Source organism: Mustela putorius, unplaced genomic scaffold, assembly GCF_011764305.1.
Source record: "Mustela putorius furo isolate JIRA1106 unplaced genomic scaffold, ASM1176430v1.1 tig00003845_pilon_pilon_pilon, whole genome shotgun sequence".
Classification (NCBI taxonomy): Eukaryota; Metazoa; Chordata; class Mammalia; order Carnivora; family Mustelidae; genus Mustela; species Mustela putorius.
This window is the reverse complement of record NW_025421998.1, coordinates 3,288,114-3,360,202: the sequence shown is the minus strand read 5'-3', so window position 1 is coordinate 3,360,202 and position 72,089 is coordinate 3,288,114. Positions and strand designations below refer to the sequence as shown.

Below are 72,089 nucleotides of genomic sequence, written 5' to 3'. Positions count from 1 at the left end.
TCAAGAGAAGGAAATGGAAGAGTTAAGGCAACATAAAAACTTAGTTTAGTTTTGAACATAACAGAATATGAGTGTCTAGGTGGTTATTGGAGTAGAGATTGCGACTCAAGAGAGAAGACAGGGCAGGGAAGGAAAAGGAAAGAGAAAATTATTTTTATTCTAGATGCTAAGAGGTATGCTAGGTGCTTCAGACTATTATAAGGCACCCAGCAGAAAGGGATCTCAACAATTCTGTAGATGCATCACCATTCAGAGCCTGAAAGTTCCCTTTGCCAGAGATTCTTCTTGTTTTGCAAAACTCACTCCAGTTATGTAGAAGTAATTGGAGAAAAAATGAAAGTCATTATAAATATGAATATAGATGCCATAACCTGAGATGTTAAGTGGTCTGTTTAATCATGTAAATTGGGTATCTTCAGTGCTGAACTGTGGCCTTGAAAGTTTAGAGGCAAGTTTTCCATATATGTAATTTTATAGCATGAACCATTGGTATTTCTCACAGGATATTTGTAAGATTGATAAATACAGACTTAGGCGAATTCACTACTGACAGCTTGTGGGTAGGATGGGGGTGGAGGTGCCCCTGAAAGAACCTGGAAAAATAAGTGAGACTCAATCCCGTCTTTCAATAAAGTCTGGTAGGATCACACACAAAGATAAAATCCAGAGGAACCTGGTGAGTTCAGTGAAAGAGACAGAGGCTCAAGCAGTGTCTATGGGAGCCTTCTGGGAAGTACCTAATGCAGTAATGGTTGGAGGAAGACAAACGTAGGATGGAGGCCAGGGAAGAGCATAAAGGAGGTGATGTCTGTGCCAAGTCTCTGATGGTGAGCAGTAGTTGTCCAGGTGAATTGGCATGGGAAAGGCATTGCAAAGAGAAAAAATGGCCATGGTGAAGGAAAGGTCCTGGAGTAAGACATTCTAGTGAAAGTCATAAGCTCCTCACTTCAGCATCTTGGAGTCTATAGTACTAGAAGGAGGGAGTGGGAAAGAGCTGAGCAGGAACAGTAGGGAGTCTGGAGTGGTGGGCAGATTAAGGAATGTGAGCTATCCCTGGCAATGGTGATAGAAAGCTATCATATGAATTTAGCCAGAGGAGCAACACACCATCACAGAAGTTGTGGGGAGGACTGACCCGAACAACCTGAAAAGGCAAACTCACCTCTTAAACTAGGTCAGGTGAGAAATGCTGAAGGCTGAAATCAGGTCAAGGGTAGGAGGGCGGGACAAGAAGGCAGAGCCAAAATACATATCCAGGTGATAGAGTCAGCTAAGATTTAGGTGCTTTTGACCAAGGTGAGGAATAAAAAATAAGGGAATATAAGAGGTAGGGAAATGGAATGAATGTAGCTCTAGACATATTAATTTGAGGTCTCTATGGGCATCAGGAGAGAAGTCCAGGATAGAGACAAAGAATTAATGGATGATGACAAGGGGGATGGTGGTGGCAAGCCTTTGCTGAGCATCTCCATGCTAGGCACTGTACTGACTTTCCTGTTCCTTAGGTTAATTCTTGTTCTGCTTAATTCTTCAGAGCTCTCATCACTGTTGCATATCCAATGGCCCATTTTGTCATTTGTTCAGTGTCTGTTTCACACTAGAGTAGAAGTGCCACAAGGATAAGGATTTTTATATGTTTTGCTTATCATTATATATCCAGTGCATAACACATAGTAGCTACTCAAAACATCTTGCTAGATGAATGAGAGAATCTTCATGATAACAGTAGTACTTGGGGATAATAATTTTTTAAATTTTATGTGTATAAAAACAGACTTGAGGGATTATGCATATTGTCCCAGGTCACATATCCAGTTGGTAAATGTTCTAGGATTTACACCCGAGTCTCCATGGTTCCAAACATTAGGCACTTAACCACACTCTATATCACCATTAGCATAAATGACCACTGAAACCACAGGAAGCTATCCAACCCTTTCCCCAGGAAGGAGGGTAGAGTGGAAAAAAAAGAGAGAAGAGAAAGAGGAAATCCTCAGTGACACCAGCCATTATGGAAAGAAAGATCATCTCCAAAGTAGACTGAAAGTAATACCAGAAAAGGAAGAGGAAACCAGGGAAAGAACTGTGTTCTGGAAACCAAAGGAGAATCTACCCAAATAAGGCAATGGTCAAGCAGTGTCAAACTCAACTAATGGTCAGGCAAGGAGAGCTCTAGAAAATGCCTATAAATTGGACATCTCCATGGATGGACTATGGTCTCAAGGAGTGAGAGGCAAGTTTTCCTGATAGTAGTGAAGACCATGGTGAACACCTTGTCAATGGGATGATGGTGGCAGAAGCTAGCCCATGGATAAGGACCGAAGGGAAAGTGGCGGAGAACTTGGGGAGAGAAAACAATTTCCTGTGAGGGGCAAGAGGAATACAGGACAGTGACTAGTAAGAAAGAGGTGAGGAAAGATTTCTTTGTTAAGGTGGGAGAGAACCTAGCTGTTTGGCTTGAACTTGACACAATTAAAATGTGTGTTTATGGGAGTACATTGTGTATGTGACGGTGTGTAAGTGGAGGGCAGTAGGTGTGTGGAGGGTTTATGTATGTGTGTGTATGTGTGTATGTGGTACATATGTGGGGGTGTACGTGCAGTTGTGTGTATGTGGAAAGGTACATGGATGTGTGGGGTATGTGTATGTCTTGAATGAATGAATGAATCAATAACATCCAATAATGCCCATTAACCTGCTTGGGAAGATGGTTCCTTCCAAAATCTTACCTTATGGTGAACTAGCAAAGGCAATTGCTCAGATGGAGGTCCCCATCAATCCCCCTTTCACAGGGACTGTGCATCTTCTCCTATGCCATTGCTTATAGAGAGTTTATAGGAAGAAAGCTGACTGTCCTCTTAAAGGGGGGGGGGGACATTGTGCCTCGCTTATCTGCAAGTTTTTGTGCAAGTGGCTTGTGCTAGGAGGAGACCTGAGAGGAACCAACAGAGCAAGCCTTCTACTCTTGGTAAGACTTTCTCCTCTTAGAGCACCAGGTTTCCGCACTCTGGGAGAAAAGAGAAAGCAGAGATTGTCCTCCACTCCATTCCAGGGACGGGCCTGCCTGTGGACAGGACTGGCCACATAATGTTTGGGTCCCATTGCAAAACTAAGTGGAGGTTGTCCCTGCTCAACAATGATTATGAATCCAACACTAAGAGCAGAGCACTGACCAAGGAGGGGTCCTTCCAAGTTCAGGGCCATGCATTAGTGCCCAGTGGTGAGCCCACCGAGAGCCCTGCTGCTAGCCAGGTTGAGGTTTGAGTAGAAGTTTTCATTCTCATCTTATATAATATCTCTGCAAACCTGCCCATTATTGATTTTCTTCTATTAAATACCAGATGATTTCCTGAGACATATTACACAGCACACCCTTTCTATAGGTCCTCTTCTCTTTCTTTTGATGGTTCCTCTTCCCACCTTTCTTGCAACACTATCTGGCAGGATCATGAATTCATTTATTTTCAGTCCTGGGACCCAAGGCAGGAAATGTCCCCAGCTTACATATTTGGTGAGTTCCTGAAAATGTGAGCCTATGGCTATTATTTATATGTGATATTATATCCCCCCTTGGGTGCTCATTAAATTTGCAAAGACTTTCCCACAGGTGGCTATAGAGCATCCCAAATACTTTAAAGACTATGGGTCAACAATTGCTTATGCATAGTTCTGGAATTCCAGGGGTGGGTGAAGGGACAACTCTGAGAGCTGGTTATTTTTGGTCAATTATTTGAACCAGTGTGAGAATATTTAATAGTGATTATCCCATTTAGTGTGAATATTTATATGTTTCACTATAGAAAATTTAATGGGTTTGAGTGCTTCCTCTGGCCCCCAATGGGGTTGCTACACAAAATACACCATGTACTCATGTTACCTTTCTGAAATACAATAAATTCTGAAGTCTAGCCTGTATGGGTTGTGGTTCAAGGACCATGATCTGATATTCATGTACACTTTGGGAAGCAGTTTGCACTTGTCAACGTATGATCTACTATCACTTCATTCATACACATTCCCACTGGGAATGTAATTAAATGGGTATATAAGCCATCCCTTTCTTTAATATTCAAATAAAGGCCAAAAAAACATGGTTATATGCTTCCTATGCATTTTGATTTCTTTGGGAGCATTTGCTGACTGTGGGGTTTTAATATTTAAGCCTTAAATCTTTAGCAGTGAATTTCATGGACTTATTAGAGTTTCACGGACTTAGGAATCTTGTACAGAAGTACCACAATAAAGGAGTTCCTGTTTTAAAAAAAAATATGACATTACTGTAATCAATAAACATTTCTAACCTCATTGGAAACAAGCAAAGGAAGGAAGTACAACCCTCAAACACACTTAATCTACAGGTAGAATTATTCCAGGACCCACGAAAATAGTTTATTTTCTCTGGAAAGTTATGTGTGATGTGCCTGATGAGCATCCATCGCTCTGTGGCTAGTGAGTGAATACTAACCAGCTCTGTGGCTAGTGAGTGAATACTAACCAGCTCTGTGGCTAGTGAGTGAATACTAACCAAGTGTGGTTATGCATAAGGCAGAAACATAAATACTAAAGAAGCCGGAGTTGAGCTGTTACCCCTATTTCCCAGATAAACAAATCGAGGCATGGAAATAAAGGAAATGTCCTTCTCCCACTTTTAGGTTTACTGCTGGTCCAGAGAGTAACTCGTTAATTCCTGTGCCCCGCTCCCTCCTCCTCTCTCTTCCTCTGTTTCTTTCTTTCAGTGCCATTAGTTGATTCTTTCCTTTACTTAGCATTTCTATTACCTGCACTGGCACCAAGAATTTTTCAGTTTTCATGTAAAACATACACTGTGTTTGGGATCAAGGATTATCTTCTTGGAGATGGAATTAAAAGCTGTGGAAAGAATGTGCGGCCAAGGATGAGTTTTGCTGGCCCATCTAAGAAGCCCACTACTTGGCAGAGTCACTGAGGTTTCGTAGGACCTACTCTAGTGGCCATAATTACAAACACTACTAAAAATGAGCACGATTTGATAATTATGTTTGGGTAAATCTCAATTTATAGGCAGTGACTGCTCACAAAGCATCAGGGAGACTGGCACCGGGCAGGTTGGAGAAGGATGTGAATTTTGACTAAGCGCCACAGACAACTTCACAATATAATTTGGTGTTCCTTATAATTTTGAAGGTGGGTTACAGTTGAATATGGTCTTCCAGGAGCCATGTGCAGGAGATGTTTATAGTATACCTATCACAGGAATGAAGTCAGTGGTAGAGTCAGAATTAAAACTTAGGGCATCTGAGGATCCCATATCTGCTCTCACCCATTAGCCAGAAAGGGGATGAATTGAGTCACCGGTGTGAACTCTGGGGGAGGGGGCCCTAAAATAATTTCTCCTGACTGTGCTACATCTTATCTTGCCACATTGTGGGTGACAGAGCCTGTCCTCATTATCTTATGCCCAACCATGAGCCCTTGTGTAGGAGAAGTGAGAAAAGTGAAGTCTGTGGTGTGATTTTGATTGTCATGTGGGAAGGCGATGGAAGCGACTCCCTCCTCGTGGACTGGGGATCTGAGTGAGCAGGCCTTTCAGGATGGATCCTGGGCACAGCACTCTTTTCTCGGCCTGACAGCTGAGAGCGCACCTCCTACTTCCTTGGCCACAAGCACACATTTTTAATAAGACATCAGTCGAGCAGCAGAATATTGGATATGACTTTTAATTACATTCTGCTTCCCATAAGCTCTACCTCCTCACTGCTAAAGAAAATATCACTGCCTTTGGGGTCACAGAGCTTTCTGTGATAGGCAATTTTCAAATTTTACCTCAAAATTCTCATGACGATATGACCCACTTCACTAGCTCGCAGTGCAAAATCAGGTCTCATGTCTCCTCAAGTCCAAATTGTTATTGACTGCAAGCCTTTGTCATGCCTCCAGAGGCTCCTGACTAGAAAGGAATCAATGAATAACCCTTTATAGAGAGGAGGAAATGGGGATGTTTGGCAATTTCCTCTGAGGAGACTTTTTTTGTGACTGCCAATTCTGTTCTTCCTACCAAAATGGGCCGCCAAGCATCCCGGGGCTAGGCCTCATCTTCTCAAGAAGCCCAAGGACACAGGAGAGCACCCCAGCTCCCCTCTGGATCCACGCTATGCAGGAAACTGCTCTGGTTCTTGGGAAGATTCTCATCTATGGTTGCTTCACACTGAACAGACACAAATTCAAAGATATATCACTTTACATTCATGCACCGACGCTTCCCCAGGACACACATGCCATGGTACCTGGACACTGGCTCCTGAGGGGTCACAGAACATACTCTGTCAGAAGAGTTCTCCTCGGGACATCTTGGTGGCTTGGTCGATTAAACATCTGCCTTCGGCTCAGGTCATGATCCTGGGGTCTTGGGATTGAGTCCCCCACTGGGCTCTCTGCTCAGTAGGGAGCCTGCTTCTCCCTCTTCCTACTTCTCCCCCATGCTTGTGTGCTCTCTCTCTCTGACAAATGAATAAAAAAAAAAAAAAAAAAAAAAAAAGAGGAAGAAGAAGAGCTCTCCTCGTCCTCTTCATCAACATAGGCCCTGATTTCTAGCTTCCATCCAGTTCCACTAGAAGCCCCTTCTCTAACCTGATGGGTTCATGCTGGGTACTCCCAGGCCATCAAACATCCTCTAATAAATGAGAACCTCATATCTTTAATTCTTTTCCTTCTTGGTGGTTGTCTGGCCCTTTGTATGATTCTACTGATGCAGATAGACAGCAAAGAAAGGGACCATGCCAAAATTTATTCACCTATGGAAGCTATGCCTCCAATTGCCTTGCCAACCACAAAATCAATATGTATTTGTCTCAAAAGACATACTTTAGATGGCTACCTAACTACTTTTTCTCTGTTTAACAAACAAACAAACAAACAAAAAACACGGGAGAGGGGTCTGCTATGTTGCTAAAACTATGGTGCTTTTTAATGTCAGTTTTCAAAAAAAACCCAACTATATAAATAAATCAAAAAGATTCACTCCACCAAATTTTATTGTTGTGGGCTCTGTAGTCAACTTAATAGAAGTACCATTGCTGTGGGAGAAGGTGGAGATTTATGATAAAAGTGATGTTGCAGGTGAGAGAGTCACCAACAGTGTACGTGTTCTGACTATGTCAGGGGCCCAGGAAAAGTCCATGGAATCTAACAGAGCCAGGAAGCCTGAGTGTTGGATGAGGAACACTCCATCTCTGTCCTACAGAGCCCAGAGGATGCCTAACTGCTGAGCAATGAGGAGGTGGGCGTGCAGGTGACTTGCCAAGACCTAAGCTGACTGGAGCTCAGAACATTCCATATGTCCTTTCTGTTGATGAACTTATCCTGGACAGTTTGCACCCCATTCCTGCTCAGGTTGGGTGGAAACACATCCAACATGATGCTAGATTCTAAGATAAGCACATGAGGATGTGTGTGTGTGTGTGTGTGTGTGTGTGTATAAACTTGAAAAGTCCCACAGTCTACCCATAGGCTCATGATATATTGATTTGTGAGTATAGCCCCAGAAGAGCTTCAGATACACATCTATTTCCCCTGTTCTTGGACATTTGCATTGAGGAGAGTGCCAGGGGGAATCACCCACCACACTGTAAGTTCTCTCCTTTCTTCAACTGCATGTAATTCAAATCGCATGAGTTAAATGTGCACCTGATGTGACTACAGTCCAAGTGAAAAGAGTGAACTTCTATGTGTGAGGTCTTGAAAAAGTAAGAACACACAGGGAAAATAAATGCTGGCTGGGAAGTGCAAAGGAAAAGCATCCTTCTAAAAACACACTTTGATGTTGAAGCAGGGAATTTTTTTCTGGTGTTCTCGAAAAACTGCTAGGCTAAGAGGAAGCCACCAGAGCTAAAAAAGAGATTGACCTGATTCTTGCAACACTTTCTGAAGTGTTTCTAAATCTGGCTTCCAGGGAGGGCACCACACCACTTCTCCTACTCTTCTGGTCACTCCTCAGTTTTTTTGCTTCTTCCTCCTCATCATCCCAACCTTGAAATATCGGGAACCCACAGGCCTTAGTCTTTGGATTTCTTCATTCCTAAATATAACCTCACTCAGTGACCTCTTCCACGCCTATGCTTTATGCCATATATACCCTCATGGTTCTGCCTTTATATATATAGCCAACAGCTCCTCTAGGAGCTCCAGACTCACGTATCCAATTACCTACGTAGCATTCCCATTTGACGTAATAGGCATCTCTAGCAAGAGTGTCTAAAACTGGATTCTTGATTCCCTATTTCCATCGCCTTGCTCTTCCTCCAGCATATTTTATCTCTGTCAGTATCACGTCCATTCCCCCAGCTGCTCGGGTAAAAAATACAAAGTCATTCTTGACTCTATTTCCCTCCCACACCACATCAAATCCATCAGTGTGTCCTGTTCTCTGGATATTCAAATACATGCACAGTCTGGGGCCTTCTCATCATCTCTGGACACCACCCTGCTCCAGCCTGGGGGCATCACCTGCTTAGACCATTGCAGCCATTCCCTAACTGGTCTTCCTTCTTCTACTCTTGCCTCCCACAGACCATTATTCTCATAATGGTCAGAGATACCTTTTAAAGAGAGAAATCAGATCATGTATCTCCTTTGTCCCAAAGTCTCTGATAGTTTCCCATTGTGGTGAGAATAGTACCTCCAGCCCCTTGATGGCTTTCAGAACCCTCCACGATCCCATCACTGCTCAACTCCTCAACAAATCCTGTCTCTTTGGATGGTTCTTTGACTTATTTTAAGTCACTTTGGCCTTTAATATTTTCTAGAACACAACATTCTTCATTTCACTAGAACATTTCTTATATATTTTTTTATTATTTGCTAGTCCCTTCATCCTGGAACCGCCTTTTGCAGTTCTAGCATAACTGGTTCAGAAAGCTCTCCATAGGGCAGAGGGAAGAGCATAATTAAAAGAGGTAATCAGGTCTTTCTTCACCATTCAGATTCTTGGCCATGGATTGAAACTATGCTGGGAAAAAGAGACAAGTTATTTAAATCAATAGCATGGTTGAATCATCCCTCTAGGTACATTTTAATAATTAAAATATTACAGAATCCATTCCAGATGCTGTTAAGAGATACAGATAGAGGGGTGCCTGGGTGGCTCAGTTGTTTAAGTGTCTGCCTTTGGCTCAGGTCATGATCTCGGTGTCATGGGATCTAGTCCTGCATCAGGCTCCCTGCTCAGTGGGGGGCCTGCTTCTCCCTCTGCAGCTTTACCTGTTTGTGTTCTCTCTCTGTCTCTGTCTCCTTGACAAATGTCTGTCTCCTTGACAAAAAAATAAATAAAATCTTAAAAAAGAAAAAAAAAAGAGATGCAGATAGAAAATTCAGCACAGCATTGTTGAAGGCAGTTTGGAGAGGGGGAAGATTAAGAAACACAGAACAAAACATTTTATATTTATGGTGCTTTATGTTGACACTTGTCAACAAGCCAGTTCCTGTGGTTTAGCGAACACCGCTGATGCACACATATCAACGCCAACCATGTTGCGAAACTTCCATGTTGGCTCTAATTATATTCCAATTGATTGTTTTAAGTTGTCTACATATTACAGGAATAACATATCCCAACTGAGTAGCATGTGTGTAAGGCAATGAAAAGTTGTCAGAATGCAAGCAGTCAGAAAATGCAACTCTTGCGTGGCTTCACCAAAACAAAGCAAGATTCACCTAAAAATGCATGGCAGCTGATGAAGACGGAAATTTAAAATGACAGTCAACAGTTCGAGAACGGAAAATCCTACGTAAAAGGATTTAGTAAACACTAAGATCAATGAAGTTTAAGCCTGAGGTGTAGTGCTTGTAAATAGGGATTGGAAACATTTGCAGGAGCACCTGGCTGGGTCAGTCGGTAGGACATGAGACTCTAAATCTCAGGGTCATGAGTTCAAGCCCCACATTGGGCACAGATCCTACCTAAAAAGTAAAAATTGTTAAAAATAAATAAATGAAAGAAAGAAGTGTGCAAGGCAAAGCAGTTTTTCTTTTATCTTTTTTAAAATTTAAGTTAAAGTTAGTTAACATATAGTGTATTATTAGTTTCAGGGGTAGAATTTTGTCATTCATCAAATGTATATAACACCCAGTGCTCATCACATCACGTGCCCTGCTCAATGACCATCACCCAGTTAACCCATTCCCCTACCCACCTCCCCTCCAGCAACCTTCAGTTTATTTCCTGTCAAGAGGCTCTTACTGTTTTCTCCCTCTCTGCCTTTACCTTATTTTATTTTTCCTTCCCTTCCCCTATGTTCAACTATTTTGTTTTTTTTAATACAGTGGCATATTATGAAATTCATCATGTAATAATAAAATAGGTCCATTATCCCAGGTCAATTAACGGCAGTTAAGAAGTAGAACAGAGAGGAGTAGATGATGTAAAAGACATTGAATTCCTTACAATGACTATTGTCAGACTCCGTGTTGCTGAGAATGAGAACATGTGGCTTTAAATACGTAGTTTGCTATTCTAAAAGGTGACCTCAGTGGAATAAAAAAAAAATTACAACTTGAAAACCACTACAGAATAGAAAGTAAAGATCTTTATGTCAATATAACTTTCACTTTGCAAAAAAATCATTTGCTGATATAGGAAAAAATGGGGAAAAACTTAAGAGTGTTAAGTCTGTTAAAGATAAATTTAAAAAAATCTTGTAGGCAAAAAGGCCCAAGATATAATATTTATAATAAAAGATATAATATAAAATATAAAAATATAAAAGTATAAAAGATATAATATCCATTAGGATAAATTAGTATGTATTTATCTACTTTTAACTTCAAAATAAAGCTATGTCCTCTTTTTAGGTATTCAGAAGACATTTAGAAAACATGAAGCCCATATCAGAATTCAAAACTTCAATAATTTGCAAACAATAGATATTGCATGAAGTATCAGATGGAAATTCCAAAAAGTCGTAACAACAACAATAACAAAAGTGCATTTTATTGCATTTTTAAACCCCAGTCTCATTTGCGTGTGTGTGTGTGTGTGTGTGTGTGTGTGCTTGGGATAACATTTGGTGCACAGAATTTAAAATGTCCAAATATCAGTTTTTTCCTTCTTGCTTAGGAATGCAATCCTAAATTTTAGTGGGCATTTAACCAACCAGAATGGACTATTTTTCCCACCTTCCTTTGTGGCGAGGTCTAGTTCAGTCACTGCATTGAGGCCATTGAGATGCGAGCTAAAGCAGTGGACAGGGTTGCCAGTAGGAATCTTTCAGTGGAGGAGCACGTCTCTCTGCGTCACTTCCTCCTTCCTACTGGCCGGGCGGAAGCACAGGAATGCGGATGGCCATCTTGAGCTCTGGTGCATCAGTTACGATGGATGGCTGAGCAATGAGGAAGATAATCCTGGGAACCCGATGTTAGGAAGGCTGTGATTACCTTTGAGACAGCAGTTCCTGATTCGAAGTAGAAAAATGAAGCCGAGTGGCTTGTATGGAAGAATGAATAGCTGGTGGAAACTGAAAGCAAGGAGAGAGTCTACGCTTTCAAGATGCCTCCCAGTGAAGCCACAGAGACACGGGGCAGCCGTTTGTGCAAGAGCTGAGGTTGCGAGAGAGTCATGACTTTTCTGGGTGGGAATGAACACTGGAGAATCTGGAATGTTTATAGTCTGAGGCCAAGAGAGAAGTACCTGTGAAGGGGGAGAAAAACTGACCAGATCATGGGAACAAACAAGGAGCAGTTGGGAGGGAATAGAAAATCCAAAGCAAATGGAGCAGAGGCTAGTCTCCTGTGAGGAAAGGGAAGAAGGGACACAGACAGAGACAAATTGGGAGGTGCCGGATAAGGAGATTGAAGGCCGCGTAGCTCTAGCCGTTCTCTGGAAATGAAGAAGAGAATCAAGTCTTGACAAGGAGAGTAGACAAGGTTCGAAAAAATCCTTGAGGGATTAGAAAAATGGGCAACCAGCTGATAAGAAGACATGGCTGAACCTTCCTGAGGTTCATGAGACCATCCATGGTCAATGGCAGCCCTCCACAACTTGGGAATTAGAGTTGGCTTGAATGGACCATGAGGCCACTGTGGAATGGACTGCTTCACAGGTTATATGGCAGACAATCCAAGGGTTGGGGGTTATAAGTGTGTTGACGACAGTGTGGTTGAAATAACAAGGCTTGAAGCACAGACAAGTTTGGAAACTTGAAACAAGGAGGATGGAGAGCCTGGTTGGATGGAAACTGGGAGACGGGGAAGAAAGTTCAGGTGCAGCCCTGCTGACATGGAGTGTGGGCCTGAGTGGAGTGGGGTGGTTGGCGGAAGGAGGGAGCTGGGAGGGGAGGACCCAGTGGGAACAAGGGGGTTACAGGTGCAGTCCTGAGTGCAGAAGGAGCTAAAGCCGTGGGGGCAGGGGAGTGGTGGGGGGAAGGTAGTAAGAGCTCAGGGACTCGAAGGCCCATGAAGCTGAGGTACGAAATGCAGTGTCCAGGTGGAAGTCCACATCTCACATGGGTTTGGAAGGAGCAAGTTTACAGAAGAAAATTAGTCCAGCAGCCAACGTGTTTCAGAGGCTGTGATTGTAAACCAAACCCAATAGTCTGGAGACACGCAGTCCCTAGAAATAAGACAGCAAGCCAAGAGACTAAGATGCTTCTCGTTCTTTTGTAAATATAAAACCTGGGAGATAAGCATTATTACGTCCGTTTAATGAGTAATTTTTAGGAAAAGTTTTTCTCAGTGTCGGATAATTGTGAATAACAAACATGGAGTGCTTACAATTATTGTTATTTTCCCGACAATAACAATGACATTTTAGTTGTTTGGACCCAGCCCTCCAAGCCCTCCTCCTTGCTATTGATTTTTTCCTTTTTCTCGTTCCAGTAGAGGGCACTCAAAGCTCAAATAAATGTGTGCAATCATTTTACAGCAATTGTTTTATATAATTAAGCTCATATTTAAATGAAAAAGAGAAATTCTGATTTAATGAGACTTAATTACTAGTCACGCGTGTAAATTTCACTCACATGAAATGAGATCCTGGAAGTGATTACATGAGAACATGTATCCCCAGACTCTTCATTTTCTCTTGGCCTGCGCTAAAAGTAGGAGGGAACGTCTTTTGCCTGGGAGACAAGATGGGCTTTCTAAATGCACGCTTTCATTGCCATCTGACTTCTTTGAGAGAGGTCACAAGCAATCTGGAAATTATTCCGTGGGCTACTAGACAAGCATCCTTCAGTGACGAGGAAGCTGAGAAAACGCCAGTGGGACAGAAGTGCCTACGAGGAGAGAAAAGTCCTTGCTGGTGAATCTGTACCACAAACGAGGGAGAAGGCCAAGAGGGAGCTGCAGCCACTGTGCACAGCCTACGGAGGGGTTCTGAGGGAAGCTTCCAGAAGACCTTGTGTTGCAGAGAGCTGTGAAAATCCAAGTATTGCTAGTACTTGAGGGAAGATGATTTTCCAAGCCGAAGATGAGCCTTGTGTGGCTTTGGTTGCCAGTTTGGCAGAATTATAGCGGAAGATGTGAACAGTGGTAACGTGGCTGTCGGTATTCTGTCGGCGATTATCCTGGAGGAGTTAGACCCTGGGGTCAAGTGATTCTGCAGCTCTGGCCTTTGCCACAAAGGGGCTGCCATGATCCAAGCACAGCAGCTTTGCCAAACACAGAGGACGTTTCGGTTTGGCTTTCCATCTGAGGTCGGGGTGAGGGTTCCTTTGCAGGCAGCGAATGGGAATCACTTCCAGCTTCCTGTGATAATGATGATCTATCAATATGAATGAGCTTCTTAGGGAGTATACAAGTTGCTTAAAGGGAAGAGAGGATTCTCCCCAAAAAAGTTTTCTTGGCAGAGGTCACAGACACGGCATTACAAAGAGTGTGTTATGGCTTTATGGCTTATTTATAACAGGTTTTTTTTAAGGCACGGTCACAAGATTCTGAAACTTTACGATTTAAACAACCTTGCTTATCTGCCCCCTCCCCCACCAGATGCAGCCTTTGAGCACTCATAAAGTCAGTCCTGTCTCCTCTGGATACCTTAGTGCTGGGATTCCGAAGTCACACACTTGTTTTAACCCCTTTACGCTCAGGTTGCAGATGCCAGTGGGGTTCAGGATGTAAATGCCAGTGGGGCAAAGGGCGGAGAAGCTATGCAAAATGGCATTTTTTAAAAAAGCACTTTCTCTTCTTCCTAATAACATGACAGTACAAGATAAAGGATTTATAATTTAGGACCCCGAGGGTGTGCAAACATCAATAATGAAAATCAAATAACTTTAAGCTTGTGGGGTTAAATATAGAATATATATTTACAGCTTGGTTGTAATTGTTGGGCATGTCTAGCCTTGCCATATATTGTTGACAGATCAGGCGGCAGCTGTCCCATTGTTTATTCTTTTTCTCAGCTTTCTGACATTGGCTTGATTTATGGTTGCAGACGATAAATTACAAGGTTGAATCTAGTTTCTAGACCTCTTGCTGAAGATTTCCTATTACCTGGTTAGGCAAGCTAAATCTTACATCTAAAATAACAGCAAGATGGTACTAAAGGAAAACCATTCAAACGAAAGTGAATGCCGATGCTCTTAAAATGAACCAGCCGCACCCCATGGGGTGATGTGGTGGAGTGGAAAACACGCAGCAGTCTCGTCAGCACGTCTGGCTTCTATCATTTAAGCAAGTCACATCTTTCCCTGGGAGTCTGCAAGTTGCTCCTTCTCCAGTCCAACGAACCAGCCTCAAGATTCTGTGCCTCTAGGGATGATTTTTGTAGCCCTTAGGAGACGTTCCGCTGTAAGTATAAGAAACAGAAGACCCCACTAAAAATGGCTTAATACATAAAGGTGTGTTTGATCTTACCTAACAGGAAGTCTGGGCACAGGATAATTCCAGGGACGTTCGCTTGGTATCTCAGTGATATTGGCTGGCCTGCACAAGTCTTGTCTTTGGGGTTGCGAGATGACTGTGGCCAGTGTCACGTCCTCACATGGTGATATTCACAGAGAGGAACAATAGTAGTTTGTCTGGGTCAGTCATCAACCACTGTCTGCAGGGGGACAGTCTCAGTGGGCCCAGGGACTGAAGGAGGGTGTGAACAGGTCTACGTTCAGTGAGGGGAAGGTTATGGCCAGTGGGGGGTTGGTAGGCGATGTGTGGTGTAAACATTCACATGAGACTCACTGATAGTTTCAGAATAGTCCGAAGGACCAGGACGTACCCCAGATGACAAATACTTTCTATCCAAGTGACGCAATTCCATTGGGTGGAGACTGTCCTCGTTATTTCGCACTTTGAAGATTATCCCTTTTGGAATATATTCCCAGGTGTCCCAAAGCACTTGGGAGCACATGTTAAATCCCACAAGCACCATCTCCTAAATCTACTGAATGTATTTGAATCCTGATCCCCATAACTAATAATAAATAAAAAGCATGACAGTCCACGAAACAGGTTACAGGGGGAATCTGCTCTGTCATTACTGTCTCAGCCTTGCTAAGTGGTGATGGTGGCGGAGGGAAGAAGACGGCTGTGTTGCTTCTAGAACTCATCATGGTCAAATTGGAAACTTCATCCTTACTGCCCTTGTGGCTACATGATTCCCTAGTAAAAATATCCACAAGTCTCCCCATACCAGCTATCCCCTGCCTCTTTCCATTTTCAGGGGGTCTCTTCAATTCAAGATGTTTTTCTGCCTTTGATCAACACGATGCTGTCTTCCCTTCCCTTGTTGGAATGGGGACACAGAGAAAATAATTCATGACCAGGAGACATGTCATGTGGTTCCCACTCTGTCCTTTAATCTCAGGCTTCCTAGTATTGTCTGTGATCTTGTTACTGGCCAGGGAGAGAAAAATGGGGCTTTTCTGTTGGCATGGGGCTGGAGTCCCATCTCCGTCAATGATCTGGGGCTGCAATGTAGAGTTTGGGGTGATAGTCATTCTAGAAGAAGAGCTGAATTCATAAATTATAAGACAGCTGAGGTTCCAAATGTCAAAGGGTGAATCAGGATGTTCTCAGCAGGCAGGGGAGCAGGACAAAGGTAGATATCAACTGGGAAATGGATCCAAAAATTGAGAGTCAAGGCAGTGCGAGCAAGAGAAAGCACAGAAGATCAAGGGAAAAAGAGAGAGAGAGAAAGAGAGAGAGAGAGACTGAGCAATTGACATATATGCTGATCAGTAAGGCTGGCTCAACCAGGAGCAATTTCCAATCATTTACATCACCCATTTATACAACTTTGCGACTGTTAGTGATAAAAATACGAATGCATTTCTAATTTGGGGGGTGGCAGGATTTCAGAGTGGTCACTTCCAGATCCAAAGTTCTTTGGAGCATCTGTCAGCTCCCTTTTCCTGATATTTTAACCTCCACTTGCTCCAGATTCTTTCTAGATCTGGTGAGAACTGTTCACATGCAGTCAGTAAAACTTTTGTCTTTGAGAAAAACGTGCTGATGTGGCATTGGTCGTGTCTGCCTTCCTGTTATTTCTACAGATTTAGGTGGGCTCTTTTACAGGACAACACAAAGAAGCAGTCTTGAATGATGACGCTTATAGGTTTGCGTTCAAATGGGAATTTAGTCCACGATTCACATCATACAGAACAATGAAATTGTATTATCTTTTACGTGCTTGGACTGAAAAGAATCAGAACATTTTCAATGACTGTGTATAATATACAACCTCTAATTATTATATTACATTTGAATTACATCACAGTTTATAAGTATATAGCTATTATATATACATGTGCATATATCTATATGAATTTAGAGAAGGTTTGTGGCTTCAGCTAATAGAAACCTCGACTAATAGGGTGTTAACCAAACAGAAGCTTGTATTTTTCAGTTAATGTCTCTGGAGACAGCCCGAGGACTGCCTTTTTATCTTTCTGCATTGCCATTCTCAGCATGATGGCTTAGTGCCTCCGTGTCCAGAGATGGCTGCTCTGGCCCTAACCATCATATCTGCATTCAAAGCCAGAGGAACCACTTATCCCTTTATCGCGAAAGGATAGGCTTTATTGGCCAGAACTGAGTCACATGGACATTTAGCACAAAGAAAGCTGGAAAAGCATGAATTCAATTCTCGTAGCCTTAATCCAGGAGGTGGCCCAGGGCAAATAGAATTAGGGATGGACTTGGAATGAAGCGGCTGAGCTCGACAGCCACACCCTGCTACAGTAAAGGTCACACACAGGGAGGACGCTAAAATCTAAAGGCAAATTCTTATTTAAACAAAACTTTGTGCGACATACTGCAACAGCTCAGAAAAATAAGAGAAGCCTGAAGGTTCACAGACTGGATTGAACATTCTGAGAGCTGGCAAGTATAAATGACAAAAACAATTCTCTAAATCTAATTTATTTGCGGGGTGCCGGGGTGGCTCCATCAGTTAAAGGTCTGCTTTCAGCTCCGATCATGATCTCACAGTCCTGGGATGGAGTCCCGCATCAGGCTCCTTGCTCAGTGGGGAGACTGCTTCTCCCTCTGTCTGCTGCTCCCCCTGCGTGTGCTCTCTCACTGGTAAATAAAATCTTTCAAAAAATAAATCTAATTTATTTACTCCTTTGCCTTCTTATTTTTCTTTAGTTATGCCGACATTTTCACAAAAGAATTTCAAAAATCTTTTAAAGGTATGTAAATCATTACAATGTAACACAAGTTAAAATTGGATCAAAGGGACAAAGGCTGATTAGCTGAACCTTTCATGGTGATCATTTCACAATGAACAGAAATCATCATGCCGTAAGGCCTTAAACGCATACAGTGATTTTTTGGTGGTGGTGGTGGGGTCAATTATTTCTCAACAAAACTGGGAATAATTTTTTTTTTTTAAAGAAGAATAAAGATGAGAGCAAATTGGAAGCAGGAATTTGACGCAAAATGCATTCTTCATTGAGATAAACAGTATGGGTGGCCCTAAAATTTGCCTTTATTCTATCTCGTATCTTTTGCCTTATGTTCCCCCTAAAAGAGACCCTACTAGGTCTCCTTCAGTTGCAGTGGGAATGAGCTCTCCCGGGTCCTGGAGCAAAATCAGTAGGAAAATCGGGCGTCCATCCATGGGTGACCTCCTCTCTCCCGAGTTACTGCAGCCATTTCTTGGGACTGAGGTCTGCTGTCTTTTCAGTGCTTCTCCTGTTCAGGGACATTTGATTGTTATTATTCAGTTAATAAACCCTTTTGGTTGTTTTTTTTCTTGGGTTAAAGGAGAAAAGAGGGAGACTTAGTAACTGGGGATTTTCAAGGGGTCAGGGCCTGGCTCTGTGTCTCCCTGTGTCTTCTTCAAGCTTCCTGCTGGCTTGGAGGGAGTCCACGTGTAGTGGGCGGGGAGGCTGAGGTTCAACCCAGCTGAGTTTTGTGCCCGTGGTTGGGCTCAGTCATTGGGAGAGCTGGGTTTCTAGCTTGGATCTTACTCTGAAGCCCAGGCCCATCCATGATGCCCCTTTAAAGGAACTGCATTAATTCATAAGCTGAGGTCCTCTGTCGTAGCTGGACCTCGGAAGTCCAGCCCTTCTCCCCTGTTCTCTCGGTCCTGCAGCCAACTTCTCTGAAGGCTGTTCTAGGAAGGTTCCTGTGCTTGGAATTAGGAGACTTGCTCACCGCTTTCTGCTCTTTGACTCAAGAGCTGTGTGACCTCAGGTAATTCACTGAATGCTCCCGAAGCTGAGTTTACACATTCACGGACAGAGGGCAAAGACAGTGCCCCCGTCACTTGGAGGCAGGGATGGCAGGAGGGGAGGGAATTGGTGCAAAGCTCAAGTGAGATCCTCTGTGATGCACACCTGGGAAGAAGCATAAGCTTCAATCACATTCCGTGAGTTGTCTTATTTATTTACTACTGGGATCTCAAGATGTGGTTCCAGAGAAAAACAAACATCACTATTCATTCCCTGGTTTGCTCACTTATGAGACTCCAGGAACCCTCCATGGCCCCTTTCCGGACCCAACCACACTGGAGAGTTAGCGTGTCCCAACACCAATGTCAGCGATGCTGCCCTATTGAGAGGCCACTTGGACAATTCCTGAAGCCCAAGGAAATGACTCTCTCTTAGCCTCTATTACCTTCCTCTAGAGTAGTTCCTCTGGAAAGAGAGGGCTTTTAGGGTTGTGTCAAAGGGAAACAGTTTTGGATGCAGGTATCTCATACAACTGACCCTACACGCAGCTGTTAGAGCAAGAATCAATGTTGGAGAAGCACAGGACTTCAGAAAGCACAGGACTTTCTGAAGATCCTAACTGATCGGCATTTTTGTGCCTCCTTACCACCCAACTTAACTGGGTATCACACTCACTCACACACACAAGGACATGCACACCTGCACTCCTCTAGGCTCATGTGCACAAACATATGCCTTTGCACTGGTAACCTCCAAAGAACATTCTTGGGGAAGAAGGTTGACTTTGGAAAGCCAGAAAGTCAGCTAAACATCTTTCAGACCCTGCAAGCCAACATGCAACCACAGACTTAGGCAGTGTCTGGATCCAGCCCTCTGGATCTGTGGTCCTCTGACTCAGCATTGTTTCAACAATTTAGAGGGAAAAAAAAATAAGTGGAAGACTATTTTCTTGTAAAGAATGGATGCAAAGCAAAATCAGCTTCTAGTAGACTCCAGGAACATGTTTTTGGATCTGGTAACCTGGACATGAGACATCTGAAGCAGGGTCCCCTAGGCATGTCTTCCCAACCAGGGGCACAGTTCTGGGAGTGCACGTGGACAGGATAAGCACCAGGCTAGCGCTCAAAAAGAAAATGGAAATATTTAAGGGAGGCAGTAGGAACATTTTTTTTGACTGTGCAGCCCATCAAGCAATGGAATAAATTACTTGGGGAAACATTTGGGGCTCCCTAAATAGAAACATTCAGGAGAAAAGTGAGATGGAACACACATTCCTATTGTCATTATAAAGCAGTGTTTATTGAGTGTGGACAGGGTACGAGGTAGCTTTCCAGATGCAGAGGCACCTTCAATTCCTGTGGAAAAGTATGAGGAAGGGCTGCGTGTTGGCAGCTCCTGGCCATGACAGAACCCATGACTCATGAAGACCCTACTGGCTGGCCAAATCCGTGCTCCGTGGCAAGTTTACAAACTCTTGAGATGCCTCCTCTCAGAAGACTGTAAGCACAGAAACATTAATTATTGTGATGGTTAACGGTAGTTCTAATAATTAATGCAGTTAGGGTTCTACGTGTTATTTTACTTATTGTGTTTTAAAACATCTCAAATCAGACAAATCATCTCTCTTGGGTGTTTGATAAGTTATGATTAGCAACTAAGCAACTAAGTAATACGAGCAACCAAGTCATGATGTCATTTGGAATAGAAACAGGTTGGTTAACAGAAAATGGCATGAACACAGGCTGGAAAGGTATGTTTGAGATAGAGAGAAAGGTAAAGTCCAGAGAAGCCTTTGTTCTTGTCCAGAATCTTATTGTATATCAGAATAATCTTATTGTAATTCTGAAGAGGGAAAATTAGTTGGTCAAAATGCACTATCAAAGCCTTACATAAAGCTCTGTCTTTCCATAGAATCACTTTGCTGATGGAAAATAGGAACACAGTTTGAACTTATTTGTTGTTTCACAGAGAAACCATAATCCTGACTATGCAACCTTTTGGTTACATTTAATACTGATGACCAAACCAAGAATCTGTGAGTTAATTTCATTAACTATCATTCCACTGGGGGCCTGATTGGACAAACTATGCACTGATCCATGAAATAAAGCAGCACTTTCATCAAACAGAAGAAAGGACAGTACGTTATCCTCCCCAAATTGTGACTCGTGGCTAGTCAGTTGAATGTCCCCTTTCACTGCATCTGTGGGCCTTTCCAGTGGGGTGAATGTATGACCTTTTCCCCACCTTTCCTTTCTTTTTCTGTCCTTTTAACGTTTGTGCATCAATTGTGGGACTGCCACTTCCAGAAAACGAGGGGACAGATACTGACACTGGAATCATCATCCCATTGGTAAAGCCCTGGAAATATCATCTCCTTGGTAAAGCCCTCTTGCAGAGGTAGAAATGGAAATACTTCTATAAAAGTGCCTTGAGAATTGTAGGTTTTTATATACAGCATTGGTCAAGAGTATCATAGAATTAGCCATCTTCAGAAGAGTGCTTGTCAGATTCTAGGAGTTACTAATGACCTTCCTTCAGAGTATTTAACCACACCACAGAAGTCAGAAAACAGATCCAAAAAATTCATATACCCTATTAGTTGCAAATATCAAATAGTAATAGCTCTCTTTCCAACTGAAGATGTCAGGATACCTGGGAGGCTCGGTTGGTTGGGTGTCTACCTTCGACTCAGGTCAGGTCCTGGGACACTCGCTCCTCACTCAGCAAGGAATCCTGCTTCTCCCTCTGCCTGCCGTTCCCCCTGCTTGTGCTCACTCTCTCTCACTTTCTCTCTGACAAATAAATAAAATCTTTTAAAAAATCCATCTGAAAATTAAGAGGAAAAAAAGGACCAACCTAAAAATTAAGTTGAAAACAGAAAGTACCCATAATATTTGACATTCAGCAGAAAAGTATTCTTTCCACAATGATTTCTACTGATTATTTAGAAATTTGGTATCTTTTTAAATTTATTTTTTATTTTTTTTTATAAACATATATTTTTATCCCCAGGGGTACAGGTCTTTGAATAACAGTATTCATTATTTTTGCACCACACCCAGCGCTCCATGCAATCCGTGCCCTCTATAATACCCACCACCTGGAAATTTGGTATCTTAAAGTTATCTAAGAAAAAGTGACCTAAAAAGATATAATAAAGGGCAATAGAATAATTTAGAAAAAAATAAAGAATGAAGAAATAGCAAAGTGAGATGAAAAAGGATTGCAAAGAAACTATATTTGCCAGAGTAGAATTAAAATCTTTACTAGAGTCTATGAAGAACAAATTCCACACCGAATGAAATTCAACAGTGGTGACAGTGACACTCTTCAGTGACTCTTCCAGAAAGAAGAAACATACCAAGAGATGAGCATGGAGAGAAAAAATACAGCACTCCTAAAATGCAAAGGCAAGCTAGGAATGATAGATGTTCCTGGAGAGGAAATCAGACTCATTTTAAGAAAACATTCTTGAACTGGAAAAAACATTACAATGTATAGATTGAGATCAGTTAACATGGTTTCAGGGAATGCTAATAAAAAAGAAGCACCAGCGATTCTGTCATGATAAGTGTTTGAATTATGAAAATTAAAAAGAAAAAACAGAGCTTATAAGCATCCGTGAAGAGAACAAAAGAATAATAACAAGCTATTAACGAAAAAATTGTGCTGACTTCAGACTTTTCCAGAAGCAAACACATGAAGGTCACGGAGAGAGATCAATAGAGTGTTAAGGTTAAGAAAATACTTCCTGAGTATTGGATTCGATCAAGTTTTTATTTCATATGTGACAACCCAGAAAGGCATTGTGTGATATGTGTAAGTTAATAAAATGTGTTATCACACACATTTTTAAAGAATGGCTTGTAGACAGATGCTATGGGACAGTTATGAGTTACGGTATGATTATGAATGAAGGCTGGTGATGGGTATTTATAAAAAGTATTGTTTCCAAGATGACTGAAATACGCCTATAAGGTAACAACTAGAATTCCCAAAAAGCCCTGGGAAACTAACAGTCGATGAAATTCATGGTCTCTCTATGCAGAGAAAGTACGATTTAGCTAGATTAAGTGTTATGTCTCAGAATCTCAGTAATACAATGGAATCAAGATTCATATGCTCTTTTCTTGATGTAAAGGACCCTAGTTATCAGATTAATATTACCTCTTTCTATTTTGAATTAATTTTAGGAAGTTTCTATAATAAAAATGAAAGAAAAAGAAAGTTGGCTTGAAGTGTTGATCATGCTTAAATTCTTTTTCTCTTCCCCAGGATTAGGTCAGTGCCCACATTTCATTAGAATTTTCTCTAGATTTCACTCATAATCTTGTCAACTACAACAATAAAAGTCCTCAATAACAATGGGTTCCGACTGTTAAAGTTGCTTTGTATGTTCCAGGCACTGTTCTAGGCACTAGGGTGTAAGATGCAGAGAACTAAACTAAACAAGATCATGTGCTTATGTCTCCTACCATCAAGAGTTAGGCTTTGGGGACAGATTGACCTACCTAGACTAAAGCAAAGGGTGCTTGTCTTAGTCTTGGTAATTAACACACTTCATCTTCACTACAAGGGGACAATCTAGGATCACCAGGCATGAGGAAAACCAAAGTTATAAAGGTTGAACAGAGGAACTGCTGGTGAAGAAAAGCAAATTAAAGGCACAGAACAGAAAGTGTTTTTCTAAGGCCACTTTTCAAAAGTGCCATTAGAACTACTTTAGAAGAAATTAACCCAAAGACATAAAAGAAAGAGACAATACAAAAGTCTTCACAAATGAAAAATATAAGTTAAAACAGAAATTAAGGAAGGGCTGGAAGGTAAAGTTGAAGACGTTTCTCAAAACACAGAACAGAGATATGAAAAAAAAAATGAAAGAAAAAAAGAAAGAAGGAAACAATGAAAGCTTTAATCCCAAAATGCCAATATCTGATTAATTATTAGTCAGGAGCCATGGTGACATGGTTTGCTTCTGTTGTGGTGCCGGTGGTTGTTATTGTTTATGTATTAGTACAAATAATAGCTAACATTTGTTGAAGGCTTTCATTGTACTGGAATCTGAGTTAAGGTCCTAACCTGCATTATCTTGCTTTATTATCCTACCAGTTTGTTTGTTTGTTTGTTTGTTTGTTTGTTTTTGATGGAACAATGGGGGTAGATCAGAGGAATCTTTAGAAGGTAAATGATTATGATATGGTTACTGAGTGTATTTAGTTGTGGGGAAGAGAAAATAGTCAAGGGGTTAACTCTTGGGTGGTTGGATGACCACTGAGATCAGACATGCAAAAGTAGGGGCAAATTTTGGGGGGAAGAAGATACAGTCAGTTTTAACATGTTGAGTTGAAGGTACCTAAGGATATCAGAAGGGATAAGATCAATAGATAGTTGAATCAATGAGCCTGAAGCTCAAATAAAAGTCCCGGCCAGAGAGAGACTTAGGAATCACCCATCTATCAGCTGAAATCAGAGCAGATCCAATCACTCAGAGAAAGTTGAAGTGTAGACAGAAAAGAGATGATGGCCGAGGCCAAGGCAGCCTGAGGGAGAGACCAGGAAGGAGGCTAGTGAGTGGAGATGGTGGGACCAGAGCATCAAATGGCCACGGGACAAGAGAGGCCTGGAGAAGAAGTGGTCAGGGATGGGCACCAGTGCACTGGAATTTTCTACGTAAAGGACGACTATTTTTCAAAAACGATTTTAATGTCATGCTGGGAACAAGCCAGATAACCGCTGAAGAATGAATAAGAAACAAATTTATCAAGTTCTTTGCCTGTTTCATGTGTGAATTGAATGAATAAGGCCTCTATCAGTAGATATCGTAGGATTAAGAGATAATGTCTGTAGAATATTTAGCAAGGTGCCTGCCATATATACAGGCTCAACAAATGCTAGAGGTGTACACATACACACATGTATCATTTTCTTAAACCAGTGCATTGTAGTGACTGGGTGTATACATTTTCGGTCTGGATAGACTTGAATTTGTTTAGTTTCGTTACTGTGCACTTGCATAGCGTTGGACTGGTCATTTTGTTTCTGTGTCTTTTCTTTCATCTAAAAAATGGAGGGTGAAGAACTAACTGCCTTCTAAAATGATTTCTAGGTATAATCCATTATGTAGAAGAGGACATGGCCCAGGGCAGAGAAGGAGGGGGGGATGGAGACAGGCACCCCCCGCAAGGAGAAGTGGAGATGTGCAGAAGGGTGAGACAGTGGCAAGGTCTCAGTCCTTGTGGGATCTTGTGCCCAACACAGTCGTGCCCCAGCTCAGTCAGTTGGGGACCTAGAAATAGAAGGATTTTCCTTCAGTGGAGACCCAGGAAACTTCAGAACGAGGAGAAGTCAAAAAAAATCATAATGGAGATTGGTTTTGCCATGGATTTGTATTGGTTTGAGAACTAAAGAAATGGAATGTGTCTTGCCCATGAGTTTGTGTACTGAAAAATTGTACCTGCAGCACATTCATGCTCCCTCCAAGACATAAACATAAGTTGTTTTTATTTTCCTGAGATTTTCCCCATTATTTTTATTTCTTGCCTTGTTGGGCTGACCAGAACTTGCAAAACAATGAAGAAGCCACAAGTCAAGAATGAGGAACAGGGGTGCCTGGGTGGCTCAGTGGGTTAGGCCTCTGCCTTGGGCTCAGGTCATGATCTCAGGGTTCTGGGATCGAGGCCCGCATTGGACTCCCTGCTCGCCAGGGAGCCTGCTTCCTCCTCTCTCTCTCTCTCTCTGCTTGCCTCTCTGCCTATTTGTGATCTCTCTCTGTCAAATAAATAAAATCTTTAAAAAAAAAAAAAGAATGAGGAACAATTTAGGGGTGTCTGGGTGGCTCAGTCGGTTAAGCATTAGACTCTTGGTTTTGGCTCCAGGTCATGATTTTGGGATTGTGAGATCAAGCCCCACATTGGACTCTGTGCTCTTTGCAGAGTTTGCTTGAGCTACCTCTCCCTCCTTGGTCTCTCTCTTGCTAAAAAAAAAAAAAAAAAAAAAAAAAAAAGGAACAATTTAGCTATGAACTACCTAGACCAAGACATCTGAGGGACACAAGTGAGATAGATGGTGATCCCTTTATGCATTCTCACACATTAGATTGGGAAACTATCTAATGTTGACCCTTTCACCCTTCACTATTCCTGCCATCTCAGAATTTAGGGGCAGGGGACAAGTGGTAGACACTAAATACAGGGAGGTTCATTCACTGGCACAGGGAAAATCGAAGGAAGGCTCAGGCTAGCACTTCAATGCAATTATACAAAAACAAAGCAAGTTACCTAACCCAACCACCAATGAATGTACATTGATTCATTCCCACTCTTTGTTCAATGCTTCTGGAAATTTTTACCTTGTATAATATCCTCATGAACACAAGTATGGCAAAAAAAAAAAAAAAAGAAAAAGAAAAACAAAAAACAGTTGAATGCTACTGTGCTAACCAGGAACTCATAAACTAAAATATTTTTCAGCTTTAGTTCTTGTCAAGTAGGAACATTTAAGGTCAATTAATGTTTGTCAGCCTTTCTCCCCATCCTAAATGAAGGCCTTCAGAGAACTGTCCTTCCCAGTGATCCTATCCAAAGGATTCTGGGCTCCCACCTTCCTCCTGGCACTGCACCCACCCACTTTGCTCCACTGTGAGTAAGTTACCAATCACTCTGTTTGCATTCAAGAGTTTGCTCCATCCTCTAGTCACTGACTTCGAGTTCTCGTGGACATTCTCCTCCCAATCAAGTATACCTGCATTCCTGTGGCTCCCACATCCTTCAAGGCCTGGGGTGGGAGGGAGCCACTCAGGATTCTTACAACTACCCCCTGCTGCTCTAAGTAAGAAGGCAATTGAGTTTAGAGGTGGTGTGCGTGCATGGATTTAGTGAGATTAAAACCTTTGTTCCTCCAGAGCGCATCCTTGGACAAGTCATCCGAGCCTCAGTGGCTTCATTTGTAAATAGTGATACTACCAAAGCCTACATGAGTGGGCTGCTCAAAGGGTAGAAGGAGACCCTACATACGTCAAGCATATTGATCAATGCCCAGCAAAGGTGAGTGCTTGACTAACAACGGCATTACCTTGATCATACTATCACTCGTATAAAATCAGCTTTTAGGTGCTGGGGATCTGGTTGCCCATGTTCTGTGCCTGACCTCACCTCAGCTTTTTAATTCATTCTACACTCTCTCAACAGACCTTTGAATTCTTTAACACCAAGGACTTTCACACTTGCTCTGCATAAGAAATCCATCCCCGTGGCCACACCTTACACTTTTTCACTGTTTACAACTGTTTGTTTGCCTTTTGAAATCTTAAACTTCTATAGTCCACTCTCTGAGAAACAGTTCCTGTCAGCTCTCTCCATCTGGCTCCAAACGTACCATTTCACAGCATCCATGCTTCTGATTCCTGGAAGGCTCTATTTTCCACAAACTATCAGTTGTTTTCTGGCTTCGCTGCTTTCTTCACCAAGTTCAGTTCCCTGAGTCCACCTACCATTTCTTTATTGACATTTCCTTGTGGCCCCACACTTTGCTGTCCTTTTGTGGCTTCTGCCCACCGGAACCTGAGTCTAGCTCGCTCCCCATGCCCTGTCCAGTGTGGCGGCCGGCCAGTCACGGGCTGCGGTCACTCTATTGCGCAGCACCAATTACAGAACATTTTTGTCATCACAGAAAGTTCTACTGCACAGCAGTGCCTTATCCAAACAATGACCTTTTCCTCTTCTACACCTTGTGGTTCACAACACTCTTGGGTTAAACAGAACAACTCTCAGGTTGGTACCCCTTGAAACTTGAGTGTGTTCAACTTCAGTGGTCCTCAAGGATGCCTGAGGCTCTTCACATTAGCTCTGCTTCCTATGTCCTTCTGCCCCACTACAAAATTTCAACTGGTTACTCAAACCTTCCAACACACTGCCTTCACCACTCCCAGCAGATGAACTGATCCTCCTTTTCACTACAAAAATTAGTTATAATTCATGAGAATTATCTTAATTCCCTTTTCTGTCAGGTGTAACCCCATCTGTCTATGCCCACACTTAATTTCTTCTTCCTACTTACAGATAATCCTTGCGCCTGTGCTTAGGATCCCCTCATCAGCCCACAAATATGTATTGAGCAGCTAATAAATGTCAGGCACAGTTTAAGGTGCTGAGATTTAGCTGTTAACAAAACAGTGTCTCTAGCCTCATTCTTATGTTGTCAGGTAGACAATGAAGAAGTATCTCGAATGGTCATAAGTATAATGGAAGGAAAAAAAAAACAGTCTGGGTATTAGGGAGTGTCAGGGTGGAGTCAGTTGCTAGTTTACATTGAGCCGTTAAGAAAGGCCTTATTGAACAGGGACAGCTGACCGGAAAGTCAGGAAGTGAGCTAAGGGGCCGTCTGGTGGAGAAAATGAGGAAATTCCTGGCGGCAGGAGGGGTAAGAGCAAAGGCTCTGGGGCAGGTAAGGGCTCTGCGCATTGGAGATATGACAAAGGTGCCACATGGGTGGACTGTAAGGCCAGGATAACAGAGATAAGATGTGGTTAGGGGCATGGCCAGCTCATGTTGCTCCTTTCTGGTACAGTAAGAACTCTGAGTGGGCCAAGAAGCCATGAAATGGCATGAGTAGGGGAGGGACCTCATCTGAGTTTTGTTTTTTAAAGGGTCATTTTGCGTGCTGAGTTCTGCTCATCCTTTAGAGGCTCATCCTTTAGAGGGTGTTTGCCAGGAGGTTACTGCAATGATTCAGATGCAGCGACCAACTTCGGTCAGTTGGGATGGTGAGTTCACCGAAGTGTGGTGATGGGGTGGTAACAAGTGACCTGCAAATGGGCTTATTTTTTTTTAAAGATTGATTTTATTTATTTTAGAGAGAGAGTGTGTGAGCAGGGTAGACAGGGGCGGAGGGAGAGAGAAACATGAGCAGACTTCATACTGAGCACAGAGCTTGACGTGGGACTCAACCTCACAACCCTGAGATCAGACCTGAGCCGAAACCACGAGTTGGACTCTCCCCTGACTGGGTCCCCCAGGTGCCCCACAAGTGGGCCTATTTTTAAATCAGTCAAAAGAGGATCACAGACTATACCTGGGCTGTTACAGAAGAAGGGACCAGCAAGGGGCCAGTAGCCAGCCACAAGAGGGCTGTAGCCCACCCCACAGTGGCCACAAGTAGAAGGACTCAAAGATGGCCTTGGAGCTCCCTCCAGGGAATGAGTCAGCCATGAGCCCATGCCAGGCCCACAGGGCATGTGGCGGGTTTTGTTTTCCCTTGCTATGTTTTGTCAGTGGTGACAGGCTCAGCTCTGGAGATGTGGGGTGGAGGGCTGGTTAGAGGCAAGAAAAAAGAAGGAGGAATAAGAGCAGTGAAAGTCGGAGGTGACCAAGAGTCAGATACTTGCAGCACCACAACAGATAGATGGCATAGAGCACGGCATCTTTCTAACACCCTTAATTCCAAAGCTAGGTAACAGAAAAGGGGAATTCCTCCGAGAGAAAGGGACCTGCTCCTAAGTTGGCAGCCTGACAGTGGCCACAAGGGCACGTGGAAAGTTCCTGCTCATGGTTTCAGCTCTTCTCCCCATAGACCACCAGCACACACCCCTCCAGCGAAAGGTCTGAGACTAAGATGTTAATGGTGTTCAGAAAAGTAGAAAGGAGGATATAGGACACTGCACCTATTGTTTTGAATGGAACCACAAAAGAACCCAAAGAGCCAAAGCAGTCTTGAGAAAGAAGAACGAAGCTGGAGACATCCCACTTCCCGATGATCACACCATCTTACAAACTGCAAAGCTGTAGTAATCGGAACAGCACGGTATAGGCAGGAAAACAGACAAACTGACTGGTGGAAAGGAATGGAGAGCTCAGGAGTAAACCCATGCACATGTGGTCAATTACTTTGTTGCAAAGCCCCCAAGAGTAGACAATGAGGAAAAGGACAGTCTCTTTGATAAATGGTGTTGGGGAAAACTGAACAGTTGCATGCAAGAGAACGAAACTGGGCACCTTACCCCATAGACAAAAGTCAACTCAAAATGAAGCAAAGACTTGAACAGAAGACTTGAAATCTTAAAACTCCTAGAAGAAAACAACATGGTAAGTTCCTTGACATCACTCTTGGTGGTGATTTTTTGGATCTGACACCAAAAGCAAAGGCAAAAAAAAAAAGCAAAAATAAATGAATGGGGCCACATCAAATTAAAAAGCTTCTACATAGCAAATTAAACAATCAACTAAATGAGAAGGCAACCTACTGAATATCAGGACAAAATAATCTATCTGATAAGGGATTAATAAGCAAAATATGTAAAGAAGCCACATAACTCAGTAATGACAAAGATCAATCTGATTAAAAAGTGGGCAGAAGAGGTGCCCGGGTGGCTCAATGGTTTAAAGCCTCTGCCTTTGGCTCAGGTCATGATCTCAGGGTCCTGGGATTGAGGCCCGCACTGGGCTCTCTGCTCGGCAGGGAGCCTGCTTCCTCCTTTCTCTCTGCCTGCTTCTCTGCCTACCTGTGATCTCTGTTTGTCAAATAAATAAATAAAATCTTAAAAAAAAAACTGGGCAGAAGATCTGAATAGACATTTTTCCAAAGACATCCAGATGGCCAACAGGTACATGAAAAGGTGCTCAATATCACTAATTATTAGGGAAGAGCAAATGAAAACCACAATGACATCACTTCACAGCTGTTAGAATGGCTATTACCAAAAGGGCAAAAGATAATGAGTGTTGGCAAGGATGTGGAGAAAAGGGAACCCTTCACTGTTGGTGGGAATATAAGTTGGTACAGCCACTGTGGAAGATAGTATGGAGGTTCTCAAAAAATTCAAAGTAGTACTACCATATGATCCAGCAATCCCACTTCTGGGTATAAAGCCAAAGGAAACAAAAACCACTATCTCAAAGAGATATCGCACCCCCCCACACACGTTCATTGCATCATTATTCACAATAGCCTCGACATAGAAACAACCTAAGTGTTCACTGACCGATAAATGGGCAAAGAAAATGTAGTATATAGGAGAAATGGAATATTATTCAGCCATGAAAAAGAAGGAAATTCTGCCTTTTGCAAACAATACAGATGAATCTTGAGGACATCAGGCAAAGCGAAGTAAATCAGACAGAGGAAGATAAATACTGTACAATCTCGCTTGGACGTGGAATCTAAAGAATATGAACTCACAGACACAGAGAATGCAGCCTGGTGGTTGTCAGAGGTGGAGGGTGGGGAGTGGGTGAGATGGGTGAAAATGGTTAAAAGGTACAAACTCCTGGTTACAAGATAAATACGTTTGGGGGGTAGTGGACAGCATAAAAATAAAAATAAAACCAAGTTAAAAGAACAACATTAAAATTGGAAAGAGAGGTGAATGGAAAGGAGTAGAAAGTTCAGCAGCAGATAGATCGGTGGAATGAAGCATACTGTATAATTGTACACATTCAACAGGTGATAAAAATGTCATTCCATAAAACGAAATCGATAAATGATTCTGATTAAAGCTTTTTTTTAAAGTTATTTTTGAAATTCAACTTGAACTTCATATTTTTGAAGTTATGAGTCTTCCCTGTTCTGTATGCCAAAACACAGCCCAGATATTTTGGATTAAAGAATAAAATGTCAAAAAACATTTAAAGAAACATGTTGATGAATATCTATTTAACTCCCCAATGAAGAGGAAGCTTCAGCATAAAGTTAAAAAAAAAAATCTTATATTAGTCTACAAAAAATGCAAAGTCTCTTTTTATAAGAAACATTGTGAACAAAATTAAAGGGCAAATAGCTAACTGGGAGAAATTAAAATTATATGTAGCTGACAATGGGTCAGGGCCCTTAATATAAAAGTTCTCATCAATAATAAAATTATTTAAAAATATATACATATATAATATAAATTTATATGTAATAAAATTTTATTTAAAATATAAAATTATATGAGTCAAGTTGTTATAAATAAAAGATATAAATGATGGGCAAAAGCATGAACAGCTACTCTGAAGAAAGCTGTTCAGATGGACAACGATATGTTTTATCCCAACTAATAGTTAAAAATCGAAGTTCCCACAAACCATACATTATACTTGGCCTGGGGGAAAGACTGTAATAACATCCAAGCCAGGACACAGGAGAAGAACCATGCCCTATGCTACTGGTTGTAATGGAAATACATAAAACCCTTTAGGAGGGCAATTTGGTAATCTATAGGAAGGTCTTAAACATGCCCGTGCTTTTAGATACCATGATTCAACCTCTAGGAATTTATCTTTAAAAAATAATCAGAGATGCATTGGAGAGTAAAAACCCATCTGTAATACTATAATTTGTAAAATTTTGGAAACAAATTCAATGTACAATAATAGTAGACAGGCTTAAAAATAAAGGCACATCTATACGATAGATTACTCTTCTGTCATTAGTAGTTTCAGGGACTTAGGCCATCGAAAATCATCACCCTATAATGAGAAATGAAAATTATTATACAAAATTATGTTAACAGTATGACTGCAATTTCGTTTTACATAGACGTGGAAAGCATGGCTTATATATAGGGTATATGTGTATGTATGGTAAGTACATGGTACATATACGTATATACATGTAAATGATCTTTATCAAAATTTTAATTATTTCTGAGAGAGATGGTTAAGTGAGGTTTATACTTTTGTCGTCATCTATATTGTCTACATTTTCTACAAGAGTGCGTGTTTCTTTAAAAATCAAGATAGATGCCATTTAAAAAGCAGTAATTTTGTATTGGGAGTGGCCAGATAGCAGAGAAGGCTCCCCGATGCAGCCCTCTTAGGCTTTCATTCCGTACAGACGCGCCAGAAGAGGGCGCCGCAGCCCCTCCCCACACGCAGGAGCGCTCGTTACCTATCAGGGATGGGGATGCTCCCTCCCCAAGTCCGTAGCATCCGAACTTGAAAAGTCTCACTTCCCTAGTGGTCACATTCCTTTTCCGGGTCTCCCGGAAATTTGTACAGAAGAAGGATATGTAGTCTTGAAGGTCCGATAAGCGCTCCCTCTGGTCACACTCAGGGTGGGTGGCCTCTGTCCGGTCACCCCTCTGACCCCGGCTGTTAGATCCCACGAGTGCCCCTCGTCAGAAGAGGCTGAGGCAAAGCAGGACCCAATTCAACGGCTTTGCCTTACTGGCCACGCATGGCTTTATGGAAGTGGGCCCGTTCACACCTACAACCTAACAGGCTGCCCCGGCCCCCAGCTGTCCCCAACCCTTCCTTGCTCCTTAAAAAGTGCATGCTATTCTCCTCGATATCGATAGGGGGCAGCAGATATCCTGGCATCCTCGGCTCTCTAAAGGAAGTTTCCAATTTGGAGATCCTCAAGTTGCTCTCCATTATAGGACTATTTTACTTTACCACGGGACGTGGCCTGGCAGTTCCTTCCTGCACTAGCTGACCATTTTGGGAGCCTAACCCCTTTCACCTAGTAAGAGTGATCGTAACTCAATACCGAGCAAAGGTGAAGCTGAGTATTAAAGTGTCCTGGATAATAATTATTGCAGTTGGCCTCCGCTGACCGAGTCAGTTTCATCACTATCGAAGCATGTCAAAGCCCCAGACTTCTCTTTTGGCCTGTCGTTCGTTCAGATTCTCCCACACGCCTAAGCCCTCAGGATGGGGCTGCGAGGAAAGCAAGAGGGAAGAAGTTTATAAAATTGCATCTGCAAGACCCGAGTTGAAGAGAAGGAGGTATAGCTCCGCTCACAGTAAAAACGAGTTTTCTCTGATGCGTCCGCATAACGGAGATGCTTTTCTTTGAACAATGATTATTTCTGGAAAGGATGTTAATAAGGGATTTACATCTCCTATATTTATCTCTACTTTCCACGTTTCATACACAGAATGTGTGTTAGAGAGAGTGGGCAGGGACCACTGACCAGCCTGACAACTTTGTTCAAAATGTTTTACAAAAGCGACAGAAGCTTGATGCTGAGCTCCTGAGCAGCCCAGAACAGACGTCTTCTTTTGGTTTTACTCACTTGGGTTTTGTCCACTTTGTGAGTTGTCAAAGGTGGGGACACTGGAGAAGGGAAAGGTAGATGGACCAATGACATTCCAGTCAGCCACAGAGCCACAGTATGCAGGCGGGTCCCCCCTAGGACCAGTCGGCCCTGATTGCTTTATTTATTTTTTTTTTTAATTTATTTGTCAGAGAGAGAGTATGCATAAGCAGGGGGAGTGGCAGAGGGAGAGGAAGAAGCAGGCTCCCCGCTGAGCAGGGACCCTGACAGGGCCTGGATCCCAGGACCCTGAGATCATGACCTGAGCCAAGGGCAGAGGCTTAACTGGCTCAGCCAGCCAGGTGCTCCCCTGATAGCTTTTTGTAGCTCGTCTGCCTCCCTCCCTGTGCTCCATAGAGAGACAATGACAGTTCACTTCAGTTTGCTGAAGTTTTGAGAAAAAGGAGAAGTAATACCTAGTAGGTAGCGGGCACGCCCTCTGTGCTTTGTGGGGCTTAGCTCATGAGCCCTCCCCGCAATCCTCTAAAAGGGGGTCCCATTATTGCCAGCATTCACTGGCCAGGTAACGAGCAACAACTAGGTCATTTGCCCAGCACCCCAGCTTGAAAGTGGTGGAAACCGGATTTGAATCCAGGCAGCCTTGCTGCAGGACCAACTCCCTTAACCATGACTTTTTGGCCCATCTTCACATGGAGTTTTTCCTACTTCAGATCCCTGGAGGTGCAGAGACTATGCCCTTGGTGACCACGTGGCCGTGTGTAGCCGCATCCATCCTGATCATTTGGGTCCTCTTCCTGATGGGCTGTCCTGTCCAATCAGACGCCACTGGGCCAGTGTGAACCGAGGGTCACTTGGGATGCTACGTATGGTTCCAGAGACTGCCTCCCTCTTAAGCCAAGGAAGAAGCTGTTTCTGGAGAGGACCTTCCTCCTTGGAACAAGGACCCTTGGGGGAGATCTGGCCTTTCCGTGCCTCCATCTGAAAGCTAAGCTCTTCTATGGGAGTCTGGATTGAAGGTTAGGGATGATGGCTCAGAGGGGGAAAGTGTGAAATGGTAATCGCTTTCATATGACACTTGAGAAATGTTATAATAAAGCTGAGTAAATGGGAGCGTGAGTTAGCCCAGTCTTTTGCCTAATGATGTCACCCACTTTCTACTTCCTCCAGCCTATGATTAATAAAAGGGGGATTATTACAGTAACTCATTCCTAGTGGGCAGCAGTGACGTCAGCAACAGCTGAGCAAACTGACTACATTTAGTCGTGCGTGTGTATGTGGGCATTTTTTTTTTTCCCTGTGACTAACATGAAGCTAAGAGCATCTAATAAAACAAAAGCTCCTTGCAATTTGGGAACTTACCGGGTGAACTCTTTTCTACAGGGAGCACCATTTTAATTTTTCTCATGTCATAGTTCAATAATCATATTGGAGTTAGCCAAATGACATGATGGGCTTTCTGCCCCTGTTCACTAATCAATCCCAAATTGATCTCGGCTCTTTGGGAGAAGCTGTTTTCCTTCTAATACAATGGCTCTCCCTTCTTTCATTGGTCTCTCTCACCCTTGAAAAGGAACTCAGTGAAGACCAAGAAAAGGGATGGTGGGCATCAGTAGTTTTTCTGAAAGTTGAAGATGAGTTGTAGAATCTGGAGGTTCTAAACTCTCAGAACATTGCACCTACAGTTTGCTTTTCCAAGCTGATAAAGGCTTACAGAGGTCCTGCTTGCTAGTTCACCTTTGCAAACTTGACCTTCCTAAAATGAGAGCGAGGCACCTGGAAATATTTACTAACCGAGCTGAACCAGAGCCAGGGTGTGCTGTCAGTGTGCACAAAAGTACACAGTGACCGGAATAGTGGCGCTCCCGTCGTGCGGGTCCGGACGTGCCACGGAGCTGCTCCCACAGAGGCATAGAACCTTTGGACTCTTTCTATCAGCACACGAGGGATGCAGCAATTCCCTGATTTAAAAAAAAAAAAAAATACATACAAAAAACTGTCCCGTCCCTGGCCTTTTCTGCGTCTTCCCCTCTGAAGCTCCAATTTGGGAACAGGTCGTGGGGTATCTTTGCGGATAGATGAAGCTGGATTAGAATCAAGATCTCTGCCCTTATGGGTCCAGTGGACTTTCTAGGCTAAACGTGTATGTCCTCAAGACGGCTCCATGGACATCGCTCCCTGAGGGGATCCGGGGAGAGAAATGATGACAACAGTCCATCGGATGGGTTCTTGTGAGTATTTTCCTACTCTTCTGGGGCAACAGGAAGGTCCAACCCTGTAGCAGAGGTTTCCTGTTTGGCTTAGAACTGAGTTATGCGAAACAATTTGGAAATATATATTGGCTGGCAAGGACTTTGTGTGCACATTTACTCAGTTCTTATTCATGAGAATGGTTTTTTTTTTCCCCTCCTCACTATATGTTTTTTGGTAGAAGATCATGTCTCTCTATATATTGAGTTTTTCCTAAGTAGTAAATGGTTACTTCTTGGGAAGAAATCCAGGCATTTCTGAATCATTTGGAAGTAGATTGGGGCCTCAGGTTCCAAAATAACCATCTACCTGAGGAGACTGTGATTCACATGTTGGAGTTGATGAAATGGCCACAGGGTGTCTAAGATATTCCGCTCAAGGGTGTCTCTTCATCTTAAAACAATCTCTGACTGGCCCCCTCCTTTCTGGATGAGCCCAGTCGCTCTGGGATTAAGTCATGAGCCAGGCAAGTTGGTCTCATCATGTGGAGAACAGCATTTTACTTCTAAGTGAGTTGGATCCAGGAAAATTCCCTCTTGTGGGTCTCAGCAACACCAGTGGGTGACGACCACGGTGATTTTCCAAGACATGGGACCCTGCACACAGTCCCATTCCCCCACCTCCACCTCCACCCCCCAGGCTTTAAGGAAAGCCCCACCTGTCAGGGTACAGCCTTCCTCAAATAGTCCATACCATTTCCTCTTAAAAGGGAAGTTTGGAGAATATAATCTTGCTTGGAACAGGCGTTAGGATTTAGGAAAGCATTCTGTTTTATCTCTTTGGATATTGACTCTGTGTCATTCCCCTAAGGTATTAAACAAATAACACCAAGCTCCATCATATTTGTTTGCTCAGGGAGAAAGGTGCGGTAATCTCACTTTTGTGAATTTTGCTTCAGGGAATTCTCCATTGTGTGGATTTATCTGACACCGGATTGCTAAAATGAACAACTCATTCTTCCCTCACTTACCCTTCTCCAGGAGTCTCTTGTCTCCTAACAACTTGGGTGTGGGCCAGCTCATGTCTTTTCATTGCTGGTCACCAAGGTTCTGCTTTGGGTTGGAACACAAAGCCAGCACGAAATGTCTAGCGGCTGCACTGGACAGTTAGTGGGGATGGCGACAATGTCACCCCAGAGGTACCCTTGTTCTGTGTCAGTATCTCTGTGGGGTGTGGGCCTCCATGAATCAGGAAGCACAAGACATGCGAGGAGGCAGAATCACTTAAATTATGAAGATTTTGCCTAGTTGCCAAGGCCCCTTGGAGCACACCTAGGAAGGGAATTAGGTGAAACTGGAAAATTTAAATTCTTGATCAGGGTTTCTCAACTGCAGAACAATCACCATTTGGAGCCCGATAACTTCTCCGTTTCTGGGGGCTGATCTATGCATGGCAGCATCCCGGGTCTCTACCCACTAGATGCCCTTAGAACTTTTCTTCCCTGATACGTCAGGCGAAATTGTGTTCAAACATTGCCTAATGTCTCCTGGGGAGGAAAATCATCAACCGCTACTGTAGACGGGAAGAATAGTTTACTGGGTTTTTTCTTCTCCTTCTCCACCTTTTTCTCCTCCTTCTCCCCCTTCTTCTTCTATTTTCCTAATCATTTCAGTCGTAGCATCTGAGTTCCCTCGGTTTAGATAAGACATTTCCAAATACTCAGCAAACAGAGAAGCTGTACACAGTACAAGGCTTCGTGGGCTATTCTGGTGGTTCTCAGAGAAATATGAGGTTTAGGAATTGGGTTTGGGATTAACTATTTCTGACCCTGTTATTTTCTAATGAGTTTTGGAGGAATTTTAATGTCTCCCTCTCCCTCTCTGGCTGTGTTGGTTGCTTGATTTGACTTAAAAGCAGACAGCTTCCAGGTTCAACTGTGGATCTGGAATGCTGATCCTTCCTTGTCCCAAGTCTCTCTAACTAACCCAAGGGCCCAGGCAATGGGCAGGCTCCGGCTGTCCAGGAAACAGGCAGGGCTTGCCAACCCTGTATTCCATCTCAACCATTTGACGAGACTCCTGATCTCACTGCAGCAAATATCACTCTGGATCCTGCCCACGTTTTCTGGATTCTGAGCTGCCTCTGGAGGGAGTCACGGCTCCCCACTGAGGCAAGGCTTTCCTGCCTTGAACCCAGAATAACACGGCAGCTGCTGAGAACACCTCGAGTCTTTTTGATTTCTCTCCATAGTCACGTTTTATGTTCCGTTTCCCAGACGGGATGAACCAGAATTCATGCTTTTTTGGAAACAGATTTTTCATAGGAAGGAACGAAAACACCCTGAGTTGTCAGCGGCAGAGTCCACGCTCCGAACCCCCCCCCCCAGCCTCCTGCCATTTCAGCTGAATCAGATGACAACTTGCTGGTCACCTGCTTGGGGCGTTTGTGTCCCCTGGCGTGTATTTTTCACCAAATAACAGCAGTGCGTGAACCGCAGGGAAAATAAGAGAGCCGTGAAAAACGGCCCCGTTTTCTAGGCCTGTCTCCTTGTTCCAGGAGTAGTGAGCAAAGAGACCAATTAATAGCATGGATGAAAGCCGAAGGACATACGGTTTGCCTGAGAAGAAAAATGAACATTCTTGCTTCTTGATCTCTGCCAACTTTGTACGGGGACAGCTGCTGCCACGGGTAAACACCACTATAAGTTAGCCGTGCCCTAAGGTGTGTGGCACCACAGGCCACAGGGAGGCCCCCCCCCCGGGGACGCCAGTCTCTCCTCTCTTCCCACCACTGAGCTCTTATCCTTAAATGAACTTTGTTTTTTGACCAGCTCACTAATTGTGATTGAAAACACCAGCTCCCCAGCAAGGCACAAGCACTGGAGTTAGCAGCAGCAAGACGGGCCCTAATTGCTCCATTTACATAAAAGTAGAAACATACAACGTCTAAATATAAATCTCTGGCACATCGTGCCTTTTGCAATTACAGTAAAATAAGGTACCACAGTTTCCCTCCCGGCTCCTTCTCGCAGCAAGCTGCTCCGCCGGGTTCTCCAGGGGCCGCTCCTCGAGGCGAGAACAGAGCCCCTGCAAGCGCTTGGGCGAGTAGTCGGGAGCTTTGTGAAGTCGCCAGTAAATCAGGCCGCCTGCACTAGGTGGAAAACGCGGTGGCAGCGGGCCACCGTGCTAGCGCAGAAGCGGGTCGGACCCAGCTCCACGCGGGGGAAGGGGACAGCTCGTGGGGCGTGAGCGCTCCCCGCGCGCCCCTGCCCGCGCCGCCGCCCTCCCGCGGGTCCCCGCGCTGGTCCCTGACCCCGGCCCTGCTTCCGACCCTGGCACCGAGGGCTGGGTTCAGAGATTCCCAGCTGCACTCACTGAATAGAGATTCCCCCCCACCCTCTCTTTCTCCCCCTTCGCTGAATTCTTTAGCTGCCAAAAGGGGGGAAAAATCAAGAGCTGCTCTTAAAAGAAGTTGCCCTTGCTGGTGCTCGGGGTAAAAATAGAGGCGGCCGCTTCGGAGCGGCTTGGCCCAGACTCCGGCGCCGCGAGCCGGGCTCGAGCAGCGGCCGCGTTCCGGCGTGATCCCTGGGAGCTGCCAGCAGGTGTTGCTCAAGGTACAGTAGCAGGCCGAGCAGCGGGGACCGCAGGGCCGGGCGTGGGGACGCTGCGGGGGGAGGGGGCCGGAAGTGAAAGAGAAACCAAACCGAGGCTGGAAAAGGAGATGCTTGTCAGGAGTTGGGCTGACCCCTGGGCCCTGAGTTCGGCAGGCAAGAGCTCTTTCCCGGTCCTCGAGATGCGACCCAAGTTGTTTTAACCTGCCTGTGTCCTCTAGGCCCCCACCCCCCCCCGCCCCCACCTTAATTTCCACGGAGTGAGGAGGCATTTCCAGCGTGGCTCAGCTCTAAGGCTGGGGATTCAGGTAGAGGATGACATCACTGCGGGTGGGCTGACCCGGTAAGTGGGCACCTCGGTGGCATCCGGGGGCCAACTCGATCTGAGTCACACACACATGTAGAAGAAGGTCGCTCCTCTAGAAGGGGCTCTACACGTCTCTGGGACACGAATGTGGACAGAAAGCCCCCAAGGCATCTCCAAAAGAGTATCACCTGCGATCTTCTGAGCATGCCCTTGACCCTGCAGTTGAGTATTGTGGATCCCACTTGATAGGCCCAGACACTGAGGGCTGAGGTTCTGTTGGGTAGCAAACCATGGAACAGGGTCTGTCTGATCTGGGTTTGTTTTGTGCCCCCAAAGTCATAAACACGATGGTATTTCCAGGACACCAGGGTTCATGCCTGGGGTGGGGGTGGGGGGACAGGGGGTTTCAGAGGCCCTGCCTGCCAGGGCTGTCCAGGAGTGCTCATCAGAAAGGCTGGTGAAGTTCCTTTCTTCCATAGAGGTTGAGTCCCTCCCTCCGATTCCAAACTGATTGGCAGGGAGTTTTGGAGTTAACCAGAACTGATCCTGTCTCTATCTTTCCTTCCCAGACTCCCTCTGTTCTTCTACAACCTAATGATTTAATTTCTTACTTTATTTCTGCGTATGCAGTTCTTAGACTACCCCCCCACCCCAATGCACAGCTCACCATCCACACTCTCTCTGTGCTTAGCCAAGGCAGACCCTCCCACACAGCAAACTTTTGGTGTCCTAAAGGAACCTTCTCCAACTACACATCAGGAGGCCAGAGCCTCTATATTTTGCTTGTGGGCACAGTGAAAAGTTTATTTTATGCATGTTAAATCCTGCATACAAAACAACATATCTGGTCATATGGCTTTCATTAGCTCCCAATTTTGCACATTTTATTCAACTTGTCATGAGTCCCGGCTCATGCTTCAGCTTTGCTCCTTCAAACAACCCTTCCCCACTGTGCTGGTCTGAAGATTCCTCCCAACTGTGTTATTTCTCAGCCTTGCTAGCAACCCTCTCCCCCAACAGAAACTCTCACCATCTTAACTCCTATTCCAAGGAACGTTTGTTTCTTTTCATTAATCTCATGTTATATTCGCAACAACTTAGAAATCACAGGACTGGCAGTTCTGATAAAGAAGAATGATGTGTGAGCTTGCTTTCTTTCTCTGTTAGTTGGATTGGAATTCTTAAAGACTTGGGAAGGATAGGTACAAAGTTCACTAGCAGAGAATGAGTATTTTCCAAGTTCTGGGTGATATGTGATTCATGAAGCAGACACTCAATTTCAAGACATAAAATCATAGTGTAAGTCAGGGAAGGCAGACCATTCTCATATAGGTAAACATATTTTCCCCTTTTTCTCCCCTCCATGAAGGATCTTATTTTAAAAAGTAAAATCAGAATCCCCATAAAGAGCACTGCAAATTTTCTTCCCTGTAAGAAACAATAAAATACTTTGTAAATAGAGGCAACTTCATGAAGTAACAGATGTTTTATGTGAAGACATAAAACTGAACCTGAATATAATGAGAAGTGTGTGCTCGAGCAGTAAAAGTTGGAAGCTGGACACTCAGGGAGCTCTAGCTGTTCAATGTCAGTGTTTTTCTAAAAGGTAGTCTAGTCGGTCAGAGGTTTCCCTGGCTCTCGGTGATCACCAAGTAGTGTCCCAGCAGCCAAGAAAGGCTTTCCATTAGATAATGAATTATGAAATATGTCTCACACTGGAAAAACCAGTCATCTGCTGATGTCATGCTGATTCTAACCAATCCCAAACAAAGCCCCAGCCCTCCTCTGTTTGAGTGGTACCAATGTGTGAGTGTGCAAAGAAGTAGTACAGTATAAAACTTCAGAGTGCCAAAACCATGAAGAGGAACTCCTCAGACAGCTCTTACCACATGATCCAAGAGTCTGCTGGTGGAAGAGAGAGGACCGGAAAGGTAATGCTTTTTAACTCTTACTTAGGAGGTCTTGACACATGCAGAGTAGTTCAAAAGGTTGGAAGGAATTTACTTACTGCTTTTCCAGGCACGTTGTTGATTTGTACCTTTGATATGATCCAGGCAGCTTAATACAGCTTTTAATAGTAGAACATGCAAATAGACGGCGTGTGTATTCAACCCACTCAGCACTTATAGACAAGTACATATGCCACAGAGAAAGCTGTTTTTAAGAGCTCCACTCACCACCAGTAAATTCAGGGAACACACACACACACAGACAGAGGGGATCCAAATATTGATAAGCTGCCCTTATCTCCGTGCGGCTCTTAGGACCCTCTGAGTTGTTTGGAGTCATTAGACCTAGAGTTTTATTTCAGACTCTCTTGTAAAATTTAATTGGGCTACAAAATGCTTTGGGTGCTGTACATGTGATGCCAAATACGGTAGATTATGTTAAGTTTTGTATTTCAAAGATGTTTGATTAACGGGTTATAACACAGCTGCCCCCTCCCCATTCTCTATCACCATTACCCCTACTTAAAAAAAAAAAAAATTAGACTCTTTAAGGAATGTCGACCAGGTCTTAAGAAGAAGAGCAGAGTAATTGATGTTCCTGGAGAAGAAATCCCAAACTGTGATAGGTGGCTTGGAACAGAGAAAGTCTTGCAAGTAATTGTTTTGGAAAAGGGGGACAGGGTGTCAGATTCAGAAAAGCATTGTTATCTCTGCAAACTGTAATTTTACCTTAATGTCACAGTTTCCTCACCCTCCTCCTCTTGCCCTCAGATCCTAGGCTTGTAGTAATGATATTTATTAACTTTTTCCACCCAGAGCTCATTGCTTAACTACAAAACTCTGAACACACTAGGTGTCAGATATAAGCTGACTATATCTACAGAAACTGAGGGCTTATGTGTGGGAAAGAAACCGAGAGAAAGAAAGCTTTAACAGATGGACTTCTTAAAGATACTTCTGCATGATAAAAGCAATAAGACAGAAAATGAAAAAAGGGTGGTGGGGGGGAGAATAAAAAAAACTCAGAGAGGCATTGTTTAAAAATTCACATTTTTCTTTTTCTGTGAACGCTGAAATCCATGATGATTTCATCTGTGCTGTTCCTTTGGGGGGATAAAGGAGCCATCAAGGGGCCCAGTCCAGGAACACGTTGGTCCAGGACAGGGTAGGAGGCAGGCTGAAAAAGTCTCACAGGGCAGAGGAAATCATTGGTCAATTTATTTTGGAGAGTCCTTTCCCCTGGGACCAGTTATCCAAGTCCTAGGAGCACACTGTTTGTAGGAAATAATGTGGGAAAGGCCAAATGAACTTTGCATTTTATCTGTTAAGTCCGGGCTGGAGGTGGTGGGCTGCAGTGTGTGTGTGTGTGTGTGTGTGTGTGTGTGTGCCTGCGCGCGCAGGGCAGAAGGGGGCGGCGGCGGTTAGGGAGAGGGGAGAGAGTTTCAGGTGACAGGAGCAGGTAGAATATTCCCTGTGAATCCTTCAGTGCCTGGTTGCGTTTTGCAGTTGGGGAAAGTAGAGTGTCTGAGATGACCCCAGACAGCAATTCTATTCCGTTCCCTCAGATCCCCCACCAGAGCGGGTGACCCTGAACATTTAAATATGAATGAATGGGAAGCCGGCAACCTCCAGGACTCCCTCTCCCCAGCCCCTCTGCCCTTGACCCCCACTACCTGTCTGCCCACCTCCTGGAACCCCTGGCCTTGCCTCAGGAGGCAGGGGCGGGGGGTGCGGGGTGGGGGGGTGTCACCTAGAGCTGCAGGGTGGAGGGCCCTGGGGGCAGATCCTTTCAACCTAGTCATCCCCGGAGATTGGGACAGTGCCTTCCAGTGGGGTTTTCTTTCCCCTCCAAAAGAGGAAGAAGGTGAAGCAAGGGGACTGGGCAGAGAAAGCAAAGGAAAGGGGGGAGGGAAGTAGAACAAAATTAGGAGGATTTCTTTCAGAAGGGAAAGTAGAACTCCTGAGAATGGTGATATCTGAAGAGAGGTGTGTGTGAGGGAACAGTGAGCAGAAGGAAAGCAGCCTGTCAGAAAACGGGCTGTCCCTCCCCTTCCTAATCACAGCCTCTACTCACAAACTCCCTCCCTCGCCCATTCACGCACTCACTTAGGACCAATCGTTCTCTCTCCTCTCTCTCTCTCTCTCCTTCTCTCTCTCTCCCTCCCTCTCTCCCTCTCTCCCCCTCGTGCGCCCTCTCCCTGTCTCTCTCTCCCTGTCTCTCCCTCCCTCTCTCCCTCCCTCCCTCTCTCTCCCTCTCCCCCCTTCTCTCCTCTCTCTCCCGTTCTCCCTGTCTCTCTCCCTCCCATCCTCTCTCTGTCTCTGTCTGTCCCCCCCCTGTCTCTCCCTCCCTCCCTCCTTCTCTCTTACTCGGAGACAGTCAGAACTCTCCTCCCTGACAGCCACAAACCTACAGCACTGACTGCCTTCCGAGAGGGAACCTGCAAACAAAACTTCACAGAAAACTTTTTGTTCTTGTTCCAGAGAATTTGCTGAAGAGGAGAAGGGGGAAAAAAAAATAAAAAATTAAAAAACAAAAGAAAGAAAGAAAGAGAGAAAGAAAAAAAACAACACAACACAACAACAACAACAAAACCTGTGCGCGAGGGGGGAGGAAAAGCAGGGCCTTTTAAAAAGGCAATCACAACAACTTTTGCTGCCAGGATGCCCTTGCTTTGGCTGCGAGGATTTCTGTTGGCGAGTTGCTGGATTATAGTGAAGAGCTCCCCCACCCCGGGATCCGAGGGGCACGGCGCGGCCCCCGACTGCCCGTCCTGCGCGCTGGCCGCCCTCCCAAAGGACGTGCCCAACTCTCAGCCGGAGATGGTGGAGGCCGTCAAGAAGCACATTCTGAACATGCTGCACTTGAAGAAGAGACCCGAAGTCACGCAGCCGGTGCCCAAGGCGGCGCTTCTGAACGCCATCCGAAAGCTCCATGTGGGCAAAGTGGGGGAGAACGGGTACGTGGAGATAGAGGATGACATCGGCAGGAGGGCAGAAATGAATGAACTCATGGAGCAGACCTCGGAGATCATCACGTTCGCGGAATCAGGTCGGTGCGGGCGTTCGCGGGTGGGGGCGGCGCGCCCCGGGCCGGCCGGCCGAGGAGGAACTTGCGCCCGCGGCGGCGGCGGGGCGCCCGGGGGAGGTCACTCGGCGGCGGGCGCCGGCGACGGCGGCGGCCGGAGGGCAGGCGGGGGAGCGGGCTGCGCCCGCACGGGATTCTAGCCCGACCCCGGCCGCGGGCGGCTCGCTCGCACTTGCTGAACTCGGCCGGTCGCCCCGAGCGAGCTGCGAGGGCCGGGCTGCGTCTGGACGCCCGCGGTGCCCGCGGCTCGCTCGCCCTGCCTCGGGAACTGGCTCGGAGCAGCCCCGAGGGGGAGCCCGGGCGTCTGCGGGTGCGGGGGGAGGGGGTCCAGGAGGCCCCCGGACCGCATCCAAAGTTTCGGGGGGGGGGCGTGCGCGGAGTGCGGGGTCGCGGGGAACGGCACAGATGAAGTCATTGTCTTCCAGCGAACCTTCCCTTTAAAAGTCTAGCCAGGGGCCACCCCGGGGAAGGAGGGCATGCTTCTGATTAGTGACAGCCCCTTCTCCCTTCAGAAACTCCGTCTTCCGGGAGCACAGGCATCACCTTCCAGGCAGGGAAGAGGGACTTTGGGGGACAGCTGACACTGAGCCGGCAGTCACTTTTGGAACACTGACTTTTTTGCTCTCTCAGCAACCGCCGCCACCACCACCACCAAAAGAGAGTTTTGTTCTCTGCAAAGTTACTAAGAGCTCTCTGCCAAGGAATGCAACCTTGACAAAGTGCTTCAGATACTACGCTGAACTCTCACTCAATCCTTAAGAGGAAGAACTTTAATAGGTTCCAATCATTGGCTCAGGACCACAGGAACCTGTTGCTGAGTAGGCAGATACCTGTCAGAAGTGTGGCCACAGACGTGGAGGCAGATTATTTTTACAGTTAGGGGACTCAGACCCGTCGCATGCGGCAAGCCCGTGCACGCCCGGGCACACAGATGTGTTCATACCCTGTTACTTTCACGGTAATGCCAGCCTAAAGAATCATATCTCTTGCCAAACCCATGTGAAAGGAATGCCATTGTTTTGTTTGGTGGAGCATATGGCCAGTAAAGTACGTGCAGGGACTCCCAGCATATCTGTTTAAAAGTTTGCCGCAGCAGTATAAACAATTAAGGCAACACTCAGAATTTCCAATCCTGAAAACCTGTTGACTCAGATGTTCTGTTTTCAAGAAAACCGTGCCAGACCTGGGCATCCTTTTGGGGAGCAGATAGCCTGCTTGGCTTCCTGGCTTCCCTGGTGAGAGAAGCCCTGCTGCCCTACAAGCTTCCTGGCAGGACAGTCTCTCTCTCTCTCTCTCTCTCTCTCTCACCAGAAGCTTCTCTTCAAAGAAGGGCTCTCTTTCTCTAAAGCTCTTTCTAGATGCAGGCCCCAAAGGACACGATCCTTAGAACTTTATCTGTTAAAGTTTATTGAGGAGACCAAGTCAGGGTGGCCTTTCCACCTTGCCACTCACCTTTCCTGATGGCAGGGCAGGGAAGAAAGTGCTTTACTGACATTCAGTCCCATGGAGGGGAACGGATTCCAGTAGTCTAGAGGTCTGTCTGCTCCCTGTGCTGATACAAAGGGAACCCGTATAGGTTTTTATATACCAGTTACTACACATGATGGCTTGAATTTCAGGCCCTACTCCATTGGCCTTACCTGTGTCAGATGACTAAGTATACCTATTCCCTGGGACCACTATTAACATACACCTGATGCTGGAGAAAGCCTTGCTTCCTGACCTAGCTGACTTGTCTAGCAAATCCCGCTCTTGGCATTGAGAGGTTCTGCAGTGAAAGAATTTGACCTTTTACATTCTTTCTTACTTATGGCCTTCATCTCAGAGGCCATCTTTTTCTCATTTATAGGAAATCTTGCCCTTTTTTTCCTTTTTCTTTCCCGTTAGGTGTTTAGTTTAAAAGAAATTGAGTTACTTTTTTAAAAGGTGATTCATTGGACTCACGTGTTGACTCCAGTTTAAGGTTTGTAATGGAAAACTTCTCCTGGTTGAGTTTACAACTCGACTTCGGGTGAGCTGCTGGAGTCCCAGAGAAGGTTTATGACACACTTACTTATTTTTCTCATCTGAGAAGTTTCACACATCAACTTCAGGTTGATTTACTAGGATTTCGTGGAATTAATGATTGCTATCTGGGCAGCTGATTCTCCAAGAGGAGTGCCAGATGAGTATTTTGTTGCTGATTTTGCCAACCAGTAAAGAGTTTTATCATCTGACTATACAAAAATGTCTTGCTCCTTTTGGAATAACTCAACCTTAATGATATTCAAACTATGTCAAATGTAAGAACTTGGAGAATAGCAGACGGTATTCATTTTTCTTTCCTCCACAAACTCTTTTTTGTACAGTGTGGAAGGCTGTGAGTCACTGCCACCGAGACCCGGGCCACAGAGGCATACCCATAGATGTGTCTTTCAAACTTAAGATTCCCCGGTTGGGGGGTTTCATGTCTAATTTTTGCCTCAGCCCCTCTTGATGGTTAACTAAAGCCCATGATGTGGCCCAGCAGTGAGGGGCCACCAAAAACTCAAGTGCCTAGAACTCTTGGAACTGAGTTTGTCCCATTTGGGCTCAGGTGGAAGGTTCCCCATCTTTGTAAAGTTGATACGAGTTGTTACTAACTGAGGGGTGAGGAATTGCACCCTGACCCCCTGAAATTTCTCCCAACAGATCAAAATTATTTTTTTGTAACACATGTCACCCAAGATGACTGCATTCTCAGGACAGCTGGCACAGAATGCTCTGTGTCTACCTGAAGACCTTAAAGGAGAAGAAGGGATGGGTAGGGTCAAGTGCGCTCTCTGTGTAATTGTCAGCCAGGCTGAAATCAGTGGCCTTCTCAATGGCTCAATCTTATTTTACCTTCTTGTGATCTGTGACAATATCTGGTCAGTGTACAGTAACAGCATATTACCGAGTCTCCATATGCTGCCAGATTTATATGCTGATTATGGTAATCAACATAGCAATTGACAACACTTGTTGAAGAACAGATAGGGACAGAAGGACAAAGGAAGCCCCAGGAAATGCACAATGCTGGCTAAGCCCAGGTGCTGTTGAAAGCAACATATAAATCTCCCCCGCTTGGAGGATTCCCGTTACAGAAGGGTTGAATTAGAAATACGCACTTGCCAAACGGGGGTCTAAGAAGGCTGGCTTGGGGGACTATTTTTCCCCAGCCCAAGAAAGTCATCTCAAGCCAGAGCTGACTCAGACCGATTTCATGCCAGCCTAAGGAAATTTCCTGTGAGTTACCCTGCACTGAAGGGTGCTTTTAGGGGTTACACACTTTCTTCTCTCGATAATGAAAAGTGATGGGCCACAAGAGGGCGCATTCCAAAGACTTTTGCTCCTCAGCGGTTAATCTAGGGAAAGGCATTTTCGGCTCCTGGAAGCCCCATTCTGTAGCGCCCAAATCTTGGTACCTATCCGTTGCCCCCTGCTTTCTCTCATCCTCCAGAAAACGTGAGGATTTTATGGGATGGGAGAAACATGGCTCTCTGGGACCCAGTAAATGAGACGGAAGAAAGGAAGTGGGGATTCTAGTGATACATGGGAGCATTCTGGAGCTCTGTGGAGGACAGAGGAATGAAACATTTCAGAAGCAAACAAAGCAGAGCATGGAGAAGTGTGACCATGAATCATCAGCAACGCTGATCTGCTCACACATCTCTCCCTAAGATGGCTGGCTGCCTGGCTTTGACCAAAATGCCTTCAACCTCCCCTCATTGTGTGGCCTGGTTTGCCTGTCTTATCAATGCTTTTCACCAGCAACAAATGACAAGTGACTTCCAACAGGGAGGAAAGGGCTGTTTGCTGTGAGAATCTGGGTACAGCTTCGGAAGATACGTTTGTTTCTAAACTGAGCGGGGAGCCAAATGGGGGAGAAGAAACAAGAAGCAAGATGCCTCGTGGTTTGGGCCTGTGACGTAGGTGGGTCGGAGTTAGCGTGGGGGAGCCCTCAGAGGATAGAAAGTCAGCTTTCATATATGGAGAACTGGGAGTCATACCTTCTCAGGCACTTTTAATGAAAACCTGTATTTGTCTTGGCCCCTTTTGCTAACCTGTACTGGAGCGTGAGCTGTCGATCAGAATTCCTCATACTCCAGAATTCCTCATACTCCCAAACCAAAAGTGCAAAAGTTCTCAGGAACTTTGGAAGAAGTCGCTGAAATTTCTGTAGGTTGAATCTTAAGAATTTTTTCTACTTCTTTTCGGAACCTAAAACCCCGTTATCTCTCTCTTTCTCTCTCTATTTATTTCATCACCACTGAAATGGAAGACACAGGAATGTCGCCTGGCATTTACAATTCAATAGCAGATCAGAAGAAAAAAAAATAGGAAGGCTAACAAAACCAATCCAGATAATTTATGACCAAACTTGTAGTTCTGCTCCAAGGCAAAACCCTCGGCTTCAGGTTAAGGGAGGCATCACCTCTAGGACCTCACTTGCTGCCTTCTGCAGAAACCCCTGGAAACAGTCCAAATGCAGAGTTAGTGACTCAGAGGACACGCATGCGCACCTGGTTGCCCCGTATGCTCCCACCAGTGACCGCACCATCTACGCATAGCGAAATCTGGGTCCAGAATGCAAAATTGAAGTAACTGCCGCATTTCACAACAAGGCTTTTCCCCCATCTCGAGTTAAAATCCTCCATAAACAACAAGATTTTCCACATTCACATTAGAGATGGAATTATTACCCCTATGTACAAGAGCAGGATGCTTTAAGCAGGAACACGGTGAGGAAAACAAAACGGAACACAAACCAAATACTCTGTGTATCTGTGTGTGTGTGTGTGTGTGTGTTGCTTATTTCATTGGAAATGTTCATACGCCCACAGATCTGAGGTGAGGGCTTGAGGAAGAGCAGAATTTTGAGTCTTGGCGTGGGGGATGGGAACAACCAGGGGCTTGGTTGCTTAACCCTCGGCAGGCCTGCTTTCCTGCTTGAGTTCTTAAAAATATCTGAAAAATTCTGAGAGCAAAGGAAAAAAGGTGCTTTGGGGATTCTTCCTTGCAGCTTTTGGTCTTTCCTCTGTTGCAACCCCTTGCCCAGCAGCATTTCAAAGGTCTTCCCTGTAAGGTGCCATCTTTATACCTCCTACTCATTCTTATGCACCTCTCTCTCTGCCCTTGGTTTTGTGTCCACCGGGCTCATAGAGGTTTAAGTGATGAAATATTATCACCCACATGGGTTTGCGTGGGACTTTCTTAGTGAATTACTCAGGCAGAGAGGCTGTGATACAAGACTTGCTCACGAGCCTCTCGGGAGGGAAAAAATAGCACAGAGGATGAAAAGAATATTATCAGAGAGTAGGTAATGAAAGGTTAGCAAAGCCAACAGCTATATCTAGGTAGCTAGGTAATAATGCAGGAACCCAGTGCGCACCTGTACCAACTAATCTGTACCTGCTCACAAAGCATTGTGGGAAGGCTTCCATTACAGGATTTGATGCAGGAGATCGTTAAGTCAAACCTGAAACTGATCAGTAATTGATCCTAAACACCTCAGCCTCAGGCAACCTCCTTCCATTTTTCAAATTGCTATGCCTAGAGATTTGAGGACTGGAGCATTCTCAAAGCACCACCGCAGTCTAACACTCTCTCTTAGGTCAGATACAGATAAAGGGAATAGAATCAAGTGACAAGTTCTATTTTTCATACCTAAGAAATTTGAGGGTTGTAATATCTTTCTGAAACCTACAGCCCTGATAAATATTAATCATCTCAGCTTCTAGCTGTCTCATTCTCTCCACCCCCTTCTGCAATGAAAGCTAAATGTAAAAGAGAAAACAAAAACAAAAACAAAAAAACATTGCACTGTTTAATAAGTCAAATACAATAGAACTTTTAAAATGTACCTGCATGTAAGGTAGACATTAGGAAGACTTGCATCTCTCTCTTCCCCCTGTTCTCCTGAGCATTATGGCAACAGCATTTTCATGAAATTGGATCTGTTTTATTTTTTTTCCCTGATAAAATATCATGCAATATACAAATAGCAGTTCCAGAAATGGACACCAGGAGAAGGAGGCGACAGGCATGTCAATTAGTAGGGGGAAAATCCAAATGTCAGAAATATGGGGGAGAGATTCAGCAAGCAGGCAATAGATGTGAATACAGGAACAGTCTTTTCAAGCTCAGATAATTAAACCGATGCGTAAATCAGCCCTGTGCTTCTCCACACACGCGGGCGATGCCACACAGTTAATTATTAGCCAGGACCAGGTTGAAAGTCATTTTATGATGCCTCCCTGATCCTAATATAACAGCACCTGACAGATTGAGCCCCCTCTAATGAGCACTCTCTTTGTACGATCCTCTCTCAGGAACACTAAATCATTTGCTTCCGAGTACAGCTGCTTGTGAAGAAGGGGTGGGGCTAGCTCATGCCTTAGAAACCTGCCCTGGTGGAATGAGGGGCTGTCCTGTGGGCTGTTCCTGGAAGCCAGGGACCTCAGCCTCCCTGGCCCCTACAAAAGCAATCTGCATGTACTCTAGCTCCTTGGATCAAGTCAGCCAATTAGCCCACCCTGGCCCCCGCCCCACCCCCAGCCTCTGTAGACATTCTGGACTCGCTTCTTAGAAAGCCCACCGTGGGCTGGTCCACACTGCCATGGGGATCCTCTCTCTACCGGAGGAAGGACCATCTATCTACCTTCCCCAGCCCCTCCTGCCAAGCCGGGGGGAAAAGCAGAGAGGATCTTGTGGGAATGAGTTACCTGAAACCCAGAGAACTTTCCCATCCCAAGGACGAGTCAGAGTCTCCAGTTTCACACTCTTTCCTAGAAAAACAAAACACAGACTCGGTGCCCTCTGGCTTCTCTAATTTAGCAGCTACTATCTCTCTGTCTTTACAGTGGCACCCCGCACAGAGTAAGGTTTCAGAACAGCAGGTAGCTTGTTACTATTCTCTGAGGGACACTGAGGGCGGTTCCTGCACTCCCATCCAGGGGCGGCTGTCTGGGCTTGGGGAGCTTCCAGAAGGACCCTACCCCTTCAGATCTGCTGCTGAATGTCTTTAAATTTAAATCATTAAGCTCTCCCTCCTGGAATCTTCTCTTTTTTCTTCCCTTCCCCGCCCCCCCCCAAAAGCCAAACAGCATATCAGAAAACCCACCAGCTTTTAGCAAAGAGGAATACTGTCTTCACGTCTTGAAAAGAAATCACGTTCCTTAAAAAATGACAGTCTCCCCTCCTTCTAACTGCTCTCTACTCTGGTGATCTAATCGCGAACCTAGCTTTATCATTCATTTTAACCCCTGCCAGAGATCCAAGGCTGGAGCAGAGGGACCTCCCCCAACCCCTCCACCCCACCACCTCCCACCACCAGCACCACCACCTTGGAGGCCAACGTGCTAGCGACTTTATACCAAGATGCCAGAGAATCTTTTGTATACACATGTAGCCTTTCCTGGCCCTGGCCTCAGTAATTTACCACTATCAGAATCACAGCATGCAGTGTGTGTTAAATTAAGAACAGAATCTTCAGTGCGCAATGCACAGAAAAGCCTGCCTTCTGATGCAAAGAGAACTTGAAACTGTGCCGAAAATTTATAGTACCGTAAACATCTCAGGGCCGAGAGTGATAAGTATGGCTGGATTTCCGTTAGCTATAGAAATCCAGGCAGGGAGACCCTCCCAGGGAGTTGCGAGTTCTAAGATGACCTTCCCCAACATTGTTCTCTAATTTGCGTCCGGGATGCGTGTACGCTGGACAGTTGTCAGCAGGTACCCACAGGAGGCGGTCGGGCAAAGAGGGCATGTTTCATAGACCAGCGAGCGGTAAAAGTGTGACTGAGGGAAGCTGTTTCCTCGATCGGAACGTTCCAGTCTGGACACCTGTTCCTCGCAGTAAATGTTGCCGCGTGTATAGACACACAGGTGCTTATGGAAAGAAAAGAGAACGGTTTAAGTTAGGCAGGAACTGCATGGTCTCTGAATCCAACTGCCTTGCCAGTGTGGGGATCTCCTTTCTGTTAGTAGCAGTTGCTATAATTGGGGCTCATTAAGCTGCATTCAGAAGGGAAGGAGGCAAAAACGGGGGATGCAGCAGTGGGAGGTGGATCTCTTAATCTAACATGACTGGATGCTGAGGACGTGGTTGCCTCGTTCCTGGGGCCGTGACAGTGAATAAGATAGATAGGATCTCAGACCAGGGGCGTCCTAAATCAGATTGGCAGGGGGGTCAGGGCGGTCAGGGATTGAACCCTTATCAAGCAAGGGCAGCCAATGAAGGTGATTTATTGAGAACAGGAGTGTTCTAGGCAGGTGTCACTGCCTGGAGGTGAGAAAGTGTAGCGGTACAGCTGACCTTGAACAAACACCGTGTGGCTGCACCACAGAGGACGGGGCACTGGGAGAGAGCTGGTGGTGAAAGTGAGGCAGTCAAGGTCATGCCCAGAATCCCAGATAGTTTCTGTTTTATACCTGCTTCATGGAGCAATGATTGGAAAGGGGCCTGGCTCTATGCTGGAGAACCAAATGCAAGAAAAATCTGCTGCAGGGACCCGGGAAAGAAAGAACAGAGGGGTGGGGCAGGTCATGCATGGCCAAGGCGGAGTCTAGCTCGGTGGGCACTAGCTCCACTTACTTACATGGGGGGGTGCCTGTGTATTTCTGTGGGAATAGCATCACTTTGACAGCTTGCTAGAGCTCACAGTGGGTTTTCTTTCTTTCTTTCTTTTTTAAAATTATACTATTCTTTTTTATTTGACAGAGAGAGAGAGAGAGCGCGCAAGAAAGGAAACAAGCAGGGGGAGCGGGAGAGGGAGAAGTAGGCTTTCCGCCAAGTGGGAAGCCCAGTGCAGGGCTTGATCTCAGGACTCTGGGATCATGACCTGAGCTGAAGGCAGATGCTTAACGACTGAGCCACCCATGTTACGTCAAGCCTGCTGCAAAGTGGGTCCAATGTCATTGTGCCATTCCCATTTTATAGAAGATGCAACTGAGATTAAGCAGTGAACAGACGCAGAGCACCCCCGCACCCCCACCGCAGGCTCCTGGACACTGGCTGAGATCTAGGCTCTTTTCTTTTTAGAGCCAGGAGTTGACAGACTTTCTCCGGAAAGGGCCCAGAGCACATGTGTCAGCTTTGCGGAGCCCGTCCCTGTTGTGGCCATTCAGCTCCATGATCGAGGGCAGAAGCAGCCATAGACAGCCTATAAAGAACTGAGTGTAGCTGTGGTCCCATAAAACTTCATTTATGGACACTGAAGTGTAAATTTCATGTAATTTTCACATGACACAAAATACGCTTTCTCTTTCACCATTTAAAAATGTCAACACCTTTCTGCGGGCCGGTGGGCTGTTAACTCGCTGACCCCTGCCAGAGATGGCTCACAGCAGAGGCCCCGTGCTTGCCTGAGATGAGTGTGTGCTGATCCACCCCCCTCACCCCTGCCCCCCTCAACCCCCCCCCCCACACGCACACACAACTAACGAGTGTCCCTGCTCTCTCTCGTGCTGTGTTTCATCCGCAGGCACAGCCAGGAAAACGCTGCACTTTGAGATTTCCAAAGAAGGCAGTGACCTGTCCGTGGTGGAGCGAGCCGAAGTCTGGCTCTTCCTCAAAGTCCCCAAGGCCAACAGGACCAGGACCAAAGTCACCATCCGGCTCTTGCAGAAGCACCCGCAGGGCAGCGCGGACGCAGGGGAGGACGCCGAGGAGACGGGCTTCGCGGAGGAGAGGAACGAAGTGTTGATATCGGAAAAGGTGGTGGACGCGCGCAAGAGCACCTGGCACATCTTTCCGGTGTCCAGCAGCATCCAGCGGTTGCTGGACCAGGGCAGGAGCTCCCTGGACGTTCGGATTGCCTGCGAGCAGTGCCATGAGACGGGCGCCAGCCTGGTGCTCCTGGGCAAGAAGAAGAAGAAGGAGGAGGAGGGGGAGGGGAAGAAGAAGGACGGAGCAGACGGAGGGGCAGGGGCGGACGAGGACAAGGAGCAGTCTCACAGACCTTTCCTCATGCTGCAGGCCCGCCAGTCAGAAGACCACCCCCACCGGCGGCGGCGGCGGGGCCTGGAGTGCGACGGCAAGGTCAACATCTGCTGTAAGAAACAGTTCTTTGTCAGCTTCAAGGACATCGGCTGGAACGACTGGATCATCGCTCCCTCCGGCTATCACGCCAACTACTGTGAGGGCGAGTGCCCGAGCCACATAGCAGGCACGTCGGGGTCCTCGCTCTCCTTCCACTCGACCGTCATCAACCACTACCGAATGCGGGGGCACAGCCCGTTTGCCAACCTCAAGTCGTGCTGTGTGCCCACCAAGCTGAGACCCATGTCCATGCTGTACTATGACGATGGGCAGAACATCATCAAGAAGGACATTCAGAACATGATAGTGGAGGAGTGCGGGTGCTCATAGAGCGCCCGGCCCCGGGGGACGGGGAGTCAGAGCGGTCCAGAGAAGACAGTGGCGAGATGAAGAAATGTTTAAGGTTTCTGAGTTAAACAAGCAGAAAAAAAAAAAAATAGAAATTAAAAAAAAAAAAAAAACCTAAAAACAAAACCTGAAACAGATGAAGGAAGATGTGGAAAAATTCCTTAGCCAGAGCTCAGAGATGAAGTAGTGAACCAGATGGGAATTGGGAGGGAGAGGGAGAACAGCGCCCCCTTCATTTCTTCTGATATCAAGGTGATGACGTCAGTTGCTTACATGGGAGTATTGTCTCCTCCTTTTCAGTCCCTTTTTCAGTGTGAGCCTCGAAGTCGACTTGTCTAGTCTGCAATAACGTGGGCAGGCACAACCCAAATAGCATCTAGAAAGCCATGAGTTTGGAAGAGCCAGTTACCCAGGTTGTAAGGTATGTCTGTGTGGCCCTCTCTCTGTGTATATCAGCCCGTGCATACACGCGCGCGCGCACACACACACACACACACACACACACACAGAGGCATTTCCACACGACACGTGCATACACGTATAGGCAAGGGAACAGTAGTATGAGGTGGTCACACTTCTCTTTTCTGCACCAGTTTTGCGACAAAGCAAAACAAAACAAAAACCAACCTAAAAACAGAACAAAACAAACATTTGAGACCAAGAATGGGAAGAGAGCAAAATCAAGGAACAAAGAATACCAAGTTACATTTCGTTAAGGTGCTTATGATCTTAGTACTATGCAACCTAATAGGTTTGAAACTGTTTACCTGAGAGAGAACAAAATGAGAGACTTTTTTGTATTGGAAGTAACCTGATTAATTTTTATTTTCTTCAAGGAGAGATACTTGAAAGGAATATGTTTGTCCATCTGTTGGATCCAAACATTTCTATATTTTGTAAATGTTGTTTTTTTTTTATTGTTTACTATTTGCACTACAATGGTGTTTGACCTGTCTAATCCTTATTTAACAAGTATTTTCTTTGGGTGGGGGTTGGGGGGGTTAAGAGCTGCACTTAATGTGAGCTATAAGAGAACTGCTACAGCACACAAAATAGCTATTTTTATTATTATAATTATAATTATTATTATTATTTTGTACCTTAAAAAATAGACACATACACCAAAGACATTTGTGTGAGCCTTTAAACAGTCTGTCTGTGGTTGGTATCATTCACCATCAGTGAGTCAGGGGTTGGGATTCAAGGCAGAGTAGGGTGGATGGCGTTCAGGCTGGAGAGACCTGAGAAGTTTGGTTTTTTGACTCCTTTGACATCCATGAAACGGGACATTTCATACTGGATGTACAGTAGTTGTACACTGTCGGCTATCATAGAATACTACATGCTTGTCCGTGTATATGTACATGGCTTGTGCATATGCATACCTGTGTGTATATAAACATGGATCGCATCATATGCCCATGCACATTTTAAGCACGTCAGGCTGTCATTTTGTAATGTTCTTAAAGCAATGAATGTTTGTGTGCAAAACACAGTATTTTTAAGAAGGATAGGCTATCGTTTTTGCTTTTCCTCTGAACTAGGTGGACACATTTTCAAAAATGTGGATGGGAAGAAGCCTGGAAACTCCAGCGACTATTTTCAGCAAGACCCTCTTTCATTGTGCAGGGACCCAGCTCCCTCCTCTTTCTTGCCCCCTCCCAATCCCCCCAGATATTTCCTGTGGGGGAAAACAGAAACTCGTGTTCTTCAAGGTTCTAGGCTGATTTGTGTGTGTGTGTGTGTGTGTGTGTGTGTGTGTGACTTATATTTATTATCTATTGGAATCAATCTTAAATCAGGAAGCTTTTTCAGAAAGAAAAAAAATTCATCTTTAGGCCAAAATAAGAGTTGGGTACTTTTTCGGGGGGAGAGGGGGGTGATTACGGCCTAATTGTGAGAGATATGACTTGCTGGGCTAAATAATATTGCTGTCACTAATTAAAAGATAAATAACTTGGGGAAAAGTCTTAAGAGATTAGGAATAAGAAAGAGAACTGCGGGGTGGCATCAGTGGTAAAAATCCCTAATATTTTAATTTACAGCCAAAACTCTTGGTATATAAGTTTGTATGTATTGACTCAGATGCAAAAAAGAAAAAAAAAACACTTTGTTTTATAAATATCAAAGTACATGCTTAAAGCTAAATTTCTACTAATTTATTCCACAGTATTTAGCTTGCCTAGAATAGCTAATAAGTTATTCATTTATATGCTTTTAAAAATACAGAGCCTTATTTTTACTGACTTGTTTGAAGTTTGCAAAAACTGAAAAAAATACTAATAATTTGGAAAAATTGCATCCGTTAGTATTTTGTAAAATACCGAAGCTTTCAGAAAGTCAATGTCACTTCATAGATTTTTTTTAAATTAACTGTAGAAAAATAAAATAGTGAGAAACCAAACATAACTAAAAGGTGGTTTAGCTCTTCTTGAGATAGTCATACTAAATTGGTGTACTAGAACACTAGGCTGTATGTAGGCAAATCATTAACGTTGTTCCTGAGTAGATATACTTACTACATCTTGAGGTCCACCCTTTCTTATGCAGAAATAGAACATGTACACCATGGGAGTGGACTCTAAATGTAAGACGGAGTAAGTTGGTACTTGCTTCCTCACTCTTAACCATTGACCAGGAAATCATTCAGGGTGAGGAAAGTGGCATGGTGAGGGAAGTTTCAAATTTGCATGAAAAACTTAGAGGGCCTTTTGGTCTGCTGCTTATTTGGTAGTGGCACTAATAATGGAATCCATGAAAATAGTTTGGGGAACCAAGTCCTAGTTCACAGTGCACTAGCAGGAATGTCCAAGTCAGTGGGAAAAGCAGGATGCTTGAAAGATAGCTGATACCCGTTTGTGGCACCTATTCATCTCAAGTGTGTGCGCCATCTTGTTTAAGCCCTTTAAAAGAGTGCTCAACACAGTGGGTGTAAGATGGAGTTTGATTAGTGGCTATAATAATTGGTAGCAGAGCAAAACAAAATTCTATATGACAATATTTTAATGGGGTGTGTTCGTTAAAATTAAATTATTGGGTTGTCAAACATCTCCAAACTTCGACATTTCATTAAACTTAAGTGGCCTTGAAATAGAATGATAAATTGCTGCTATCTTTAATAATCTTGGAAGATATGCAGGCTTGTAAACAACCGCACTTTTCTTGTAGCAGCAAGAGGCCAAAAGAAAAAGCTTTCGACTTCAACCATATTGGGTTCCTCACAGTAGGTTTTCCTTAAAACAGGGTGGCTATCTGATCTTAGCATCTCTCTACTCTTTCTCTAAGGTTAATCTTTAGGCTCTTAAAAATCTACTCATACCAATCTTAAAAACTCTGAAAAGTATTTGTCCCCAAGTATTTTTTAAGAATGATAAATATTTGATAGTTTAGATTCTTCCTTCTTTCTCTCTTTCTCTCTCTCCTTTTTTCCTTCCCTCCCTCCCTCTCTCCTTCCCTCCCTCCCTTTCTTTCTCTTTCTCTTTTTCTTTCTTTCATTTTTTTTTTCAAAAAAGCATGGCAAATTCCACAACACTGAGTTGGGATTTTCTTATCCCTAAAGACCAATCAATTTCATAGATATTTAAGATTGATTCCACACTCTTTTCAAGGAGAATGCCTGCATTCTCCTCTAAGGAAGAGCAAGTAAATTTTGTTTTTCACCCCCGTGGGATTGGACCTCAAGAAGGAACTCTAAAAAAACAGAGAACACAAATGCCTCGGTTGTATTAAGCTTAGATTCAAATTATTATGTTCACTTGAAAAAAAATGATTTCCTGGGGGCCTTTTGGCAACTTCCCTTTTCAATGTAGAGAATAACTTAGTCACCCTGAAACCCTACACAATAAATTGAAACTTGTAGATGTGGGCAGAAGGTTTGGGGGTGGACATTGTGTGTGTTTAAATTAAACCCTTTATCACTGAGAAGCTGTTGTATGGGTCAGAGAAAATGAATGCTTAGAAGTTGTTCACATCTTCAAGGGCAGAAGCAAACCACATGTCTCAGCTACATTATTTATTTTTTATGCATAAAGTGAATCATTTCTTCTGTATTAATTTTCAATGGGTTTTACCCTCTATTTAAATGCTTTGAAAAACAGTGCATTGACAATGGGTTGATATTTTTCTTTAAAAGAAAAATAGAATTACGAAAGCCAAGAGAATCTGAAGCCTGTTTTGTTTTAAAACTTTTTATGTTCTGTGGTTGATGTTGTTTGTTTGTTTGTTTTTATTTTTTTATTTTTATTATTATTATTTTATTATTTTTTTTTGGCATACTACATGCAGTTCTTTAACCAATGTCTGTTTGGCTAATGTAATTAAAGTTGTTAATTTATATGAGTGCATTTCAACGATGTCAATGGTTTCTTAATATTTATTGTGTAGAAGTACTGGTAATTTTTTTTATTTACAATATGTTTAAAGAGATAACAGTTTGATATGTTTTCATGTGTTTATAGCAGAAGTTATTTATTTCTATGGCATTCCAGCCGATACTTTGGTGTTTGCGAGGCATGCAGTCAATATTTTGTACAGTTAGCAGACAGTATTCAGCAACGCCTGATAGCTTCTTTGGCCTTATGTTAAATAAAAAAACCTGTTTGGGATTTATTTTTTTATTTTTATTTTTATTTTATGTCTTACCGGTTTTCCAGGATCAACTTTACACACATTATTGCCACACCCTTTGCTGGGTGAGAATTTCGTTTCTCCTGTAATTATTGGGGCAAGTATGAGAAGCCGACTGAATGGGAGAGAGGGGACAAAAGCTGGAAGGAGAGAACTGGAGAGAGGAAAGGAATAAATGTTGCTGTGGCAAGGCTTTGTAATGGGCTGCAGATGCTTGGACCAGTAGTTCTATTGTATTCATTTTGTTAATTTCCCATTTCTCAAGCTGTAGTAGCAAGTAACATGAAATGAAGTAACGGCCTTGCTTCCCTCTCTCCTTCCCGCCTTCCTGCTTTTCCTCCCTTCTTCTGTCATTCCCTCCCTACTTCCCTTCCTCTCTCTCTCCTTCTCTCCTTCTGTCCCCCCCCCCCCTTCCACCTTTCTTCCTCCTTTCCCTTCTGGCTAGAAAATTGGAATTGCAGGGAACAACTAGGGCTAGACAAAAATATAACTTAGGAAAGAAAAGAACCGGGACCAAGAGGACCTATATGGCATCAGGAAGTCCAGTCAAGCATGAATGGACTGTTCGTCTTTTCTTCTGTAGGTTTTGCTGTAGTATTTGTGTCCACTGAAGGGGTTATATGGAGACAGTAACAACTCTAAATGCCCATGTGAACCAAGCAAGTCCCCATGTGACCACCCAGTAGATGTTTTCCCTGTTTTTACGAATCAATCGGAGGCATCAAGTAACATTAATTGGAAAGAGGGTTCCAAGCCAGGTCAAGTTTGAAGTTTATTATTATTATTAGTCTATATTCAAGTTTAAAGTTTCCTACTTTTTTTTTAAGATTTTATTTATTTATCTGACAGACAGAGATCACAGGTAGGCAGAGAGGCAGGCAGAGAGAGAAGAAGGGAAGCAGGCTTCCTGCTGAGCAGAGAGCCTGATGCGGGCCTCGATCCCAGGACCCTGGGATCATGACCCAAGCTGAAAGAAGAGGCTTTAACCCACTGAGCCACTCAGGTGCCCCTAAAGTTTACTATTATTATTATTAGTATTAATTATTTTGCTGCTCCATACTCCAGTTTTGCTGTTGGATTCCTTATGTACTGAGAAAAAAAAAAAGAGTGTGTCAAGTGGAGGTGGAGTGTTGAAGACACTTCTGACTTCTTACCACAGACACTTTGTACCCACCAGACCGTTTACTTATCTCCAAGCAAAATGCCAAATTCATGTAAATTCATACAAAACCCTTTTTATTTATTTTAGATAGGAAAGCTACATTTTCTGAAAATTAAAAAATAAGAATTATTAGAGTTTTACTTCAAATTTATGAATATGTCTTATTTTTCTAATTCTTTTGCTGACGAAACCTTTGACCCCAAGTATTTTACTTTATGGGCCCCATGATAGTAGCGTGTGTGCACGTGTGTTGGCCTTCAAGTCCCACCAAGTTTAATAATGAATCCACATTAAGAACTAAGTAAAAACCCCAATGAATTACAAATGAGTAATGTTATTAGGAAATTTATATGGATGCTGTTTTAAATTAAGGCAAAAATGAAAGAAAGCAAAAGTCAGGTATAAAAAATATATAAATGTGTGTGTGTATATATATATATCTCACATCTAACATATGTGATGAAGATTCATATACATGGGGCATAGAAAGAGAGAGGCTTTGTCATCATGTAAAGGAAACATCTAAATCCATTTCCTGTAGCGGTTTGATGCTTTCTCAGAAAACAGCTGTCTGTGGAGGTGTCCAAAGCAAAGGGAACAGAGCGCTGCATTAATTCCTTCTTGCATCAAATATGGTGTCAGCTCCTTTGAAAGAGTTCTGTTGTTTCTGCCTTGATCCAATGTTAAGTCTTCTCTTTGGTCCATGAAAAGGCAAGCTTCTTTAGAAATTCTCCATTACATCCTTTGAGGCTTTCTTTAATTGTCATGTAATTAACAGTAAGAAAAAAAGGGAGGCAAATTGTTTATCCACAGACCAAAAAACCACAAAGCTGTTTCAGGACTTTTTCAAATCGACAATTGCCCCGCTTGCCTGTGTGCACTTTGAGAAGAGCCTGAAATCCTAGGGGTCCGATAAGTCACTAGGGGGACACCAGAGAAGTCCCTTTCTCACAGAAAACTGGGCCATGAAAATCCAAAAGTGGTTTTGAGAGATACTAGGCCAATTGGTGGAATAAAAGTGATGAGGAATCTTCCTTTTTAAAAACTGATTTCTGCTAAGGAAGGAGTCAGGAAGGAGTCAGAGGAAGTACTGAGAGATGGTCCGGTCACAGTCAGAAAAGAACATTGAAAAAAAAAAAAATAGCCACCCAGGGCAAGAGTTAATATGCTGCTGTAATTCCTACTGTCATGGTGGTGGCAGTGCCTGGATCATTGTTACGTGGGGACACAATGTTCTAAGACAAATATTATAACGTGGCAACAAAGATCCCATCAAATATATACGCCTTTCATTAATGAAGTTGTTCCGACACAGTTGAGCATCACAGCCTGGGTTGTTTGAAAAGCTTGCTACTCACATGGGATAAAGGCAGTCATTATGGGGGAACTCATCCATTGTGAAATAAAGAAAGAAAGAAAAAAAGAAAAAAAGAAAAAAAAAAAGACAAACACTGCTAATCTATGCCAGAAACTGCAGGCCTAAGGCAGGGGGATGACAAAGCATTGCCCTTCAAAGTGCTTATTGTGTGAGGACTTCCAAGCACTTTGAAGACAATCATCAAATCCTTCTAAATGGAACCAGGGAGGCTTCCTGCCATTGATCTCAACAACAAATGTTTGTGTTTCATGGTCAATTTATTTATCCCTCAAAGACTCGAAGTAAAATTGTCATTAAACAGGATATTTTTAAAGATAAAACTAATTTTCCATCTGAGTAATCATAACCTAAACAATTTGCCAATGAGATGAAATGGTTTGAAATGGTACTGCCATGATATATTTAGTAGCTTTTATTATTCCAAGTATGACGGGGTTCGTAATTCTGAAATCAACTAACCCTCGCGTTCTCAGAGTAGTGAGTTTTTACTCATCTCTGTAAGATCATGGACCAGCCCTTCTTGCTATGAAGTTACTACTAATGGCCTCAGATTGAAAACATGGAACAAGGAAATACAACCCTTGCTTTTGGGGCTAGGGATTATAGGATTTGAATTACATCAAAAATTCTAGATCATTGGGTTGCATCAGTCATTCATTTAGCCACTTTATAAAAGCACTCAGAGGACTTAAGAGATTTTTTTTTTTTCTGAACTTCATACTGCTTTGTAAGTAGTATGCTCTTGTGATTCCTTGAAAGAGGAGTGAATGGCAGATGCTAGATGGTCCCATCAAGTGTCCAGCAAGCCTAAATATCAATGGGTATGGAGAGGCAATACAAGCATGCCAATATCTGTGGCCACTCTAGCTCAATCCTCAATCCTGTAGACCAGGCTTTATAGGGTGATGGTGAACAGCTTTTATCTTTAGGCTTTAAATGTTTCACAAAACAGAAAATGAAATTGTAACCCATTTTATATTGAACAAGTGTCCAGTTAAAATTCTAACTAGATCCACCCATCATCGAGGAAACTGACTTTCAAAGTAGTCAGCCTAGAATTAGGAATATATGGATTAAACCCTGGAAGTAAATTCTGTGAAAAAGAAATCACTATTAAAAAACAAACAAACAAACCCACAAAACAAGCAACAACAACAGCAACAACACCTTTCAGATGGTCAGAACCTGGAGAAAGTAGGTGACACACGTGGGAGGTGAGGCCGACGTCAGATAATTCTCTCCAGCTTTAGTTGTGACTTACTTAGCGGGAGTAAACTGATGAGTGCATGTGCCGGCCTTGAAGAATCAAATTGCTTGAGGTTTTTGTTTTTGTTTTTTGTTTTGTTTTTCCTGAGAGAGGAGAAGGGGCCCTGGAAAAATAGGGTGAAGAACGTCTCACCCTCCACCTGTCAGACTTCAGAGACTTGGGTCTAGACCAGTGGAGAGAGGTGGCTGGGGCAGAAATGGAAGGACCCTTAACATCAAGGACCCTGTGGTTCCCAAATAACAAATATAATACTATATGGCAGAAAGAACCATTTTCCCTGATCATATGTTGAGGGTAGCACCATGGCTGCTGCAAAGAAAATGGGTCAACAGTTGGGGGGGCCATGAGACAAAAGACCTTCAGCGGATTTGAGCATTTTTGCAGTGGCCTCTAGAAGCAGTGGCCAAGTGATGGATCCCCATTAAAGGTGTGGAACATGGGCACACCCGAGTTTTCCCAGGCACAACTGGAAAAAGTGTAAAAATGGACTATGTGGTCAACTAAGTTCCATCTTGGATCTTGTGGAGGTGGATGTGACTTTAAACTGTATGAATAGGGCTCATTGTTATAACCCTGTCTCCTTGTTTTCACATTAGATTTACTATGAAGGTGATTTTAGTAAGTATATGAACTCAGTTCTGAGAAAAGTCAACTTGGTTTCTCATGAATGGTTAAGGTACAGCATTAACCCTACTGGAAGTTGTGTATGCATGAAGAAACCAAAGATGAGTTGGTCGTAGAGTGAATGCTAAGCATTTTTGGTCTGGCCAGTCCTTGAATTTGGTGACCTTGAACTAGGTGCTTTGATTTAGATTTATTCCTCTGGAGGGTAGAGCCAGTGTTCCTAGGAGGGTATGTCCCTGGAGTGCTGTGAGAGTGAGCTCAAGTGGAAGTGCTTGAGGGACTGAAGAATCAACATAATGATGAAGATAGGCTTCCCATTTTTTTAAGCCATAAACACAATCACCCAGGCCACTAATTTGTTTTTAACATTAATCTTTTTTAATTCCGTAATTCATTTTTTGATTACCATTATACACACAGTCTGTGTGAATACAGTTTTTTAAAAATGATAGTGACCATGTCACACAACCTTGGTCAAGAGTACTTTTTTAAACTTTGAAGGTTACTCCTCCAAAAAATTTTCAAGTAGAGCCGATCCCAAAGTATCTACACATTTGCCATCTCACTCCAATGTACGGTCATTGGAAATGCATTTATTGCAGGTTATCAATATCCAGAGACCCACAACAGAAAACTCCTCTATTTGAAAAGTCAGAAGAGCCCCTCTGGCCCATTGGGAGCATATGTGCCATTAGGACAAGTGAAGCTGAGTTAATGGTCAGTAGAGGAATTGCTGGAAGATGTTTCTAATCATTATAGTTATGCCTGCCCTGTGATATTCAGCTTCTGAGTTTTAATCTTTCATTTTGTAGCCTATGAATTAAATATTTAAATTACATGAATCTTACAATATAGTGAAGAGAATAGCTTCTAGGGTAGGTAGCACAAACTTTAGGTCAGCTACATAGTGGCACTGTGACACTAGCAAATTATTTAAATCCAAAAACTATGTTTCCTTCTCTTCTTTAAATTTAGGATAAAAATAATATCTACTGATAGGATTTTTTGGAAAAATTCGAAAGTGAAAAGATATAAATGGCAGAGCTCAGTGTCTGACATGCTGAGTTACCACTGACACCTGCTAGAAATATCCAATTATATTTTTATGGCCCTACTCTCCAAGAATTATTGGAAACACTTCTTTCTTTGGACACTTGACCCATGCATTATAGGACTCAAGTTATGTCTTGAGTAGATGTTTTGAGTAGATAACTATGTTATAAGTAGATGTTGTAGCTTGCTCTCTATGAGATTAATCAGGGAGGGTTCTTGTTTTTGATGGAAACAGCTTTTTTGGGGTGACTGGGTGGCTCAGGGGGTTAAGCCTCTGCCTTTGGCTCAGGTCATGATCTCAGGATCCGTTTTTTGGGGTCGAGTCCCACATCGGGCACTGTGCTCAGCAGGAAGCCTGCTTCCCCCCCCTCTCTCTGCCTGCCTTTCTGCCTACTTGAAATCTCTCTCTCTCTCTATGTCAAATAAATAAATAAATAAATAAATAAAATCTTAAAAAAAAAAAAAAAGGAACGAAAGAAACAACTTTCTTACATAATCCGGTTATCGCCAGCCTTTTCAGCCTAGTCCAGCTCTTGAGCTAACAAATTCTATTAGTCTACTGTGTAAACTAAAGAAGTATCTAACTTATTTGAATTGATGGAAACTGAATTGTCCCATATAAAGAAATTTTTCCTAATTGTAAAAGAATCTTTTAAGCACGGAAAAAGAAATTAATGTATGCGTGACTATAAGAAATAGAAATATGATGAAGCAGGTTGAAATAATAAAGATATCTGTTGTTCATGTAATTTGGAACCAAGGTTCTGGACCCATTATAATCATGACACCAGCTCTACTTCTTTAAAATTCTCTGATCATTCCTCTCATTTGGACTTTGTCCTCAGGCTCATGATCTCTACAAAACCCTTGGCAAAAACCTAGGTATTATTCATCTTCATTTGCACCCAGCATACACGGATTCCCATGGTTTTCTCTTAAAAACAGTGAGAACCCTTCACAGAGAGAGTGAATCTTTCCTAGTGACTTTCTGGCTCAAGTTGGCCCAGGCCAATCACAAGGACAGAAAACCATGATTGACTAAAGCAAATCAGAGCCAACTTCCTGGGGAGGGGGGGTCTGTTCCCTAAATCACACTGTTGCTAGATACCTGGGATTAGGTAGGGTGAAAGGTGAAGAGAGAAATACTACAAGTATCAAACTCGTATTTCAGTATTCTTAAGGGAAATCTTTATACAGTGTTCCCACTTTCTACATCCTTAAATGGACAATACTGGTCATAATTTAGGCTTTTTGGGGTGGGGGTGGGAATGATGATACAAGGACTATTATTCAGTAATAATCTTAGTAGCTACTGTTTTGGGGGGGCAAAGCTGTTTGCACCTAAAGAGTTCCTGGCTCTTTTTGAATTTTATTACTGCTCTTCGGAATACTTTGTCCCCTCAGTTGTTGTGGTGTTAATAACTTAAGTTCTTGTTATAGATAATAATTCTCTTCCCAACTTTACTTTGCGATGATGGGAAGTAACACAGAAAATCTCGTAATGGATCTCACAGAACTGACTCTCGGATTGATGGATGATTTCCATTTCCTGCATAAAATATGTTGTGTGATGCTTTCAGAATATCACCTACATATACCTAATGGGTCACTCTGTACAATACCTGTGCAATTTTGCTCTCACTGGTTGAGTTTTGTGGTTACTAAGTCTCGGTTGTGTTTGTTCCCAAATCTTTATGTGACAGTTGTATTTGTGATTATGTTGCATAAAAACCTGAAACGTGAGTAAAGCAAAACACAAAGAAGCAAAGTAACAAGCTGATGGTTTCTAAAGAGTTAAGGGGAAAAAAAAAATCCCTAAAAACATTGGTGGCTAAATTAGCCATGGAAGAGATGATTGCAAAAGAGTGAAGAAAAATGACAAAATATAGAAAGAGTCTACATTCATAAAATTTTGCAGGGGTCTTTAAACTCTTGTTTTACCTTAAAGAATCCAAAACTGGCCATGGTAGAAGATGCATTATTCATGTGATTCCTACAGGAAAACGACAACAACCTTCAATCAGCAGATCCACTCTCAAAGAAAGGGCCATGGCCTTGTATCTACAGCTTGGTGAATGAATGCACATTGACACATTTTAAGTTAAAACCAAATGTTAAAACAATTCATCCTCTTGTATAATTCACCCTGTTTAACCAGCTGCTTCTATTAACCAACCACCTCCACATTAAGCAAGAAGGATTTATGGTCTATTGGAAGGATAAAAGGGTGGACGGGTGTGCATGTGCATGGCAGGGAAGACTGTTGTTGGGTTAGAGGCATTCAGAAGGCTAAGACCTCATTCAGAGAAAGACAATTTCTAAAGTGAGTCAAAGATCATATAACTGTGCATTGTTTAGCACATTAGAACAGTGACTCAAAAACACAAAGCCAAAGTGTAAAAAGCCTTTATCTTTGGGATGTGGGACTGTTGCGGTGTGGGGAATGCATATAAGGGTTTTGTTTTTTTTTTTTTTTTGTATTATATGCATGTTACTTCTAATTTTTTTAATGGGGTGCCAGCTTTACTCTTACAAATATAAAAATATTAACCAGTCCTGATTTTGTTGGTGTAGCAGTCAGCTTTAAAATAGGCCCCAGTGAACCTTGCTTCCTGGTATTCACACACTGGTGTGATCCCACATTCCACATTTTCTCAGGGTTGACCTGTGTGACCAATAGGGTGCTGCAGACGTGATGGTGTGTCACATCTGAGATGAGTTATAAAAGAGCGTTTGGTTTTTGTCTCTATTTCTGCCTCTTTCTTACCACACACTCCCTGGGAAGCTGGCTGCTTTGTCATGAGAAGCCCTATGGAGAAGCACACGTGATGAGGAACTCAAACCTCCTGCCAAATTCTTTAAGTCTTACTTCTTATTTATAATTTTTAGAGAACTGTACCTTCTTTTGAGTTATTGTGGAATTTAGACATAAAGTAGATAAAGTTTGGGATAAGAAATCAACCCTAAATCATAGCTGACCCTAGTGTTATTGATGTATTGACCAAAGTCATTCATCTTGTATGTGGCAGAGAGAGGATTCCAGAACAGATCAGTCTGCATCCCAAACCCATTGCCTGCCCACTGTCCACTCAAGTGCACAGATGTCCATGAGAAATTGAGTCAAATTTCCTACTTTTTTGTTGTATATTTGTGTAGATTATAGGAATCTCTGTAATTCTCCTCCAGTGACCCTTGCAGGATCTTCAGCTGAGTCAAAGGGATGCATGCCAACATACGGCAAAGTACTGGAGGCAGGCTGCACGGAATGGCATATTTACGTGAAGTGTTAGAGAAAAGGAAAAGTAAATATGGGGCATATAGACTCTGATTGAAGGGAAAAGTGGAGGCACCATGCTGGAAAGGCAGAAGAGGTAGGTCACAGGGGCAGAAGGATGGTTGCAAGGAGAGAGAAGCCAGGTGAGTGCAGGAATGCAGGGTTGCTTGAGCAGTAGGGACAGAGATCTTGATGAACATCACTAGGAGAAAGACTAACCATGAACTTCATGTGGATATGAACTCAGAGTCAGGAGGCTGCATTGTGGCCAGTCAGGACCAGGAAAGTTGTTAAAATGGAGCCAAAAACACGTGGCAAGTTTGGTAGGAAGTTGGAGGAGCTCCTCTTAGTTGGGAGGTGGATATGAGGTGAGTCCAGCAAGATGGTGGGGGCCGCAAGAATGAGAGATTGAGAGAAAGCCTGAATTCAGTGGAAGGATATGATAGGGCATCTAGAGGAGCTGTTAGAAGATTATACTTGGTCTTGTGAGTTGACTCTCAGGAAACTGGTTGTTCCATTTCAGTTTTACATATCCCTTAAAATGTGGCACAAACTGGTTGAGCACCTAACTTAATAGATGAGCTGAATGGAATGAGATGCACATGATTTGGGGCAGAGACATCTGACATCAGCAGTATAGAATTTAAGAGAGACCATTTTTCCTTCCATTTGTGAAGTCACCAGCCACAGGTAACTCTGATGTTCTGATGAGAGACAACCCAAGTGCAGGACAGCTGTACCTACTGGAGAAAGTCCTCTCTGGGAGGGTTTGGCAGGAGCTATGACAGGGAAACATCTTGATAAGGTGTGAAGAAAGAAGAAAAGCAGACATTCTCATAAGCCCAAGTGAGAAGCAGAAATGACATGCAAGAAATATTGTATTGACTCTAGAGAATGAGCCTCCTGATGGCAGGAGCTCTGGTTTATAGAGCTCTGGCCCTAACACCAACAAAGGTCTGACACAGAAAGCAGAATAAATATTTAAAAGAAAGAACAAATGAATGAATGAATGAATGAATGAATGAACAAGTGGCACATCTTATGAATCTGTGAAATATGAAGTTGGATTGTTGGGTCTGCATACCTGAGAGAGGTTTTGGCTCCATGTGGACATGGGAGTAATTAAATCAAGGATTCGGACACATTTCCAAGGAGAGATTGAAGGATGAGGGACCTGCAGAAACATAAAAATTCAAGGAATTGGAGTTTTCATGGAAGCTCAAGGATGTGTCTTACAAGCGGTAAGAATCTAGGGAAGAATGTTAGAGAGATCATGTGTAGAAGAAGGGAGTGCTCTAAAGAAACAATGACACAAAAATAAAAAGACCAAGGAAGATACTGACTGAAAAATATCTGTTGGATTCAGCAACAAGGAGGTTGTCTGCAACTTTTGGGAGAGCCATTTCACTGGGGTAGTGAAGGCAGAAGTCAGATTATTCTGACTCAAGAAGTTAACGGAAAATGAGTTTGTATATCAATTTGTGGACAGTTGGCATGTCTACTGTGATGTGTCTTCCAATCCATGAACACAATACATCTCCCCATTTATTTAGATCCCCTTTGATTTCTTTCAGCATAAAAGTCCTATGCAGGTTTTGTTATGTTTATACCTAAGTATTTCATTTTTTGAGTGACTGTAAATGGTTTCATCTTTTTAATTTCATTTTCCACATATTCATTGACACTCTGTGTGTGGGGGGTGGCTTTGTTACTGCTGGGCAATGGTGACAGTCCTTGGCTTCCACTAGGCTTCTGGGGCCACCATCCCTGGCAGGAAGGCAGAGGAGAGGGGTGCCTCATAACTGCCAGGTGTTCTCAGATACCACAAGCCTGACTGGAGCTCATTATCGGTTGGTGGGGATCAAGGATATTGGGGCACTTTGTTATAGCCTCATGCAAGGACAAGCCTGGGCTCCCCACTTGGCCTTAGATAGTGTGGGTTGGGACCAGGCTACAGTTTTTTTCTGTGGCGCTCTGCCGGAAGCAGCAGAACTGTCATTGTCTAAAATTAGTTTTCTGACTTGCCAGGCTGCTCCTGTCCTGGTCTTTTGATTGAAGGAGAGGCTTGGTTGGGCTCCTCTATCTGCATCTGTTGCTGTTTCCAGGTTGTAACTTCTTGAACTCCAAGTCTGAGATAGAAGAGAAAGAAGAAAACCCAGGAAACTGCCTACCATATTGGTCCTCTCATCCTGAGGTCCTTTGAGATCTACCTGCCTCCTTTCCACCTCCAAGAACTTTCTTAGTTTGTTTTATATATAGCGTCCAGGCTTTTCACTTTACTTACTAGTAGGAATAGAAAAAGGTATGTCTATCTCATCTTTCCAGAAGTGAATTCTGCTCCCCAAATGGTGTTTTAAATTCTCGTCTTTTCTCCCAAATCTAGATTGTTCAACTAGACAATCCACTGAGCTCAAGGCAGGTGACTTTGCCTTTCTGAATGTTCACTGGGGGAGGGGGGTCCCACAAGAAACTTAAATCCAACATGAATATGTGGGCTCCCTCCTCTGTTCTTCAACACCCCTCCCTTCACTCTGTCACCACCATATGGCCATCCAAGCCAGAAACCAGAAGCTAATCATCCTCGTGCCTTTCTTTCCTCATCTACCATGTCTTGCCATCCAAATACTTAACACCCCGCCTGCCTTTCTCACCCATTACCTCTATGGATGTCTCTTTATTCAGGCTCTAGACACACTTAAAATTTATAATGGCCTCAAATGAATAATTCATATCAACTTCTGTTCTCATCACGCTTCTCTTCCTTGTTTTAGTTAATATCACTCTCATTTTCCTATTCCCAATTGTCAAAATTCTTAATAGATTTTTCACTCACCTTTGCCCTATTTCCAACAGTCCCTAATTTTATCAATTCTACAATGCTGTCCTCTTTCCTATCAGCACCTGCTTATCTACTTCCACTCTCATAATTCAGGTCTCCATCCCCTCTCATCTGTTTTTTTGGTTACCTCCTATTTGCTCTCTCCTCCTCCAATCTAGGGCAACCCTTCTTGTGTGATATCTGGTTAATTTTCCCGAAGCCCCGTTTTTTCACTTGCTTTCCCTGCTTCAAAGTCTCCAACGACTGTCTGTGGCCCGTAGAATTGTGTCCAGGAGTTTTAGTTTGGTCTTCAAGATCTTCCACACTTTTCTTTTGTATTCCAAGTTTCTTCCCTGAGTTCTGTTTATTCCTCTCCCCCGGACCTGGCAGGTCCCTGTAGCAACCCCAGGCAGGTTATGAATGATCAGTTCAGCCTGAACCACTGTTTGAATTCAAGAGCAGCACAGATCATGTTGCTTGGTTTATTACTTCTGGCCTTCACTGCGTGAGATGTGAGGTGAAGAAGGAAGAAAAATATAACAAAGCAAAGATGAGTGATGTGAGAAGATGTAGATAAAAAAAAAATTAACTCTGTGTTGAAGTGATCCTCATGTAAACAAGAGTGCCGGGTAGTTACTCTCCCAGGCAGGGGAGGGAAGGGCAGGCCCACAGTGGGTCACACACGTGACTTCAAAGATAGGAACACATCAGCTGGCAATAAATATTTATAAAATGAGACGTAGGTATTTAGACCATTAGCCTGCCACATACTCCTTCCCCACAATGAAATATGAAGAC

General features: G+C 43.7%; 1 protein-coding gene across 1 annotated transcript; it reads left to right on the top strand.

Moving 5' to 3' along the window:
* Window positions 1-43,903: 43,903 nt before the first annotated feature.
* On the top strand, window positions 43,904-59,693 carry INHBA (inhibin subunit beta A). The gene is made up of 2 exons (XM_004739354.2): window positions 43,904-44,663; window positions 54,185-59,693. Exons 1-2 carry the CDS (start codon window positions 44,276-44,278, stop codon window positions 55,069-55,071), a joined length of 1,275 nt encoding a protein of 424 aa, XP_004739411.1. The 5' UTR covers window positions 43,904-44,275; the 3' UTR covers window positions 55,072-59,693.
* Window positions 59,694-72,089: the final 12,396 nt, after the last annotated feature.

What these genes read in the sequence shown, in the direction of transcription:
- INHBA (XM_004739354.2), top strand. Translation starts at nt 44,276, where the DNA reads ATGCCCTTGCTTTGGCTGCGAGGATTTCTGTTGGCGAGTTGCTGGATT. An exon ending in CATCACGTTCGCGGAATCAG is followed by an intron (nt 44,664 to 54,184) that starts GTCGGTGCGGGC and finishes TTTCATCCGCAG; the next exon opens with GCACAGCCAGGAAAACGCTG.